The sequence below is a fragment of the Triticum aestivum genome, chromosome 7A, assembly GCF_018294505.1.
Source record: "Triticum aestivum cultivar Chinese Spring chromosome 7A, IWGSC CS RefSeq v2.1, whole genome shotgun sequence".
NCBI classification, from domain to species: Eukaryota; Viridiplantae; Streptophyta; class Magnoliopsida; order Poales; family Poaceae; genus Triticum; species Triticum aestivum.
In genome coordinates this window covers 23,841,365-23,911,322 of record NC_057812.1, presented here as the reverse complement: position 1 = coordinate 23,911,322, position 69,958 = coordinate 23,841,365, and the positions used below count along the sequence as shown (strand labels likewise).

Here is a 69,958-nt window from a genome sequence, read left to right as displayed (position 1 = left end):
CTGTCTGCGTGCATCAGTTGCAATGTCCTCTTCAGCATAGCGGGACAAGTCAAGAAACTCCCGCTGATAAGCTTCAACAGTCTTGTTGCCTTGGGTGAGGTTGCGAAACTCACGCTTCTTACGGTCCATGACTCCCTGAGGAATGAAGCGAGCACGGAAGGCAGCTTGGAAGTCTGGCCAGGTGATGATTGTTCCAACTGGCAGAGTACGCCTGTGGCTGTCCCACCATTGAGCTGCGGGTCCCTTCAGGAAGAAGGAAGCAAAGGTGACATAGCTGGCAGGGGCTACATCAGCAGACTCCATCTCATAGGTGATGTCACGGAGCCAGTCATCAGCATCCAGAGGCTGAGTTGAGCTGCGGTACACAGTTGGGTTCAGGCGCATGAAATCCTGCAGAGTTACTGGGGTTGGCTGCTGGTTCATATTGGGGCGAGGAAACTGAGCCATCATATTCTCCATGAACTGGCGATTCATCTCAAGCTGTTGGATCATACCAGCCATGTACTCAGGCGGTGGTGGGAGGTTGCCACCACGTCCACGACCACCTGGTCTAACCATCCTGCTAATATATAACAGGGGTAGTTCAGCATCGAGAAATTTTGCAAGGACAAGAATCATTCATGATGAAACATGCACAATGAAAGCAGCACGATAGATACTACATAGTAGTCAGCATATCTTACAAAAGAGATCATGCACAGAGTTCAGTACACAGAGCTCAGTACATAGACTAATACATCATAGGCGGCACGCAGGCTCGCGACGAATGCATCTAACACTAATAAGCAAGCCTTCATCAGTCCCAGGAGGAACTGTGGAGGTAGGTGTAGCCTGACAGCTGGTAGTGACGCGAAGGGAAGACCTCCACGCGAGTAGCCTGGGGTCCGCAGATACTCTGGTGCGGAACCTGATGCGCAGGTGGTAGGAGAGGACCAAGTGCAGGAGAGTAGCCTCCCACATCTGGCTAGCCGACGCCCTGTGGCATCACGGTCCTGGCAGGGTAGATGGCAGAACGCGACAGATCATCAGATCAGACAGAGGGGTGCAACGGCATCAGAGCACGGTACAGGTGCTGACGGGTGGTGTACAACTCATGGCAAAGAGCTCGGTTAGCTCTATCCAGCCCATCAGCATGCAGAACCAGGTTCTGATGGTAGAAGGGCTCTCGGGTGACGGTGGAGTAGGCAGCAGTGTAGTATCCCTTTGCACCAACATCAGATGCGATAGCAATGTGCCTGAAGGGGGGGTGTCCAACTCCTGATACTCTCCGCGAAGACGTGTCAGAGCAGCATAAGCAGCATCGTGGACCGCCATGTCGATGGTCACTCCAACACCATGAGCAGTGTGCAGCACGGTAGTGGAGTCATACTCTCGAGAGTAGAGGTGGACGATGGCACGGTACTGCTCCTGGTTGAAGTCCTGGTACTCCTCATAGACGGTGTATTCAGGGTGCCAGCGATAACCCAGATAGGTCATCATCTCAACCAACACAGCAGGCGATCCTGAGGCACCAATGGCCGTCGTGTGGCGCACGACCTGCCTCGTGGGTTCCATCTGAAAACAAAGATGTTTTCACAGGAGTCAAATGACAATGTGGATAAGGTTCAAATACTATTCTAAAGAATAACTAGGGCTTATCCAACTTTGGGGTGAACGTGGTCACGGGATCCTGGCGTTAGAGTTAGTAAAATCGTTTAACCCGAGTAGGAGAGAGTTCAGAGTCCCAGAGTAAGGATCGAGGAGTAAAAGATCCTAATACCACCCAATGGCGACGTGGGCTCGTAAGCCACACAGTCATGTTAGTAAAAGTTTTGCAATCACTAGACTCGACTTCGGCCAAGGAGTGTGGAAGGGGGATTCCTACAGGCAGTCGGCTCTGATACCAACTTGTGACGCCCCCGATTTGACCGTACACTAATCATACACGCAAACGTGTACGATCAAGATCAGGGACTCACGGGAAGATATCACAACACAACTCTACAAATAAAATAAGTCATACAAGCATCATATTACAAGCCAGGGGCCTCGAAGGCTCGAATACAAGAGCTCGATCATAGACGAGTCAGCGGAAGCAACAATATCTGAGTACAGACATAAGTTAAACAAGTTTGCCTTAAGAAGGCTAGCACAAACTGGGATACAGATCGAAAGAGGCGCAGGCCTCCTGCCTGGGATCCTCCTAAACTACTCCTGGTCGTCGTCAGCGGGCAGCACGTAGTAGTAGGCACCTCCGGTGTAGTAGGAGTCGTCGTCGAAGGTGGCGTCTGGCTCCTGGGCTCCAACATCTGGTTGCGACAACCAGGTAGAAGGGATAGGGGGAAAAGAGGGAGAAAGCAACCGTGAGTACTCATCCAAAGTACTCGCAAGCAAGGAGCTACACTACATATGTATGCATTGGTATCAACTGGAATAAGGCTATCATATGTGGACTGAACTGCAGAATGCCGGAATAAGAGGGGGATAGCTAGTCCTTTCGAAGACTACGCTTCTGGCAGCCTCCGTCTTGCAGCATGTAGAAGAGAGTAGACTGAAGTCCTCCAAGTATCATCACGTAGCATAATCCTAACCGATGATCCTCCCCTCGTCGCCCTGTGAGAGAGCGATCACCGGTTGTATCTGGCACTTGGAAGGGTGTGTTTTATTAAGTATCCGGTTCTAGTTGTCATAAGGTCAAGGTACAACTCCAAGTCGTCCTGTTACCGAAGATCACGGCTATTCGAATAGATTAACTTCCCTGCAGGGGTGCACCACATAACCCAACACGCTCGATCCCATTTGGCCGGACACACTTTTCTGGGTCATGCCCGGCCTCGGAAGATCAACACGTCGCAGCCCCACCTAGACCAATAGAGAGGTCAGCACGCCGGTCTAAACCTAAGCGCCCAGGGGTCTGGGCCCATCGCCCTTAGCACACCTGCACGTTGCGTGGGCGGCCGGAAGCAGACCTAGCCTAGTAGGCGTTCCAGTCCAATCCAGCGCGCGCCGCTCCGTTGCTGACGTCACGAAGGCTTCGGCTGATACCACGACGTCGAGTGCCCATAACTGTCCCCGCGTAGATGGTTAGTGCGTATAGGCCAGTAGCCAGACTCAGATCAAATACCAAGATCTCGTTAAACGTGTTAAGTATCTACGAACGCCGACCAGGGCCAGGCCCACCTCTCTCCTAGGTGGTCTCAACCTGCCCTGTCGCTCCGCCTCAAAGTAATAGTCGGGGGCCGTCGGGAACCCAGGCCCACCTCTACTGGGATGGAGCCACCTGCCCCTTCAGCCCCCAACTCCGAACAGTACCACGGGTAATGTAACTGTGTAAAGTATATAGTATATGCCCGTGATCACCTCCCGAAGTGATCACGGCCCAGTAGTATAGCATGGCACACGGACAAGAGTGTAGGGCCACTGATGGAACACTAGCATCCTATACTAAGAAGTAGGATAGCAGGTAATGGTGACAACAGTAGTAACAACGACAGGCTATGCATCAGGATAGGAATAACGGAAAGCAGTAACATGCTACACTACTCTAATGCAAGCAGTATAGAGAAGAGTAGGCGATATCTGGTGATCAAAGAGGGGGCTTGCCTGGTTGCTCTGGCAAGAGAGAGTGGTCGTCAACACCGTAGTCATACTGGGTAGCAGCGGCGTCGGTCTCGGTGTCTAGCGAGAGAAGAGGGGGAAGAAAGAATAAATATAATGCAAACAAATGCATGACGATGCATGACATGACAAAGCGTGATGCTAGGTGTGCCCTAACGAGGTACGATGTGGTACCGGTGAAGGGGGGAAACATCCGGGAAATTATCCCCGATGTTTCGCGTTTTCGGACAGACGAACCGGAGGGGGAAAGTTGTGTGTTCGCTATGCTAGGGATGCGTGGCGTACGAACGGGCTGCGTATCCGGATTCGTCTCGTCGTTCTGAGCAACTTTCATGTAGAAAGTATTTTCATCTGAGCTACGGTTTATTTTATATTAATTTTAAAATATTTAAATCATTTTTAGGATTAATTTAAATATTTTAATTCAACATTATCTAGAACAGTGTTTGGTGACGTCATCATGACGTCAGCATGACATCAGCAGTCAATAGAGGTGTTGACTGTGTCGCTGACGTGTGGGTCCCACTGGCCATTGACTGTTTAGCCTAATTAATGTTTAACTAATCTAATTACTGTTTAATTTAACTAATTATGTTAATCTAATTATGATTAATTAACTTAATTAATTACTTAATTAATTAATTGATTTAATTATAATTTATTTATTTAATTATTTTTATTACTATTTTTTTAATTCCCCTTTTTTTAATTAAAACATTCTGGGCGGGGTGGGGCCCCACATGTCATAGGCCCCTGGGGCCTTAGCGGGTCAGGCGCGGTTTTCGAGCAGCGGCGATGCGGGCGTCGGGCACCAGCCCGCCTGGCAGGCCACAGCAGGGCTTGTGCGCGCGGCCGCCCACGAAGGGGCGCCGACGGCCAGCTCGCAGCGCGTCGGAGGGGAAAACAGGGCGCGGCCCCGGCAGTGGCCGCCCTGGTGAGCGCGGTGGCCGCGGGCGAACGAGGCGAGGCCGAGGCGCAGGCAAGACGGCGTGGTTGCAGGGGAGCAGGGGCGAACGGGGCGCGGGCAGCGCGCGTACGGAGGCACGCCGGCCAAGGCGAGGCCACGGTGAGCAGGGCGCGAGTGCGTCGTGCACACGGGACGGTGCGGGCGCGCGTGCCGGCATGGAGCTGCGGGACGAGGGAGCAGCGGGGAAGAGGGAGGGAGCGAGGAGACGAGCGTGGCGGCGGGGCTCACGTTGCTGGTAGGGGAGTGGCAGGGGGGTTGAGGAGGAAGACGGCGACGACGTCATAGAGGAGGCAGGCCGGTGGGGTGGAGGAAGCAGTCCGGCGGGGGGGCTCCGGGCGCCGGCGTCGGGTCGACGTGCAGGGGCGAGGGGATCGGGAGTCCTCTCGATCCAGATCCAGCGGGGGTGGAGTGGTGCGAGTGGGGGTGGTTAGGTTAGGGTTCGGGTGAGGGAGTGGATAAGGAGGGGGTAGTGGGCCGGCCGGCTAGGCCTGGAGGGCGAATGGGCCGGCCCGCTGGGTCTGCTGGCCCGGGGGGTCTTCCTCCCTCCTTTCTTCCAATTTTAGTTTTAGTTTTTCTGTTTTGTTTTTATCTATTTGCATTTCTGTTTTAAAACATTTTAAATTATTTAGACATTTTATAAAAATATGTTTGCTGCACCATAATTACCTTTGTAATATTTGGCAACCACCGAACATTTTTGTTTCAATTTTTGAAAACTTTTATTGCCGACATTAATTTTAAATTTGAATTTGATGCGATTTGAACTAACGGACGTTTAGCAACAGTAATCGGGATGACGTGGCATGATTAGCGTGTGATTACTGTAGCAAGATTATCCGGGCGTTACAAGGAGGATCCCCTAATATTTCAACAGGTAAATTGTTTTTCAAAATAGGTTCCTGTTTAAAGAATACTTCATCTATTTCCCTTCCTTCATTCATAAATATATCATTTTCATGGTCTAGCAAATAATGTTCTAAAGGATCACTAGGAGGTACGGCAATAGAAGCAAGACCAATAATTTCATCCTTACTAGGTAATTCCTCTTCACGGTGTTGTCTACTAAATTTAGAGAAATTAAATTCATGAGTCATATTATCTAGACCGATAATAACAACATCTCTTTTGCAATTTATGGTAGCATTAACAATGTTCAAGAAGGGTCTACCAAATATAATGGGACAAAAGCTATCTTGTGGGGAACCAAGAACAAGAAAATCAACAGGATATTTAGTTTTCCCACACAAGACTTGAACATCTCTAACAATTCCCATTGGTGAAATAGTATCTCTATTGGCAAGTTTAATTGTGACATCAATATCTTCCATCTCAGCAGGTGCAATATCATGCATAACTTCTTTGTATAAGAAATGAGGTATTGCGCTAGCACTAGCACCCATATCACATAAGCCATGATAACAATGATCTCCTATTTTAACAGAAATAACAGGCATGCCTACCATAGGTCTAGGTTTATCTTTAGCACAGAGTTTAGCAATTCTAGCAGTTTCATCACAGAAATAAATAACACGCCCATCAATATTATCAGACAAGAGATCTTTAACAATAGCAATATTAGGTTCAACTTTAAGTTGCTCAGGAGGTGTATATGTTTTAATATTGCTTGTACAAACTACGGTTGAAGCTTTAGCATCATCCTTTATCCTAACATGGAAAGGTGGTTTCTCAACATAAGAAGTAGGAACAATAGGATCATTATAAGTGACAATCTTTTCTTCAACTTTAATAGGTGCAACTACTTTTACTTATATGGGAGGATGATATTTAAACCACTTCTCCTTGGGGAGATCAACATAAGTAGCAAAAGATTCACAAAAAGAAGCTACTATCTCAGAGTCAAGTCCATATTTAGTGCTAAATTTACGAAAAACATCGGTATCCATAAAATATTTAACACAATCAAAACTAGGTGTTATACCTGACTCCTTACCTTTGTCGAGGTCCCAATAATCAAAGTTGCGTTTAATTCTTTGCAGTAAATCCCATTTGAATTCAATAGTTTTCATCATAAAAGAACCAGCACAAGAAGTATCAAGCATGGTGCGATTGTTATCAGGAAGCCGAGCATAGAAATTTTGAATAATCATTTTTCTCGAGAGCTCATGATTTGGGCATGAATATAACATTGATTTAAGCCTCCCCCAAGTTTGAGCGATACTTTCTCCTTTGCAAGGCCAAAAATTATATATGTAATTGCGATCACGATGAACAAGATGCATAGGATAAAACTTCTGATGAAATTCCAATTTCAATCGTTTGTAATTCCAAGACCCCATATCATCACATAGCCTATACCATGTTGATGTGTCTCCCTACAAAGATAAAGGGAATACCTTCTTCTTAACAACATCTCTCGGTACACCTGGAAGCTTAAATAATCCACAAACTTCATCAACATATATTAGATGCTCATCAGGATGTTTTTTTCATCTCCTAAAAAGGGATTAGCTAGCAGTTTTTCTATCATACCCGAAGGAATTTTAAAGCAGTCATTTTCATTTTCAGTAGGTTGACGAGTAACTCTTTGCTCTACTGGTCGGGGTGAAGATACCCCGAACAAGCCCCTCAGAGGATTACTTTCCATAGTAACAAGTGACAGTAAATTTCAGCACACTATATAAAATTTTCCATACCAAATTCCACCTACCAAAGGCGTTTCACTCCCCGGCAACGGCGCCAGAAAAGAGTCTTGATGACCCACAAGTATAGGGGATCTATCGTAGTCCTTTCGATAAGTAAGAGTGTCGAACCCAACGAGGAGCAGAAGGAAATGACAAGCGGTTTCCAGCAAGGTATTCTCTGCAAGTACTGAAATAAGTGGTAACAAATAGTTTTGTGATAGGATAATTTGTAACGAGCAACAAGTAAGAAAAGTAAATAAAGTGCGGGAAGGTGGCCCAATCCTTTTTGTAGCAAAGGACAAGCCTGGACAAACTCTTATATAGAGAAAAGCGCTCCCGAGGACACATGGGAATATCGTCAAGCTAGTTTTCATCACGCTCATATGATTCGCGTTCGGTACTTTGATAATTTGGTATGTGGGTGGACCGGTGCTTAGGTACTGCCCTTACTTGGACAAGGATCCCACTTATGAGTAACCTCTATTGCAAGCATCCGCAACTACAACAAAAGTATTAAGGTAAACCTAACCATAGCATGAAACATATGGATCCAAATCAGCCCCTTACGAAGCAACGCATAAACTAGGGTTTAAGCTTCTGTCACTCTAGCAACCCATCATCTACTTATTACTCCCCAATGCCTTCCTCTAGGCCCAAACAATGGTGAAGTGTCATGTAGTCGACGTTCACATAACACCACTAGAGGAGAGACAACATACATCTCATCAAAATATCGAACGAATACCAAATTCACATGACTACTAATAGCAAGACTTCTCACATGTCCTCAGGAACAAAAGTAACTACTCACAAAGCATAAACATGTTCATAATCAAAGGGGTATTAATATGCATATAGGATCTGAACATATGATCTTCCACCAATTAAACCAACTAGCATCAACTACAAGGAGTAATTAACACTACTAGCAACCTACTAGCACCAATCCCGGACTTGGAGACAAGAATTGGATACAAGAGATGAACTAGGGTTTTGAGAGGAGATGGTGCTGATGAAGATGTTGATGGAGATTGCCCTCTCCCGATGAGAGGAGCATTGGTGATGACGATGGCGATGATTTTCCCCTCCGGGAGGGAAGTTTCCCCGGCAGAGCAGCTCCGCCAGAGCCCTAGATTGGTTCCGCCTCGTGCCGGCGGAGTTTCGTCCGAGAAGATGGCTTATGATTTTTTTTTCCATCGAAAGACTTCATATAGCAGAATATGGTCACCGGAGGGCCACCAGGGGCCCATGAGGTAGGGGCGCGCCCAGGGGGTAGGGCGCGCCCCCCACCCTCGTGGGCAGGGTGTGGCCCCCCTGGTGAAGTTCTTGCTCTCAATATTTTTTATATATTTGGAAAACGTCTTCCGTGAAGTTTCAGGACTTTTGGAGCTGTGCAGAATAGGTCTCTAATATTTGCTCCTTTTCCAGCCCAGAATCCCAGCTGTCGGCATTCTCCCTCTTTATGTAAACCTTGTAAAATAAGAGAGAATGGGCATAAGTATTGTGACATAATGTGTAATAACAGACCATAATGCAATAAATATCGATATAAAAGCATGATGCAAAATGGACGTATCACACGCAATCCTCGACCTCATGTTGGTTAGCCCCTATTCATTTTTCTTTTCATGGTTGTTTCTCATTTTCTTTGGCCCGTTTATCAATACAAAATGTTTTGTTTGGTGTTGCGGTGCAGGAGTATGAATACTCAGCGGACAATGTACATGTCCCGTATTCCTTTTTTACTTGTCTTTCTTTACATGTATTTCTCGTTAATTAACCCCTCATTTATCTCTTTCATCAATCTTTTTTTCATGGTAAATTACTATATGTGTTGTCATTTAAATGTTTGATGCCTTTTCCCATTTGGTTCCCATGTTCTTTTTAGAATGTACCTTTCCATATGTCCGCGTTGCAGAATATCCACAATGTGATCGCTTCATGGATCAACATCCCCATGAGACGACTTGTTGCATTGATGACGAGCGAAGGACAATATCCCATTCTACTGCAACAACCAAATGAACCATATCTTGTTGTTTTTGTGTTCTCTAGATCTTTTTTATTGGGGTCGTGCTTGCGGACCACCCCTAGCAGATGTTGTTTGTCAAATTTTATATCTAAACCCACATCTCTAGTTATGTTGTTGGAAAATTCAGTTATTTTATGACTTCTGCACTTGTGTACTTCTTTGGAAGTATGTCAATTGCATCAATATTATCGGTATGATTCTCCATCTATGTATGTATGGAAGTGGCATTTGATATACTCATACTTCACCTGGGTGCTTCATGGTGGTCACCACTGACATATAAAGCTTTTGCAATTATGAAGCTCTTTTTGCTTGTGCAGGGGATATCAGATAGTGTATGGGTTTGTTTGGATGGCAGCCGAGAGTTGCCATGCCAAACATTTGACATTGACCGCCAAAGTAGACACACATTTGGATTGCCGCAACCTTTTTCTTTTGATTCCAATATTTTAGTATTTCAATTCACAACTAGTTCACTTTCTCTCCTTTGGGTGATAACCGAATGGCCCCTATGTGTTTTGATGCAACAACTGGATTGATTGCACCCTACAACATCTAGTGGGCAAACCCGTTGGGGGGAGGGAGAATATTTCCCGTCGGAGTCCGCTAGCTGGGACAACAGAAAGGACAACCGATCTTCTCTAGATAAGAGAGTCGTAGGTCTTTACTTCTTGACATCTTCATGAAATGCGGGAACTCATAAGCAGCAATAACAGAGCCTATCAGATACAAATGCAGATTGCTCATGTGAAATAATCTCCGATAAAGCATTTTTCAACTGCTTAGCATGCACTTTAAAGGTTTTTAAAAGGTTACGTTGCACAAACTCATACTGACTTTTTTAGGGTAATATGGAATTTTTTAGGGGTATACGTGGACTTTTTTTAGAATTATACGGACCCTCTTTTGGGTATATGAACTTTTTTTTGAGGGGTATATGAACTTTTTGTTAGAAAAGGATATCTTTCCTGGTCCACAAAGAACAAACTGAAAATTAGTTTCTCACTGCCAAAAAGGCCCATCTCAGCCCCACAACAGTTTGACATAGCCGCCCAACCCGGCCCGTCCGAAGCCCCCCAAAATATGTCTTCAATTCTTATTTCATTTTTGATTTTGAAACTTATTATTATAATCTGTCTTCCGTTGAGCCACACCGAAACCCCAGCACGAGCACCCGCAATGGACAGGCTTATCTCTTCGCCGCTCCACCTCACCCGCGCGCCCGCCTCCTCCTCCGCCTCCAGGCCCCGCGCCGGCGGCCACCACCACCTCCTCCCCGCCACCGCCGCGCCAAGGTCCTTCGCGCCCCTCCACGGACTCAGGCTGCATCCTCTGGCGCCGCTCCTCCCCAGGCCGCCCCCGTCCCTCCTCGCCGCGGCCTCCGCCTTCTCCCGCGCCGACGCCGTCAATCCCGCGCCACCGGAACCAGATGACGAGGCCGCCGACGCCTCTGCGCAGGCTCCGGCCACCGGAGTCACCCGCTTCTTCCAGAAGGTCAGTGCGCCAGTGCTCTGCTCTGTTTCCTTCATTGCCTGAACCTGAATTCTCGGCCACAAACGAACGATGAGCCAGAGGTGGAACGGATGATAAGGCGGCGAAATTTACGTTCTTGCCGGGAATAATCCACAGGTCGCCTTGGTGGCGGCGCTGGTGGTGGCGGCAGTCGGGCCGTCGTCCATGGTGCCGCCGGCGCTGGCCTCGGCGCTGCACAACCACTCCCACTCGGCGGCCGTCACGGCGGGCCGGAGCATCTTCAAGTCGGAGCTGCTGGGCAGCGCGTGGACGGGGTTCCTGGCCGGCTGCCTGCACACGCTCTCGGGCCCGGACCACCTGGCCGCGCTGGCGCCGCTCTCCATCGGGCGGTCGCCGGTGGAGAGCGCGGCGGTGGGCGCGCTCTGGGGCTGCGGCCACGACGCCGGCCAGGTCATGTTCGGCCTGCTCTTCCTCGGCCTCAAGGACCGGCTCCACATCGAGGTGCTCCGCACCTGGGGCACCCGCGTCGTCGGCCTCACCCTGCTCGTCATCGGCGCCATCGGCATCCGGGAGGCGACGCAGGCGGCGCCCTGCGTGGCCGCCGCGCTGGAGGGCGGCACCAGCGCGCACCAGCACGGCGGCAACAACAGCGACGCGCTGGAGAAGGCGCTGCTGGGCGCCGGCGGCAAGAAGAAGGAGATCAGCTTCGCGACGTTCGCGACGGGGATCGTGCACGGGCTGCAGCCGGACGCGCTCATGATCATCCTGCCGGCGCTGGCCATGCCGTCGCGCGCCGCGGGGGGCGCCTTCCTCGGCATGTTCCTCGTGGGCACCGTGCTGTCCATGGCCAGCTACACCGTGCTCATCGGCACCTGCACCGAGGCGCTCAAGGAGAGGGTGCCCCGGATCACAGAGAAGCTCACCTGGGCGGCCTCCCTCGTCGCCATCTCCATGGGGGTCGCCATCATCGTCAGCGAGTCCTTCGGGGTGAGCTTGTACTGAACTACTACTGATCATCATCATCATCATCCCCTGCGCCTGCAACAACAACAACGACGACGATATTGCCTTGCTTCGAATCGAACGAATGAACCCGCCATGGAAATTTTGCTACGTCACGTCCTTCCTCTTGAGATCGAGCAGCAGCAACTAGGATGTAGTTTACGATTCAAGAAAGGAAATCTTATATTAGAATTTGCTTAGCTGCTGTTGAGGCGAGTGGCAATTTGCCGCCATTGTTGTTATGATGATCTGGAATTCTGGATGCACTACCAACTTTACTTGAGCGATTGGCCGGAAGAAATTCAGGAAATGACCCGTTTCCTATTGTGATGATTGCTGGTTGATTGGTGTTTTTGTACCGTGATGAGGTTTATCATGGACCAACCTTAGCACACTGATTCTGAACGTAGACTTAGCTTCAAATTTCGAAGGTTTGTGCTGGCTTAAAATTTGTACTTACTCATTTTTCTTGTCTCTGATACGGAAAGGGAGAAAGGCTTGGTGGAACAAAAAAAATGAGAGTTAAAATCCGTATAGATGACATGATGTATACTCCGCCCATCACATATGCCCGTGCGTTGCAACGGGAGAGCTATTTCTTTGCGAGAAGCAATGGGAGAGATAATTGATTTGTCCACCAAAAACGATCTCCATAGTGGTGTGATAGAGAGGAGTTGTGGTCTTCTCGCGGGTCATGTTTGTCCCATGAGATCTTGATATTGGTGGGGTTAGTTGGCGTGGAGGCAACCATGCAACACGTGCCTTTTTTTCCTCTGGGTCCGCCTCTGTCTCGGGGTTGTGTCTGCCTCCTCATGTGGTAGCTATGCGGTGACCTTCAAGGCGCGGTTGTTTTGACCACTCTCTCTTACGATTGCCCGGATGGATTACTAATTGTAGCGCATAAATCCCGTTTTATTAGCATATTTAGCGCATAACCAGACATCATTGTCCCTTCTTTACTAGGGTTTATTTTTTATTTTATTTTAGCACTAACGTGCCCACAATTTTTATATTCGAGCCAAACCAACATATTCTCTTTTATTGGCCTAAGAAAAAAATTCTCCCTCGGACGACCCAGTAGGGGAGTGCGTCTAAGGCCCAATATTGCTTTTGCAATGAAGCAATTTTTTTCTTAGGCCAACTGCACGGGGGCTACTATATGAAGCTAGTTGCGTAAAATAGCGCATGGGACAGTTCGTGTATGGGCCAACACATTGGTAGGCTCCAAGACGACCTGTGTTTATAAGGCGCGAAAAAATCCCAAAAATAATGAGTTGAAGGATTGAAATCTTGACCTCAAAGACCCGATTACGTGCTGCTAGCCACTTGAAGACACGAGTCCTACCAACCAATGGCCAACTCAAAGATTTAAGATCATACTCCAATGTCAGATTGGTAAAAAAATTTACTTTAAAAAATATACAAATTGATGAATATTCTTGAAAACATGAATAATTTTGAAAATCCCAAACCATTTTTTTTCATTCAGAAATACACAACAAAATTTGAAACGTTTGAAATTCACAATTTTATTTGAAAACATGAACCTTTTATAATAACATGAATATTTTTTGAATTTGTGATTGTTTTTTTTAAAGGAAACACTGAACACTCAGAACAATTTTAAAAAAATAAGTTTCTTTAAACTCAGACATTATTCTGAATTTGCGAATATTTTTCTAAAACATGAATATTTTTCATATTTGGAACATTTTTAAAATGCTACTTTTTGGAAAATCTCAAATAACTTTGGAAAACACAAAGAAAAAATGGATTTTTTTAAAATCTGAACCAATATTGGAAGGAGAACAAAGATCTAATGTTCTGAACGTTTTGCAAAACATAATATATTTTAGAATTTTGTGCATTTTCTAAAAAATATGATTTTTCTGATATTATGAACTTTAAAAAAATTGAATTTACTAAAAAAGGGAGAAATAAAAATAAACTTGAAAGGAAAAAAGACAAAAGAAACAGGAAAGAAAAGGAGAAAGAAACAAAAAAAGAAAAATAGAAACATAAGACAGAACAAAAAGAAGAAAATGGTTCAAGCCAACTTGGGCGTGCTATGCGAATTTGCGACTATTTTGGAATGAGAACAAAGATTTAATGTCTTGAACATTTTTCAAAATGGAATATATTTCAAAATTCTGAACATTTTTTAAAAATTGAATTTTTCTGATATTATGAACTTTTTCTGAAAAAATAATATACAAAAAGGGAGAAAGAAAAATAAAATTCAAAGGAAAAAAGGCAAAAGAAACAGGAAAGAAAAAGGGATAAAAGAAAAAAGAAAAATAGAAACATAACTCAGAACAAAGAAAAAGAAAACGGGTCAGCCCAGCTTGGTGGCCATGTGCGAATTTGCGGCTATTTGACGCTCACTGCAATAAATAGAGTTTTGCTACCTACATGGGCACGAAAATAAACGGGTTGGCTTTGCTGGGCCACACTGCTGGCGGCCCATGTACGAAATTCGGGCGTTTTTCCTTTTCTAATAGAGAGCGGACAAAAATTTAGTACCACCTCGAATAGAAAAAAACTATTCGATGGTGAACGGATGAAAAAATTGGAGAAACGCACTTTGCTTTATTAGTAGGTATAGATTTATGGATTTGCTAATTCTCAGCCTACTGACATCCGCGCGAGTTGTATGGTCCATCCATCATTTTTTGTAGACATGATGTGCCACGGGGAACCATCAATCTTGACGTTGAGATCCGTGCGAGTTTAATTTGTTGAGCTGTAGAAACAAACACTGCAGTTTTCTTTACCATATGAATTCATAGCACAATGAATGTTTTTGGAGATTTGTATAAACAAATTTGTGTAAATGGGCTGAAAGTTAGTTAGTTCTCAATATTGCTAGCAGGGTAGCACCGGACGATTGACAATACTAGAACTTCCCTCCTATGCCAAAGGTAGCATTAACAGTATTATGCCACACATTTTGTGCACAAGTTAAGTCGGCCGAGTTTGTGTGTGTGTGTGTGTGTGTGTGTGCGCGCGCGCGCGTGTGTGTGTGTGTGTGGCGATGTGTTAGACCAACATACAAGGTGTTGGTATTTCCCTTTAAGGAAAAAAGAAAATTTTAAAAATAAAAAACTTGCACACAACTTTGCACTGAAATTGCACCTTTTGTAATATGCAAAGAATAGTCATATAATAATGAAATTTTGGCACATATTATTATATAGTATTTGTATGTATATTATTTACACAACCAACGTCCCAAATACACCTACAACAGAGATAATAAAAAGCAAGTAATAAAGAAAAGAAAAAAAGAAAAACATGTATAGACAGAAAAAAGGAAAAAAGAAAGAAGAAGGTTGTGTCGGAATGCGCTTCGGCCTGTTAAAGAATTGATTGACCGAAGTATGTGGTCGGTAGAAAAATGGAAGTACCTAGAACTCATCTAGACGAGACGTAATTTGATCTCATTCACCTGGAAAACAAGATCGGATATAACCCACGTCAGCACACACACATCTTATAGCATCACATCCAGTGGCTATAAAAGGAGTATATGAGTTCTAGCAAAACTGTAGAAAAATAGCCCAAAACAACATACAGACCAGCAGCCCAGAAAAAGAAAGTTATATGGATCGTAAAGTAGACTTCAATGGCCAGAAAATCGACTAACCCAAAATTGAACTTCATGCAACTTATATATGGATAAAGTGCATGATATAATACTCAACTCTTTTTTTCTTTATTTAATTCTATATCACTTTATCAAAATTGCCTACTCCGCAAATTGGAACCAAGCCTCATCTATGTTGCTGTGTATTCACGCAAATTGGAACCAAGCCTCCGCGCGCATTAAATCCTGGTCGGTAACGTCAGCGTCGACGCGGTTCATACGATCAAGCCTGACCGGAAATGTTGTACTGACTAGTTGTAATCAATACTGAGTCAACTTTGGCATGCTGTATATGGCGTTGCTAGCTTTGAATCATAGTAGAGGCCAAGATCTGTTTGGGTCAACAGAAATATTTTTCTGAATGTTAAATATAGCTAGTGCGATGGACATCTGTGCGCTCCTGATTACTTGTCCAAGTCGGTAAAGCAGACAATTCTCCCTCCGTCCCATAATATAAGAGCGTTTTTGACACTACACAAGTGTAAAAAATGCTTTTATATTATGAGACAGAGGAGTAGAAAGTAGAATTAACCCACCAAACATTTTGCCTTGCGGAGCTTCTGTAAACTAATATAAGAGTGTTTAGATTACTAAAATAGTGATCTAAACGCTTTTATATTAGTTTACGGAGGGAGTAAGTTCCAACGGAAGAGTCTCTGCTATGTACGCTCGTGTATATATGCCTCCTACAACTGAGGAACCAAAACACAAGCCATCTACTACGTGCAAAGCTGAGACCACCTTGAGCAGCTCATAGACACCACACCAGCAGCAGCAGCAGCAATGGCGGCCGGAGCAGGAGGAGACGACCTGAAGCTGTTGGGCATGTGGGCGAGCCCGGCCGTGCTGCGAGTGCGCCTCGCTCTCAGCATCAAGGGCATCAGCAGCTACGAGTACCAAGAGGAGGACTTCGACAACAAGAGCGAGCTGCTCCTCCGCTCTAACCCCGTCCACAAGATGGTGCCGGTGCTGATCCACGCCGGCAAGCCCGTCTGCGAGTCGACGGTCATCATACAGTACCTCGACGAGGCTTTCGCCGGCGACGGCCGCCCCGCCCTCCTCCCGGCCGGCCCCTACGAGCGCGCCGTCGCAAGCTTCTGGGCCGCCTTCGTCGACGACACGGTATCATATTCATCCTCCATTTCATTTGGTCCGTCGTGTTTACCTTGTGGCATTGAGCTCTTGTAGACAATTGTCTCACTTCCCTTCTGTGCAAGCGCAGCTGCTGAAGGCCATGTACCAGGCGTCATGGAGCAAGACGGAGGAGGAGAAAGCGGAGGGGAAGAAAAAGGTGGCCGCCGCCCTGAAGACCCTGGACGGAGCCCTGCGGGAAGTCGCCGGAGGGAAGCCCTTCTTTGGAGGCGACGCCCCCGGGTACGTGGACACGGTGCTCGGCGGCCTCCTCGCATGGGCGCGCTCCATGGACGTGATCAATGGCGTCAAGACCATCGACCCCGTGGAGATGCCGCTCCTGGCCGCGTGGGCGGACCGCTTCGGCGCGCTGGGCGCGGTGGAGGCGGTCATGCCGGATGTCAACAGGCTGGTGGAGTTCTCCTTGTCCTTGACAACGTAGGCTCATATGCTGGGGACGAGGCCGCCTGCCACAGCAAAGCTATTTTGTTTCAAAAGATTGCCGCTATGTTTATTTTGGCTTTTCTCGTTGGAATTGTGTTCTCTCTTTCATGTTCCCCACGTAGCGTTCACCATTTAGTGTTGTTGTTGTTGAGTGAGCCATAAAGCTTTATTAATCATGGAAAATAATATATGTCTATCTATCTTCAGGCAAACAAGCCACCGTTCGTCTATTTTTTCGACAGTGGGTGAATTTTATTGACTCGTAATGTCGCTACAAGAAAATACAAGCACTATAAGCACACGCTCGGCCTTCGCACGACTGGAATGCACACAACTCATCATCGCGCGCACACACACAAATATACAAAATTGAAACCTCTGAAAGTCATGTCGAAGTGAACTCAAGCATACAACAACAACCATGAACATCTACCATCACCGGTTGCAACACTCGGAATGTGGGATAAGCATTTCAAAAATGATGCCTCCAATAAGGGAACGACACACAAGCGTTGTCATCGCTAGATCCACCCATGGAGGTTAGATCTTGGGTTTTCTCCCCGATTAAAGGATTATAATTGTTGAGATGGAAAGATCTATACGTTACACAAAATTGTATCATGTACAAATTTTACGGACACATACAGATAAAACCATATTGACGTAGCAATAAAAGTGCTACAACATGTATGGATGTCCTCGCAAAATATGTATATACGATATGTCCTATGTGTTAGTATCTGATAACAAAACAATCGAGCGTTGGATGATAGATAGACTAGGGTTTCCGAGTGGCTAGTGATTTCGACGATTCGGCGACGATGGCTATTGATGTTTAGCTGTTGTCCAACCCGCTTTGGAGCTTGTCTCGCAAGGCAACCTTGACATGCTCCTTTATGGGAGACCTCTAGATCAGGGAAGATTTCTGGAAACGAGCAGCGTGCCCGGCAATGCTCTTGCAAGAAGGCCAAGAAAGATGTTGGCGGAAGACATCCTTGACTTGGAGTTCGCTACGTCCACTCTGACGTCTTCCACCATGCCCCCGCCCTATGGCGTTCCGGCTTCGCAACGGCTCGATATCCTGCATGGCTTCACAAAGGACCAGGATGCCCCCCCCCTCCCCGCACATGACGTACGATACGAGTCACCACAACTCCAACCCACAAATAACATCGAGAAGCTCTGGCGCCGGACATCACTACCAACTGTTCGAGGATATTACTCAACCAAATCCGTAGTTTTTTTGCCCTATATGCATTAACAGAACAATTTTAGGATGGTAACTTCATTGTGATGCATGTTTAGGACTCATTCACAATGGATATGGTAAATGACAGTCAAGATCCTCCAAATTATGAGATGAGTGTTCAAAATTCGTCTTTGTTGGATGTTAGGCAATCATTGGGCACTAAAAAAGAAGGTAAAGGCAGGAGGAAATGCATACTCAACCCATGAAGATGTTTTATTGTATAAAGCTTGGTTGGCCACGAGCATGAATCCTATATGTGGAACCAAACAAAAGGGCTTGAAATATTGGGGGGGAATAATTCATGGATGGTACCATGAGCACAAGCACTACGTGGATCCACATGCAATCCGTACCATCTGTGGTGAGGGTTCTCTCCAATATAGGTGGCCTGCCATCCAATAGACTATGAACAAGTTCTGCGGTTTCTATGCGCAAGTGGTGAATATGCAGCAAAGTGGTATTGGAGTTACTAGTCATGTAAGTTGTGTTTGCTTTACATTGGTCATGATCCTTCTTGCTTGCTTAGCTACTTGCATTATGTTGACATGTGAGTTTTGCTTGCTAGATGGGACTGACCACCACTTCATACCGTCAAATTGAGAAGAAGCCATTCACTATGGGAAAACGAAGTGGTCAATACACTTTGAAGATCTTAGTAACCCCGCCAAGAAGAAGAAGAATGGTGTCACAAGGTCTGAGAAATTATGTTGGATTGAATGAGGATGATGAGACAGGTGGAGGGGCGGGCGGACATGGGCTCGAGCTAATGAAAAATAGACACTGGAGGGGGAAGAAGTGGGAGAAGGATAGGGCCATGCGTGATGGCACGACAAGAAAAATGTCTGCCACATGGATGAACATCTTTTGCAACGAGGGGGGGTGTGTGTTATCAAAACATAGGAGGAGGAAGAGAGGACAAGCTCTTCTTAAATGTGCAAAGGGCGAGGATTGAGTTCAACTAGGAGACGATGATTATTGAGAGGAAAATGGTAGACATGGAGAAGATGGAGAAATGGCGAAAAAAGAAGCTTGAGGAAGCAAAGACATGTGAGAGAATTGACCCTCGGAAAGGAGAAAGTGATGCTAGCGAGAATCATGGAGAAGTCGAGGATCATATTGTTGGTGGGAACGACACCTATGGGATCACAAGAACCCCTACCTGGAGCGCCAGAGATCCGCTCTTCTCTCGCATCACAATATTGGCCGACACTAAACTCGTGGACAATGAACACAAGAAGTGGTTCATCAACAAATAGAAGGAGGTCACTAAGCATAACAACGACGATCACCTCGGTATGAATTATTGAGTTTCATTTGTCATGTATGTTTTTGGCTTGTGTTGAATTGCTTGTCTGCTTATTGGTCGCATGTTCTATGTGCATACTCTTGTATGTATTTGAGGTGTTGGATATGAAACGCGTGGTTGTTTGCATGGACAACTGGGATTGTCGGTTCATGTCTATGGTAATACAAAGGGTCACATTAGCCAAGTGCGGTTGTAGACAAATCAGATCATATGTCAAGCCTGGTTTGACAAAAGCCCAAACCCATACTACAAGCTCGATCATGGCTCGAAGCCCGAAAATGACCCTTTTTCTCAAGCTTGAGCCCGACCCAAAAAGAAGCCTAGAGTCCACAAGCCCGGGATGAATTTTGTTTTTCCAAACGCACATGTGTAACACGACAACCATATCTTGCATATAGCGAGATATATGGTACGCTCGCCTGCAGGGTTTCCTTCACGTCTATCTACTCGGATAGCTCATTTTTGTCTCTTTTTTCCCCATTGTTTTCGATGGATTCGCTCGCTTGTTACTTTTTCTGGGGTTTTTCTTTTCCGTCTTTTAGTTTTCTTTTGGCTTTTTTTGTTTCTTTCTTCATGTTTTTTTTTGTTTATTCTTTATTAACCGCTTTTCTTTGTTTTTTCATGGTTTCGCTAGTTTTCTTTCATGTCTTTTTTTCTTTGTTTCTTTCTCAGTTTTCACTTTTTTTTTGCTTTTCTTTCTTCGTTTTTCTTTGTTTCATTCTTTTTTTCATCGCCTTTCCTTGTTTCCTTCTTGGTTTTCACAGTCTCCATAATTTTTATTAATATTCTTGTTTTCTTATTTTTATAGGGTTTCTTCGTTTCTTTGTCAATTTTCATTAGTTTTTCTATTCAACACATGTCAACTTTGTTCAATACGCATTCAACAATTTTGTATACATCAAAAACATATTATGTTAGAAAAATTCGATGTCTGTTTTTTTCATACACATTGCTAATTTTTGGTATATATCTATTTATTTTTTAATAATTATTTAATATTTTATAGATACAAGTTCAATATATTTTAAATACATTGTCAACTTTTTTAATACATGGTGAGCATTTTTTAATGGCAGTAAACTTTTTTTTCACACAAAAAGTTCTTTTTCTTTTGCATACATGAGGATATTTTTATGTGCAATGTTTAACATTTTCTAAATACATAATTGACTTTTCAAAATATATGTTTTGTGATGTCAACTATTAGTTAACATACGTTGTGCATTTCTCTTATACACCGGGAATATTTTTATACATATTTAATATTTTTTTAATACATGATCAACATTATTTCATCGCATGTGTATATTTTTTGTAAATATTTTCCCTATACATGACAATCATTTTTATATACATTAAACATTTTTCAAAAATTTGATTAACATTTTTAAAATATTTTATGCAAGATTTTTGTAATTTATTCTTTTAGAACATTTGAAAGTATAAGCAAAACTAAAAAAGAAAAAGAAAACAAAAATGTGGGCAAAAGAGGCTGCGGTCTGTGGCCTCCCGCGCGCCTGGGCCGGTCCATCTCGTGCTCGCCTTCAGGCGAGTCTGGCCTATGTCTCTCGCTATAAGCGAGACATATGTACGCCCGCCTCAAGGCTGGCCCGGACCGGGTTTTTTCAGCAGGATAGTCAGGACGGGCTGCCCATGATCAGTAGCGTACTCCCTTCATCCACGAATAAGTGTACATCTAGCTTTTGTCCTTTGGACTCAAAAAAAAAAAAAATCTAGCTTTTGTCCTAGGTCAAAGTTGTAAAATCTTGACCAATTATATAGAAAAAATTGTAACATATATGACACAAAATTGATATATTATGAAAGTACAGTTCAAAACGGATCTACTCATACTAATTCAGTGTCATAAATGTTGCTATTTTTCCCTGAAAAGTTGATCAAAGTTTTAAAAGTTTGAATTAGAAGAAAAGCTAGATGTGCACTTGTTCGTGGAAGGAGGGAGTACACACCGTGCTTCGATAGCAGCTTTGAAAAATTGGTAAGAAAAAAAAGTGGATCCGGATCGGCTGTTCCAAGTGTCATTGTCTGCAGGGTCAAGCCAGCTGGGCTGGCTTTGACGGGCTAAAAAGTAAACCGATCTTACCAGTTTGGAAGCGCGTGAGCGTTTCGCTGGCCGTCGTCACCTTTTGTTTGGTTTTCTACTAGAAGGCGGATGCCTTCGGAGCGTGGGCACGTCCGGCTTCGCGGCTGCTTCCGCCCCGTGAGGGAGGCCGTGACACACACGCACGCACAGGCGTGCCGTGTGCCCACCCACAAGCAATTCCAACAAGTCACGCCCGCACCGCAACCAAATTAACTGATTTGATTTTATAACACGCTCATGTCACGTCTCCTTCCTGCAAATCAATATCTGGTTGAATGACTAGGTGGACGGATATATCCCAGTCCAGCAGTGTTCAAGTCTGCCCGCATTTTTCTAATTTATTTCAGACCTTTCGGTGATGTGTGTTAAGTGAGAGGAGACGTCTCCGTTGATTATGAAGATGTCTGTGGCGACTTCATCAATCTCGATAAGATGCGCCGGCTCAGTCTCTCGAAGGCGCTCACAATGGTAAGGAGCGCACGCAAGCGTTTTATATGTATGCGTTGTTTCTGGCGGATCTTGCGGGGTTCAGTCGGCGGTTGTCTTTGGTGGATCTGCTCGGAATCCGGTCATTCTTTGTCTTTGTTTTTTATGCCTTCGGTTTGGACCCTCCCGATCTAAGCGCACCGTCATCGGCGGTGGTTCTTGTTCTGGTGCACGGTGACTTTCTGACTGTCTACTGCAACAAGTCATGCCCGACTCCGACGAATGGGGAGGAGGGGGGCGGTGCGTCTTTGACTCGTTTCAGTGCTTGTAGTCGTCGTTAGGTGGTCTACGAATCTGAATGTATATTTTATTATTTTTAGCATTCGTTGTACTCTACCATGATTCAAGATAAATAGCTCGAAAAGTTCAAAAAAAAAACATTGTCACGTCTCCTTCATACCATTGCCATCACCACCCCAGGTCCGCGCTTGGGCAGAAATCACATATCTGACCTCAGGCAGAAATCAAATCACAAACTGACCTGGTCACGAAAAAATTTCACTCTGCTGACCCTTTGGTGTGGCGCCCGACAGCCGGGCGCCGCACCCTACTGTGCAGCGCCCTTCCCTTAGGCGTCGCACATCCTGCCAGTGTGGCAGTCCTGGTCCAGTTGCGGCCCCACACGCACCTGTGCAACGCCTAAGATCTAGGCGCCACACACCTGTAATGTGCAGCGCCTAGCTCTTGGGCGCTGCACAGTCTGTGTTCCACTTGGGCTGGCCCCACCCTCTCTCCCCTCCCACCCCCACCCCACACACCCCCACCCGACCCAAACCCTTAGACTTGCGGCCCTCCTCTCTTCCCCTCTCCCCCTCTCAAATCCTTCTCAAATCTTGCAAATCCGCCACACACCGTGGATTTCGAAGCCAACCCCTCCCTTAAGGTAATCTCCTCCGATCCCCTCGTTTTCATCCATAGGAATTGTCACATTTGCTCAAATCTTGCTAGTTTGGGGAAACCCTAGATTTTGATAGGATTTGGAAATTTGTGTTGAATGATGTTATATTTCTTTGCTAATTTGGGTTGTTTAGGCTTCCATAGTATGCTAGGGTTAGGGTTATGTGTGTTTGATGTTGGTGTTAGGGTTATGTTGGTGTTAGGGTTGTGGTTATTGTTATGTGGGGGTTAGGGTTATTAATTCATATATATGTTAGGGCATATGTGTGCAAATATTTTTCTTAAGTATTTACTTGATATATGTGTGTTTTTGATTATTGTAGGGATGGGGAGAACATGTGTTTATGTTCATCATGTGGATAAAGAGGCCTTTTTGAAAGGCAATGTTGAGACGGACCCGGATGAGCTTGACATGGTGTTTGAGAGTAGTCCTAGCTATGCGGAGCTTTTGAAACAAGTGAGGAAAGATTTGAATTGGATGGACCCAAGTGACGTTGTTGAGTTCGAGGGAAGGCATAATGTTGGTTTAGGAATGCACATCCATTGGAAGACAATGCGTGTGAACTCCGAGCAACGTTGGGTTGCATACAAGGAGACGGTCGCGGAATCTCTAGACAAGGCTCTTGAGTTATTTGCCTCCAAGAAGGTTGAGTCTACTTTGAATTTAGACTTGAACCGGAACCCCTCCCCGTTGGTTGCTAGCACTCCCCCACCCATGAACCAAGATCAAATGAGTGAACCTCAATTCACGCAAGAAGATTGGCCAACATTGAGCCCGACTCCAAACAACCAAAATGAAGGTTTTGAAGAGGAGAATGATGAGTACGAGGAGGATGACAACGAAGTTGACCTCCATGACAACAATGTGGGTGATCTCGACCAATATCATGTGCAAGAGACAATGGACCAATCCATCCCTTTTTCCCCGTGCATATGCATCGGACTCGGATGACGATGGTCCTGATGAAGAAGTTGATGAGGAGGGGTTCACACCGAAGGAGGCCGAAGCATTCAAGAAGGTATTCGGGCGGGATCACAAGATACCGTTGTTCAAGGATCTTAGTCTCGCGGATGAAGCCGTTGTGGATGGTGGAAAATGCATATCTCTTGGAGCTAGGCCAAGTTCTCACCGTGATTTGGAAGACGGCAAGAACGGGATATATCCCGGTTGTGAGTTTCAATCCTTCTTGGAATTGAAGATGTGGCTCGACAACTACTCGGTTACACATTATCGTCCACATAAAGTGGCCAACTCAGACGTGAATGTGCGTTACACGGTCAAATGTGAAGTGCCAACATGTCCATGGATTGTGCGTGCAAGGCCATGGAAAGGAGGTCCCACTTGGCGCATAGTGAGTTGTCTACCAACTCACATGTGCCGGCACAAGAATGCGGATGGCAAGCTTGTGTACCAACAACACAGACAACTCACGTCCGAGTTCATGCTTACAGGCTGTCCAACCAAATATCCACACTTCCAACAATGAGCATCAAGAGTGTCATTGACCTTGTGAAAGCCATCTTTCATTACAAGGTGAAGTACGGCAAGGCATGGAAGGCGAAGCAAGCCGCATTCAAGATGTTGTATGGCAATTGGGAGGAAGCATACAACCGACTCCCTAGGTTGTTGTTAGCTATGGCCGCCACAAACCCAGGCATGGTTCACGTGGTTGAGCCTCATGGGCACCAAACATTGATTCATAACGGGAGGACCGTCCGAGTATTTGGCCGTGCATTTTGGGCCTTTGAGCAATGCGTGAGGGCTTTTGAGCATTGTCGGCCCGTCATCGCCATTGATGGCACGTTCTTGACCGGACAATACAAGGGCACTTTATTGGTTGCAATAGCAAGTGATGCCAATAACCGGGTGTTGCCTTTGGCTTTCGCTTTGGTTGAGGTGGAGAACAATGATAACTGGGAGTGGTTCTTGCGTCAACTGAGAACAAGGGTATTACCTGCTGAAAGGGAAATTTGTGTCATATCGGATTGCCATCCTGGAATTCTAAATGCGGTGGTGGTTGACATTCCCGGACATACAAAGTTGCATCATCGATGGTGCATGAGGCACTTTTGTGCAAAATTCTATAGGGCATGTGGTATCAAGGAGTTGGCCGATGATCTTCAGGATTGTTGTCTCGCTTTCACCAACAAGTGGTTTTCCACATTGTTCAATGCATTGCTCAGACACAAGAAACTTGACCCCGGCGGTCAGGAGTTTCTGAATAAGAACATTGCCGAAAGGAATATGTGGGCACGTGCTTTCGATGAAGATGGCCGGAGGTACGGTCAAATGACAAGCAATATGGCAGAATGCTTCAATAAGGTGCTCAAGGGTGTACGTGCATTACCCGTGACGGCAATAGTTTAATACACATTTGACAAGTTGAATGAATACTTTTTAAAAGCACTCAATGGAGACTGATAAGAAGATTGCTGGTGAGAACAAGGATAAGCACAAGTACAATTTCCCACCAAAGGTCGAAGAATGGTTGGAATTTCAATCACGAAAGGCAGACTCCGAAGAAGCTGTACTATATGACGACAACGAGTGGAAGTATGAGGTGAAAGAGCCCGGAGGAACCACAAACGATGGCCTCCAACACGGAGGCCGGGCTTTCAAGGTCTCCCTAACACGGTGTGATTGCAGCTGCATGAGGCCGTCTTTGCTTCATCTCGCATGCTCGCACTTGTTAAATGCATCCCGGGTTAGGAATGTGGACGTCAATCACCCTCTTACCGTGAGGGAGTCCGAGTTCTCAATCATGACGGTAAAGAATACATGGACTCCACGGTTCCAGCCATACTTGGACCAATCACAATGGCCGGAGTATCATGGAGTTCAACTATGGCCGGACCCGGAATTGAAGATCGTTAGACGGGGAAGACGTAAGACAAAGCGTCTTAGAGGTGACATGGACGGATGGGGCCGTGGTGGTGGTGGAGAATACGGCACCGGCCAATTCCAAGAGCCTCGTGAGCAATCCCGTTGTGGGGGCTGCAGTAATGGAGGACACAACACAAGAACTTGTCCCAAACCAAGAAAGAGATCAAAGAAAAATGGTGCAAGCACAAGCCAAACAAATGATAGCCAACCAAGTGAACCAAGGGGTAGCCAACCAAGTCAAACAAGTGGTGGAGTGCCAAACCACTCAAATCAAACAAGCCAACGAGGAACTAGGCAACAAAGAGGGAGTCATCTTGGTCTTAGAAGAGGCCGTGGTGGTGGTCTTGGCCGTGGTGATGGTCTTGGCCGTGGTGGTGGTAGAGGCCGTGGTGATGGTCTTGGCCGTGGTGAAGGTCTTGGCCGTGGTGATGGTTTTGGCCGTGGTGGTGGTAGAGGTCATGGTGATGGTCTTGGTCGTGGTGAAGGTCTTGGCCGTGGTGATGGTCTTGGTCGTGCTGGTGGTAGAGGTCGTGGTGATGGTGTTGGTCGTGGTGAAGGTCTTGGCCGTGGTGGTGGTAGAGGTCGTGGTGGTGGTCTTGGCCGTGCTGCTGGTAGAGTCCGTGGTGATGGTGGTGGTATAGGCCGTGGTGGTGGCGGTAGAGGCCGCGGTGGTGGTGTAGGCCGTGGTGATGGTGGAGGCAGTGGTGATGGTGGAGGCAGTGGTGATCTTGGCCTTGGCGGCGGCCGTAGTGGAGGAATGTTCTCTTGACTCAATGGACCATTGCCGTATGTGACTTACTATGATCTTGTTCTTTTGGCTCAATGCTTGTGTTGTCATTTTGTATTGTGTGACTAACTATTATATTGCCATTTTCATAGGTATGGAAACAATGAAGGGGTGGAGGACACGGAGGGGGAAGGTGAGATCCCTTGGTGGTGGGAGGAGGGAGAAGAATAAGAAACTACATGGACCGTGATTTGGACAAGTATATGTGCTATGTGTGTATGACTATGTGAGGGGACTAATATTTCTGTGTATGACTATGTGAGATCCCTATGTGTGTATGACTATGTGATTTGGACAAGTATATGTGCTATGTGTGTATGACTATGTGATTTAGACTACTATTTCTGTGTTTTGGACGCCTGCATTTAATTTGAATATGATTATGTGGCATCTTTATGAATCAAAAAACAAAAAAAACAGCAGTTATTTGAAAATAGCAGTTAGTGCAGCGCCTAAGGCCAAGGCGCCACACTACACAGTGCAGCGCCTCGGTCTTCGGCGCTGCACACCTGGACATGGCAGTCCAGAGAGCAACAGAATCATTCCAGAGAGCACCAGGAGCGTTCCAGTTGGTTTTGCACCCCAAAAATTGCTAAGTCAGTGTGCAGCGCCCAAGGAAAAGGCGCCACACTATACAGTTGCATCCGGAGGGCACGTCGCATGTGTCTGGATCACATCATCAGTTGCATCCGGAGGGCACGTCGCAAAGTTATTTTGAATCCACGTGAAAGCAGCTCCGGCTGCCTTCCTTTCCCTCTTCTTCTTCTCTTCTCCCTCCTCTACATCATCCTCAGCCTCGGTAGGAGCCATACCGATAAGAGCAATCATCTGCTCGCGCCACCCATCAGAATCGGTGCTCATACATAGAGGCCTCCCGTCGATAGCAAGACCGGTGATCAACGAGACATCCTCGAGCGTCACGGTCATCTCCCCGGTCCGAAGATGGAAACTGTGGGTCTCTGGCCTCCACCGATCAACAAGAGCGGACACCAGTGGAGCGTTCAGATTCGGCGTGGACCGGCTGACCAACAGAATCCACGGGAGTCCTGCCTGCTTGATGTACGGTGTGTATCGCTCATCGTAAGGCATGGCAGGACCAGAGACCCCGTGATACCGAATCTTCAGAGGTTCAAGCTTCTGCAAAAAACAAGTAATGACAAATCTTAGGGCATGTAAATTTCAACTAAAGGCAAATTTGCAAAATATTTAGATTACTCGTTATTACCTTATCCTTCTTGCGCATCATATAGGCCCGGTGTTGCACGTCGTAGACATCGTCCAGAAGCCAAACCATCCTTACAATTTCAAACAATAAACATATAAAAGTTCACCTTCATCTCAAATAAACTAAACAAAAATAGGCATCTCATATATATCTAAAAAACTAAACAATCTAGGGTTTCAACAACAAGAATCATATATTGTGAACTAATAAATAACACTACGGTACTACCAATATGAATACACATCTTAAATCGAGCAAACCAAACAAATCAAGGGTTCCATCAAATCATGGACAAATCTCTAGAATGGCAACAAATTTACGGAGCAAAAGAAAGAGAAGGGAAGAGTTTACCTAGTAGGATGGATTGGGGATCGAATCCACGGATCAAATCTTCAGATCTGAGAGGGATGTGGGGGGATTAGATGGGGGCGCCGCCGCCGCCGCTGCTCTCTATACAGAGAGCGAAGAGATGAAGAACTGCCTGGTCGGGCTGGGGCGGCCGCGCTTAAGTCACTGTGCAGCGCCCAAGGGCTAGGCGCTGCACGTCAAAGTGTGGCGCCTAGCTCTTAGGCGCTGCACAGGTGCGTGTGGGGCCGCAACTGGACCAGGGCTGCCACGTTGGCAGGATGTGTGACGCCTAAGGGAAAGGCACTGCACAGTAGGGTGCGGCGCCCAGATGTCGGGCGCCACACCAAAAGGTCAGCAGAGTAAAAAAAAATTCCTGAACAGGTCAGTTTGTGATTTGATTTCTGCCCCGCGCTTGACCCAGCCAGCCGTAGCACAACCGCGTGCGCGCGTGCGCGAGCAAGTCGAGCCGGACGGGGGCAATCGACGACACGACCGGGTCCCCTTCCCCTCCCCTCCCCGCTCCCCGGTCTCGGCCTGCTCCTGCCTGCTTCATGCTACTAGTACTACTCCTGTTTTATAGCCGCCGCTCTCAGTTTGCCTTCTCCTTGCCCAATCCCCAGGCTAGCCTTCCCCGCCATTCCAGCCGGCGCTCGCTCCATCTAATCCACCCAGCTGCGATCCGTTCCTTCCAGCGAGCATTTCTTCTGAATTTTGCTGCCGCCGCACAATTTTGCTATCTGATCTTAGCGAGATCTCGCCCCGCTGCTCCGCGCCAGGGCCTCCTTCCGCCATGAGCGCCGCCAGGTCGTCCTTCTTCGCCTCCAACAACGCCAAGAAGAACCCCTTCGACTCCGACTCCGACTCCGACGACGACGGCGGCATGGTCCAGCGGCGGGCCTCCTCCGTCCCGACCCCCGCCGACGAGCGGAACTCCCTCTTCGCCACCGACCCGGCGCCGTCCGGGTTCGCGTCCTCCTCCTCCTCCTCGTCCGCGGCGGCGGCCAGGAGGCGGTACGGGAGCGACTTCCGGGACTCCGGGGGCGTGGAGGCGCAGTCGGTGCAGGAGCTGGAGGGGTACGCGGCCTACAAGGCCGAGGAGACCACGCGCCGGGTCGACGGCTGCCTCCGGGTCGCCGAGGAGATGCGGGACACCGCCTCAAAGACCCTCCTCCAGGTGCACCAGCAGGGCCAGCAGATCCGGCGCACCCACGCCATGGCCCTCGACATCGACCAGGATCTATCCAGGGTAAGGAACAAGAAGAACAGTGAATTCAGGAGGATACTACTTGCTAGTTGTTTTTCATTGACAAACTTGCCAATTAAGTTAGTTCCTGTTGTTGTTCCTTACTGCTTACTAGTAGCCTAATTTTGTTCTTCTCAACTCAGATCAAATGTTTCAAGCTTTGGTAGTACAGTTTATGGCATGGCTGCAAATATTAGTTACCCACAAACTCACCCTTAAAAGCCATCATATATTAGGGAAACGTTCAATCTGGAACTATATGCTGAGGAACATCTAGATTGCGATGTTAAGCCAAATTTACAGTGGCGAATTGCTCCTTGCTTACATGGACAAGTTTGTGACAGTGCCTTTTTGTTCTGCAAACTTTTTCCAGGGGGAAAAGCTACTAGGGGATCTTGGGGGTTTGTTCTCCAAGAAGTGGAAGCCAAAGAAGAATGGAGCGATCAGGGGCCCTATGCTGACCAGAGGTAATTTCCAGTGCAATCTTAAACATTCTTTCAGAAATGTATGTATTCTTAAAGAAACACATGTGTCTGACTGTAATGATAAAATATGGACTGCATATATGATGATATGCTTTCTGTTTTGTAACTCAATGGATGCAACAACATGGATGCAGATGATTCCTTCATACGCAAGGGCAGCCATATGGAGCAGAGGCACAAACTGGGGCTGTCAGATCGTCCGCGTCGATCCAATGCACGCCAATTCCTATCCGAACCCACATCAGAGCTTGAGAAAGTCGAGGTACATAGAATTGCTGTGAATGAATACCTCAAAAATTTCTTCTCAGGATCACATCTGGAAAATACCAGATTTTATTTCGATATTGTGTAGTTTCTGATCATGTGGTTTTTTCGTCAGGTGGAGAAGGCAAAGCAGGATGATGGCCTATCTGATCTTAGCGACATACTGACCGAGTTGAAAGGAATGGCCATTGACATGGGAACTGAGATTGAGGGGTAAATTCATGTGACACTTCACTCTTAGTTCTTACTTGCTGCTCATAGCCTAATAAACACTTCAACCCAGATTGTTCAACTTACACAGAATACGTGCTGTTAATCACTAATCCATACCACTTTATACTAATATAAATATCCATTGCACATTTCCGTCTGCGGCTGCCCATGGAAATACTGTAGTAGCTCACAAAGTAGCTCCAAAATCCAGAAACGATTTACCATCTGACATTGTTGATATCTGAATATCTGATGGAACATTTCTGTAGTTTTATTTTAGCACCGTTGCTTCATTCTTCAAGGTGCAACATTTACAAAGAGGCTGAGTGTGACATGCTCTTCTGTACATTTGGTTGGTTTCAGGCAAACAAAGGATTTGGGTTATGCAGAGAAGGACTTTGACGAACTTAACTACAGGGTCAAGGGGGCAAACACTCGAACCCGTCGTCTGCTTGGGAGATAGACTGAAAGCATATGTTGTTGTCACAGGAGGATTCCTGTGACATTCGTTATCTTCTGCACTTTGCTTCCGTGGGTTGTTAATTCACATCATTTTGTGCATAAGTCTCTGATCAGGATGGCTTGTTGGGGAGGTGACTGGGGAGTTGTATCAGGGTTTATTGTGTATATGCTAGACGGCGGTTCGTTTTCTATGTTGCAGTTGTAGTACAATTTGCTATGGACAGTAGATAAGTCTGTATTTGGTTTTCTTGTTTTGTAATCTCTATGCTACAGGAAAGCACAACAATTTCACATTGGTTTATGGAGTTGCTAATTCTGGGTGGACTCAGAATTTGGTATTAATTAGTTGACCTGCACCCGTTGGATCATGGCTTTGAGATCCGTGTTGTCTTCTTCTGTAATTCTTGTTCACTTATATGGATAGGCTTTTCGGCATGCCGCGGGGAGTTTCATGGCCCAGGGAGGCTGTTTGTGTGTTGGGCTCGTAGCAGTCTATAGTTTACCAGGCTGATTGTTTTTCTATATATGTTCAAACTGCTGGAAACACAAAAACTGGTCTAGAAGACATCAGTTGCACATTTGTTACGGTCAGAGTTGCATATTTTTTTTCGGGGAGAGAGGAGGGTGGGAGGCAATTATTTGCATACATATGAATGGCCACCCGTATGAATTAGAGGTGCTATAAGCGTTCACTTCCATGCTGCATAAGACCAATGGAAGTTTGTTTTTTCTGTGATTTGCTAAGGCCAATGGGAGTATGTTTCATGTATACAAAATTTTGCTGCATATGTGTGTCTGAAATGTTGCGACAATATTGGAAACGTTCTCAATTGAATACAAGAAATGCTACAAGTGAGGATTTTCTGCAGCAACATTCAAATGGCTCAAGGTCGTGCAGCCCTAGCGCTAGCCATAATAATTGCAGAGACTGTAATTTTCTTTGTCTATTTTGTTCCTGCGGTAATGGACTATTTTAGGTACAAAATCAAGCTATAATTACTACCTCCATTCCAAAATATAAAATGTTTTGGTAGGCTAGTTTAGCCTACCAAAACATCTTATATTTTGAAAATGGCGGTAGTAGAAGATAATCGGTGATACACCCCGACAGATTGGAGGCGCACAACCGAGTTCAAAGGAGAAAGCGACGCATGGTACGACCATGAGCGATCACACCACGTGTTGCCGCCTCCGTGACATCATCCCTGGCATCTTCTGTCCTGTGAAGGCACCTAGGGTCAATTCGCATCGCATGCGTCCCGAGACCCTATTTCCCACCCACTCATAGTATAAAGGAGAGAAAACCCTTTGGCAAGAGGATTCACTCATCCACCAATCCATCCCTTCGCAGTCGTTGTCACCATTCCCATCTACAACAGCAATCGCCATTTCAATAGCCATCTCCACCTCGTAGTCTCCATCTCCATTAGGCATAATACTTCTAATCGAGAACACATCGTAATTAGCAGACATTGTAAGACATATAAGCGTTCATCTTCAAGTATCAATTTCTACAGTGTATCTTGTTTGTGATTCATAGGCAATGTGCATGTAGTCCCCTTGGGTTAAGAGTTGTGGCCTAGCCTCGGAGCCACATGTATGCATGCCAAGTGATTGTTGGTTTACTTTAAAGTTAACATTATTTGATGTGTTATGCAACGGTTTTTGTATCTTGTCTCTACCTCATTCTAAGGCCTCATAGGTGCTTGGGATACCGAAGATCAATCAAGGAGATGTTAAGTGTGGAGAGAAGCAGAAGGCTATGTCGAACGTCGATCACATTAAGATTAGTACGGTAGTTGGAAACTATTCTCTAGGGGTACATATGGTGGTCATCAAACACCAATGTGTTGATGAGGTTAATTCCTTAATAACTGAGGTGACCATGCGAGACTCTAAGGCCTTGGTTGGACAACAGAACCTCGATGCGGTGATAGTCGGTTATGGGGTTATCTGGACGCATCTCTCACATGAAGGAAATATGCCCTAGAGGCAATAATAAAGTTATTATTTATTTCCTTATTTCATGATAAATGTTTATTATTCATGCTAGAATTGTATTAACCGGAAACATAATACATGTGTGAATACATAGACAAACAGAGTGTCACTAGTATGCCTCTACTTGACTAGCTCGTTAATCAAAGATGGTTGTGTTTCCTAACCATGGACAAAGAGTTATTATTTGATTAATGGGATCACATCATTAGATGAATGATCTGATTGACATGACCCATTCCATTAGCTTAGCACCCGATCGTTTAGTATGTTGCTATTGCTTTCTTCATGACTTATACATGTTCCTATGACTATGAGATTATGCAACTCCCGTTTGCCGGAGGAACACTTTGTGTGCTACCAAATGTCACAACGTAACTGGGTGATTATAAAGGAGCTCTAGAGGTGTCTCCAAAGATACATGCTGGGTTGGCGTATTTCGAGATTAGGATTTATCACTCCGATTGTCGGAGAAGTATCTCTGGGCCCTCTCGGTAATGCACATCACTTAAGCCTTGCAAGCATTGCAACTAATGAGTTAGTTGCGGGATGATGTATTACGGAATGAGTAAAGAGACTTGCCGGTAACAAGATTGAACTAGGTATTGGATACCGACGATCGAATCTCGGGCAAGTAACATACCGATGACAAAGGGAACAACGTATATTGTTATGCGGTCTGACCGATAAAGATCTTTGTAGAATATGTAGGAGCCAATATGGGCATCCAGGTCCCGCTATTGGTTATTGACCGGAGACATGTCTCGGTCATGTCTACATCGTTCTCGAACCCGTAGGGTCCGCACGCTTAAGGTTTCGATGATAGTTATATTATGAGTTTATACGTTTTGATGTACCGAAGGTTGTTCGGAGTCCCGGATGTGATCACGGACATGACGAGGAGTCTCGAAATGGTCGAGACATAAAGATTGATATATTGGACGGCTATATTCGGACACCGAAAGTGTTCCGGGTGATTTCGGAGAAAACCGGAAAGCCGGAGGGTTACCGGACCCCCCCCCCCCCTGGGAGAAATAATGGGCCATATGGGCCTTAGTGGAGAGAGAGAGGGGCAGCCAAAGGTGGGCCGCGCGCCTCCTCCCCCCTGGTCCGAATTGGACTAGGAGAGGGGGGGCGGCGCCCCCCTTTCCCTCTCCATCCCCACTTCTTTCCCCCTCCTAGTAGGAGTCCTACTCCTACTAGGAGGAGGACTCCTCCTTGGCGCGCCATAGGGGCCGGCCGGCCTCCTCCTCTCTTGAACCTTTATATACGGAGGCAGGGGCACCCCAGAAACACACAAGTTGATCCACGTGATCATATTCTTAGCCGTGTGCGGCGCCCCCTGCCACCATAGTCCTCGATAATATTGTAGCGGTGCTTAGGCGAAGCCCTGCGACAGTAGTACATCAAGATCGTCACCACGCCGTCGTGCTGACGGAACTCTTCCCCGACACTTTGCTGGATCGGAGTCCGGGGATCGTCATCGAGTTGAACGTGTGCTAGAACTCGGAGGTGCCGTAGTTTCGGTGCTTGATCGGTCGGGCCGTGGAGACGTACGACTACATCAACCAAACGCTTCCGTTATCGATCTACAAGGGTACGTAGATCATACTCTCCCCTCTCGTTGCTATGCATCACCATGATCTTGCGTGTGTGTAGGAAAATTTTGAAATTACTACGTTCCCCAACATCGCAAACAACACGTTGAAATAGATAAGTAACATTGTTTTCCAGTACCATGTTGATTATCTAGATATGTTCCTGAGCATGTGTATACGGTTGCAGGTGAAGGGATCAAGAACTCTGTAAAAGGTTTGAAGACCGTCTTCATTATGGAAGATATGTTGCCATTGAGGCTTTGACCTTTGTGGCACCGAGCATGGTGAAATAGGTGGGCATGCATTCCACAAAAAATAAAAAATAGATGGGAATGCTCTAACTGGGCTCTTTGTGAGCGATGATATCGTGACCTTTGTGGTCTGAACCTACATCAATGAGGACTAGGATAGTGCCAACTATCTGAACCTCACTAAAACATCGTCGAGCCCCTATGTTTGCACTTTCTTACTCAACTCTTACATTCATGCAATTTATGCTTTCACAATTGTGCACTTTGTTTTTCTTGCTTGTGCAATTGTTGATAATGACTCAACTAGCTTTAGCCTAACACCCATCAACATAAAATTTGGAGTAGAAATTGTGATATGTCTATTCACCACCACCACCCCTCCAGACCTCGATCCTTACGACATGTAGTAGAAAAGTGATCAGCGCACATTCAACCAATGTTAACAGTTTAATGTAAACTCTAGAAGTTTCTAAAAAATTGTTTATCTTGTCATTCACTAGAAACTGGTATTATGATATTGGTTGATTGTAGACTTTATAAATTTCTACTATGATATTTAAGATAATGAAACACACACACACACACACACACACACACACACACAGAGAGAGAGAGAGCAACAATAAGAAGAAACACACTATAGTTTATGCAATTGTTGAAAACATTTCAAGAAACAATATAAAATGCAATTTAAATTAAGCACAACACAAATGTACTTTGAAATCATATGAATTACAATTAATATATAACAAATAAACTATATTACTTCCTCCATTCCCTTATACAAGGCCACTTCATATTTTTATGTCTAACTTTGACCATTAATTTACCAACAAAAAGTGAGTTATATGCCACAAAAAATATTTCATTGTTGGATGAACATTTGAAAGAACTTGCCGATGGTATATTTTATGACATATAATCCATATCTTATTGACCAAAACTATAAGTCAAAGCTTGACACGGAAAACGAAGTGACCATGTATAAGGGAATGGAGGGAGTACTAATTTAGCTATAGGGTTACGTGGTAAGGTACAGAAACTAAGTAAGTGTACTTGGAGACTACCATGTGATAAAAATAAGTTATACATAAATACAAAATTATAGTATAAATTCTATTCTAATTAACTATCAGGGAGGAGGCGCGTCGTGTATTAGCTCGTCGTTGGCTCTGTTTTAACTTAATTTGTTGGCACTCATGTTGATCATTGTTAGTTTGGTGTGTCTTTCATAGTGTGGGAATAGTATAATAGAAAATGGAGGATTAGTATATGAAAGTAACCAAATATCTACACAATTACATGAACCATACTTCAATACTTCTTGTAGATGTATATGGAAAGAACATGTATCTTAATGTATAAAGGGAACATAAAAGAATCATAAAACTAAAATGAGTCTTGCTTGAAACTCCTTTTTAAAATTCGCATAAGTGTCATAGCAGCTTTTGCAATCTTAGGAGATTTTCCTTTTAGAGGGAATGACAAGGTCTTGTAGTACTAGAGCCTCACCCCTTTGCAAGGTTTTGAAAACTAGACCACCACCAACTACTCTAGCTACACGGTCATCCACTCTTCAGGCATTCTGGTGGTTAACTCATTATTAATTAAAATGACATTTGCAAAGAAAGAAAAAAAATAAACATAAAAAACTATGACATCACAACACAATGTACATCAGATTTAGATAAACCATTCGAGCATAAAGAAAATATTCTAAAAAAATAAGTTTTGTGATGGACCAAAATACATAACAATTTCATTTGGAGGAATGCATTTTAGGAAGTATATATGAAAAACTTGTGGGTCATCACCAGTCCACCCCCTTTTGTTCAAATTTTCCTTGGCCAAGATACTATTATTTATCATTAATAAAAGGAAAACTCTAATATTAAGGGGAATCTTCAGTTTCCAAATGCCTCCGAACCCAACCAAGGGAGAGGATTTCAGAAACAAGTATAGATCTTTCACCACCAATTTGTTCTTATTGTTCAACAGCCTAAAAACTCTATCCTTGTCCCCAGACAGCTCAACCTCATCCACCAAATTACTTAGCTCTTCCCACCGAGCCAGATAATCACCATGTAAGATTCTCCTGAAAATGAAACACTCCCAACGAGAATCTTTAACCACTTGGTGAAAGTAATACTATAGAGCCTAGGAAAGATATCTACCAGCTTCCTCTTCCCTAGCCAGACATCTTCCCCGAAAAGAGTTCTAGCTCCACTACCCGCCACCATCCTAGTAAGGCTAACAAAAGTATATTTGACTTTCATTAATCCTTGCCAAATATGAATCATTGTTGCCACTAGTTACAACAGACAGTGTTTGAATATTCAAATATTACTTGTGCAGCAAGTCTTGCCAAAGACCTCTGATACGTCTCCAACGTATCTATAATTTTTTATTGTTCCATGCTATTATATTATCTATCTTGGATGTTTTATATGCATTTATATGCTATTTTATATGATTTTTGGGACTAACCTATTAACATAGAGCTCAGTGCCACTTTTTGTTTTTTACTTGTTTTTGAGTTTTGCAGAAAAGGAATATCAAACGGAGTCCAATTGACCTAAAATTTTACGGTGATTTTTTATGGACCAGAAGAAGCCCCCGAAGCAAAAGAGTTGGGCCAGAAGAGCCACGAGGCCTCCACAAGGGTGGAGGGCGTGCCCACCCCCCTAGGGCGCGCCCTCCGACCTTCTGGTTGACTAGTGGACCCCCTCTGACTTGTTCTCGATGCCAAAAATTCCTATAAATATAGAAACTCCCGAAAATAAACCTAGATCGGGAGTTTCGTCGCCGCAAGCCTCTCTAGCCACGGAAAACCAATCGGGACTCTGTTCCGGCACCCTGTTGGAGGGGGAAATCATCACCGGTGGCCATTATCGGTGTCAAAACCGGCGGATCTCGGGTAGGGGATCCCAAACTGTGCGTCCAAGGCGGATGGTAACAGGAGGCAGGGGACACAATGTTTTACCCAGGTTCGGGCCCTCTTGATGGAGGTAAAACCCTACGTCCTACTTGATTAATATTGATGATATGGGTAGTACAAGAGTAGATCTACCACGAGATCAGAGAGGCTAAACCCTAGAAGCTAGCCTATGGTATGATTGTATGTTGTCCTACGGACTAAAACCCTCCGGTTTATATAGACACTGGAGATGTTAGGGTTACACAAGGTTGGTTACAAAGGAGGAGATACACATATCCGTATTGCCTAGCTTGCCTTCCACGCCAAGTAGAGTCCCATCTGGACACGAGACGAAGTCTTCAATCTTGTATCTTCATAGTCTAACAGTCCGGCCAATGGAGATAGTCCGGCTGTCCGGAGACCCCCTAATCCAGGACTCCCACAGTAGCCCCTGAACCAGGCTTTCAGTGACGATGAGTCCGGCGCGCAGTATTGTCTTCGGCATTGCAAGGCGGGTTCCTCCTCCGAATATACCACGGAAGAATTTGAATATAAGGATAGTGTCCGACCCTGCAAAATAAGTTCCACATACCACCGTAGAGAGAATAATATTTCCACAAATCTAATTTGCTGACTTTTTTTGGCAACACGACATTATGTCACGGCCCGGTGATTATTCGAACCACTTCCTTTAACTAGCCCCGCACATAACGCGAGGCAGTTTTTTACACGTTTTGTCAAAGCAGAGACCGTGTCCCCTTATCACAGGATTCTCATCAATACGGGTGTGGGTAATCCAACGCGCCATCGATTACGGCGCTTGGGGGATAAGCGAGTTTTACCAGGCTAGTGGGGACGCTTAGTTTCGTCCGCCCATATAAAGGGATAAGGATTCACCTTTTCATCCACGCCTTCTTCCTCCTTTGCTCATCCATTTTCGCGCACTCGAGCTCCAACACCCAAGTCCACATCCCTTCCCTCAACCTTCTCCAAACATGTCCGGAGCGGGAGGCAAATGGATGGCTTCCTCCGTTACGGAGGGACATATCAAGAAGCTTACTAGATTGATCTTTCTTGCAATGGAAGAAGTGCTTAGCTTTGGGTTCAATCTTGCCGTGCTCGATCCCAGTGATAGTAGGGGAAACGACACGTATTGTATTGTTGTCATCGAGGATAAAAAGATGGGGTTTATATCATATTGCATGAGTTTATCCCTCTGCATCATGTCATCACTACTAGGAAAAGGGCTATAGATAGGATTGATACTAATGGCGCACCAGGGAACTAGTGCGCCACTACTATATACTAATGGCGCACCTGTTGCTGATGCGCCATTAGTGTGGAAGACACTAATGGCGCACCAGAAACAGGGTGCACCACTAGTATTAATTTTTTTTCTATTTTTCCATACATACTAATGGCGCATCAGGTCGACAATGCGCCATTACTGTAATTTTTTTCTTATTCTTTTTTTTGCAAAACTACTAATGGCGCACTATTACACGGTGCGCCATTAGTGTATATATTTATATTTTTTACTTTTTTGCACAACTTCTAGTGGCGCACCACCTGCAGGTGCGTCATTAGTAACCAGGGTTACTAATGGCGCATTTCCTCGAGATCAACCTTAACAACTTCCCAAAACTTGTTGATTTTTTTAGGGATTCAGAACTCTTTGATAAAACTCAGCAGGTAACCCATCAGGGCCTGCTGCTCAGTTATGTTTTTAGGGCAGCTTAGTTATGTTTCAGTAATGGCGCACCAGGCAGAGAGTGCGCCATTACTGTAATTTTTTTCTTATTCTTTTTTTTGCAAAACTACTAATGGCGCACCGTTTGACAGTGCGCCATTACTAGTTTAAACTAGTAATGGCGCACTATTACACGGTGCGCCATTAGTGTATATATTTATATTTTTTACTTTTTTGCAAAACTTCTAATGGCGCACCATCTGCAGGTACGTCATTAGTAACCAGGGTTACTAATGGCGCATTTCCTCGAGATCAACCTTAACAACTTCTCAAAACTTGTTGATTTTTTTAGGGATTCAGAACTCTTTGATAAAACTCAGCAGGTAACCCATCAGGGCCTGCTGCTCAGTTATGTTTTTAGGGCAGCTTAGTTATGTTTCAAACCAAAGACCATATCCTCGAAAACAATAATTGAGGAGTACTCCTTCCAAATATCACTCTCACCTCCTCAGCTTGTGATAAGTGGCGCTCTGCATGTACGCCACTTGTCGTAACCTGGGAGCTTTTCCTTTTTTCGTAGATTTGTTTGATCAAAACGTTTTATCTCTTAAACCGTTTTCATCGTTGGATTCCTTGTGTCGAGATCTTCAAAATTAGAACCCATGTTGATAGGTTTTGATGAACTTTTTTTCACGAAACAAACCGGATGAAAAATTGAATAGGGTGCACGTTTTCCCCCTTTCTGGAAGTCGTTTCTGAGGCACGACCGTGCCTCTAGCGAAAGCGAATCCATGCCTCTCGCGGAAGCAAAACTGTGTCTCTTGCAGAAGCAAAACCGTACCTCTCATGAAGGAAAAAGAAAAGAGAACACTTGTTTTTTCTTGTATTTTCGAGAGGCGGAAGCAAAACCGTGCCTCTCGTGGAAGAAAAAAAAAGAGATTTTTTCTGTTTTTGAGAGGCACGACCATGTCTCTCGCGGAAGCAAAAATAAGAGAAAAACGTTTTTTTTCAAGAGGCATGACCGTGCCTCTCGCGAAAACAAAATCGTGCCTTTCACAGAAGTAAAAAAACGCATTGCTTACGCAAAAAAATGATTTCTTTTGTCGAAAAGCTAAGAGAAGTCGTGGAAAACTGGAAAGTCTACAAAGCCGAAAACACATGCAGAAAATTTTAAAAAGATTCAGAGGAAGCGCCTAGAACGTGACACGTGGCGGAGGCGCGTTCTCAGTCCACCCCATGTGATCATTGAGGGGGCTGGAGCGCTCCTCAATTTGCTTTTTTTAGGATTGTCTACACTTTGTTGATCAATGTGCATGTTTATGGAAATACAAGCTGAGTCATGAGGATGAATCTTTACCTAATATTAAAAGGAGAAGACTTTTATAGTTCTCCATGAGTTATCCTTTGATATCCGTTGATTTTATATTAAGAGGTAATATCACTAGAAGTCATACAACTTGCGCTCAATGTTCAGTTTGGTTACAAAACTTGTAAAATACAGAATTGTGGTCACATAACTTGTCATCTTGTGCGAATACGGCCACTTTGTCTGTATCGGGACGTATCCCGTGCTTATATGGCATGCCAGCTGGGCTATGGCCCACTGTCAGCGAATGAAAAAAATTGGTGCAACATGCCCGCGCATCTTTTTCAGAAACAACCCTCACTCTATATTTGAACACACAGAAGACCCCCATCAGCACGTATGGATCCGAACAAGTGAGAAATAAAAAGGGAACGAGTAGTGCTATACAGACGATAGAAACGGACGACTCACAGACGATGATTAAATCAGGCCGCACATGCGTATCATTGAAACAGCACCGGCCGCCGGATTTAAATGTCGTGCATACGTCGGGCGTAAGTATCCTTCATGGAGCAGTTCCGAAAGGGAACAGGTTGGGATTCGAACTCAAGACTTTTCACATACGCAAACACTAGAGAACCACCACAATAAAGACAATTCCATGCTTTCAAAGAGATACATTTGCTTTTAGACTGGTTCCGTCTTACCAGGTTCAGCCACAAATATACGTTTACGAAAAATCTATTTTTGCCAGAAACTGTCAATTGTAATACAAATTATAAAACGCTTCAAAAGGTATAATGTTTAAACCAAAATGTAACAAACTTGTTCTTGAGCAAGATCCTTTTTTTCGAATTTTTTGGAAGGGGCTGCAAAATCCGGTTTTTGAAATATATCAGCAATCCCGGGTTTTTTTTCGCCCGAAATTTTGAATTCATTTTTAGTGTCTAAATATATTTAGTTTAAAAGTCAGCCTGACTCGTTTCTTATAGAAGGTCATGAATCCAATTCATTGTTGCGGCACTGAGAGCAATATTTTAACTAACACAATTTTTTTAAATGAGCGTGAATAATACATTTTTTTTTCCAAAAAGAGGGTCTGATATTGTATGCCTATCTAAGGATTTACGATTTATGAGCTAGGTTCAACATCACGCATGTGGCATGCATAAGCCCATGTTGATGAATTGATACACACACATACTCTCGGCTGCAGGTGTGTTGTATTCCATCACATTGCCAACATCGACCAGCCGACGCCTACTTACAGCCTCCAGCCCGGACACCGTTGCCGAGGAGACGATGAGCAACTCAACTACTCAGGAGACAGGAGCTCTGCGTCGAGGTGCTGCTAGGGGCTAGACAAGCCGTGAGGTGGCTCAGCGGAAGCACGGGAGAGCGTGCTAAAGAGATAGCCGGCCGTCTATTCTCGTCGGAGCGGCGGCTGCTCTTCTCCTTGCCGTCCATCGTTGACGACGAGGTGAGGAACTCACCATGAACGGGCAAAAACAGATAGGATCGGAGGAGGAGCCCAGTTGATAGCATCCGAGTGATGGTCTAGGTGGTGATCTCGGTTATCTCTCCGAGTTCATATATGTGCATACACACATATATGAGCATGTATACATATCTGGTGTGGATGGAATTTAAACTGGTTAGGTATATGTAGCTCACTTGTGTTGATCAATTTATTGGAAGTTAAATCTATAATCAAGACATGAATACAATGATGGATTTTCATTTTAAGAATGTTCCTTGTTAAGTTTGAGTACATTTAATATTGTTTTCCATTTGTAAAGTTGTTTGAGTTTTTTTTTTAGTTTTTAAGTACATACGTATTTACCTATTTTTATAGGCATGGCAACGCACGGGCTTGTTTCCTATGTAGTATAGCAATAATACGTAAAATGAATTAAGTTTGGTACAAGAAACAAGACATCAAACTGGTTAACTGATGGTTCAACCAGTAAAATCCTAAAACGACGGTGTCATCGGCTCGATTACCGGTTTGGTTTTTTAAACTATGTTGTCGCAGAGGATAGGAAGGTGAATAAGAGGGAACACAAATGGGATACCATGTTGAAATAAAGAATATGAACCTATTGCAGTACCGAGTCGTTATTACAGGGTTAGGGGCGTGTGATATTTTTTTATCTTTTCCCGTTGCAACGCACGGGCTTTTTTGCTAGTAAGTCACAAATATGGAGCGCTCCTCAACCGATTTTTTTTGAAACTATGATGATGTTTATAGCAAATTCGGAAACTATACACCCTAATGGAGAAAAATCAAAAGTATCACCCCGTCGGCCTCCTGTTGGCCGAAAAGGGACTTTTCGGCCTCCTGTTGGCCGAAGAGGGACTTTTCGGCCAACCGTTGGCCAAAAAGTACTTTTCGGCCAACAGTTGGCCAAAGAGTCCCTCTTCGGCCAACACCTGCTCTACTATTTTAAAAAATTCATATCAAATAGGATTTTTAGTATTTTAATTTGATTCTTTTTGCATTAGATTAAAAATTTTATGAAGTTTCTGTAGATATCATGTTTGACCAGATTTGAAAGTTTGAATTTAATTTTTTCATGAATTTGCTCAAATAACTAGATTGCCTATAATTTGAGTTAGGAGTATTTTTTAAGATGATTCTTTTTGCTACTGGTTCTTTGTGAATTTGTTTATCAGTAGTAATTAATTGGCGAATTTTATAATTATTTAAAATTAGGTTTTTATGAAAACAGTTCTGTTTTGGTGTTTGTTAGGTTTTATGCTATTTCTTTTAATTTTAATTGCTTTAAATTTTTCTTTAGTTTTTTTACTTATTCTTTTTGTTTCTGTTTAGTTATCAGTAGCTATTTTATTTGTAGTATTTTTTTGTATTTTATTTCTTTTATCCTACTAGAAAACTTGTTTTGAGCTTCATAGGAGTTTATATTTAAAAGTGCCTTGTAAATCCTGTACAACCATTGCCATTTTATACATGACAAAAAATACTTTCCCGCAATCTTTTTCCCTCCATTTTCTTTGCCGCCATTTTATTTCCCGCCATTCTCTCCCGCCACACTAAGGAGTGCTGCATCGACGGAGGATGACGATGATGCCTTCATGTGGAGTGTGAAACACTGTGTGAGAGAAGTCATAAGTGTGAAACACTCTCCGATGATGATGACGAAGCTGCAAACACTTATGACTTCTCTCAAACAGTGTTCCACACTCCACCAGCAGCACCGACGCAGGAGACACAGACCGTGTCAGACGATGTTATCTACGATCGTGGACACCATGAGGCTCGTTTTATAAGTTGAGAAGTGAAGATGGCGAGAAAGAAGATGGCGGGAAAGAAGATGGCGGGAGAGAATGGCGGAAAAGAAAATGGAGGGAGAGAATGACGAGAAATAAAATGGCGGGAGAAAATGGAGGGAGGGAATGACGTAAAAACCTAATTTTAAATAATCCTAAAATTCACCAATTAATTACTACTGATAAACAAAGTCACAAAGAACCAGTGGCAAAAAGAATCATCTAAAAAGAATACTCCTAGCTCAAATTATAGGCAATCTAGTGATTTGAGAAAATTCATGAAAATTCAAATTCAAACTTCCAAATCTAGTCAAACTTGATATCTACAGAAACTTCGTAAAATTTCTAATCTAATGCAAAAAGAATCAAATTAAAATACTAAAAATCCTATTTGATATGAATTTTTTAAAAAGTAGAGCAGGTGTTGGCCGAAGAGGGACTCTTTGGCTTTTCGGCCAACCTTTTTGACCAACTGTTGGCCGAAAAGTCACTCTTCGGCCAACAGGAGGCCGAAAAGTCCCTTTTCGGCCAACAAGAGGCCGACGGGGTGATACTTTTGATTTTTCTCCATTAGGGTATATAGTTTCCGAATTTGCTATAAAAATGATCATAGTTTAAAAAAAATCCAATTAGTTGCTCTTGTTAATTTCGTCAGGCCGTTTAAAAAAAGACGGGCCGGTCATTTATACGTCGGCCCAACTGAGCGCAAACTCTTTCCTCACACCTTCCCGGCCCGGCCCGGACAGGCCCGGTCAGCAGCAGCAGCTGGCCTCCCCCTCCCCACCTTCCTTGGTGGCGAAGTGTCTCCCAACTCCGCACGGTCGGCTCGCACCAACTGCCCCCCACCCGATCCCTCTCTCTCCCTCCTCCGCGGCGCCTCGCCGTCCGACGAGATCTCGCCCGCCGCTCCCCGCCGGTCATGGCCACGCGGAACCGGACGCCGCTCTTCCGCAAGTACCGCGACGCGCTGCGCCACGTCCGCGCGCCGGCCGGGGCGCCCTCCGCCTCCTCCTCCTCCTCCTCCCCCGGCGGCGGGCCGGCGGTGGTCGAGATGGCCTCGCTGCTCCGCCCCGACCGCAACTACGCGCCCCTCAGCACCGACGACCCCTCCGCCTCCTCCAGGTCACCCGGCCCCTCCCCTCCCCTCCCCCTCGCATCTCGTCTCGTCTGACCTCACCCCCGTAGAGACCAGATCAGCTAGGTAGCGAGCGTAGCTAGGTAGTCACGCCGCGGGGTTGTCAAATTGCACTACGGGCAGCGGGGGATCGCTGGAAATGCTGGATTGCACACCACCAGACTTGTCCATCACCTAGTCTCCTGGCCCATGTTTTACCCTTGTAGTACATTAGCTAGTTATTTCGAACATGTACATCAGCTAATTGACCTGCCCATCAGTTATTCTGATCTAAGCTACCCTTTGTGCGTTAGCTAATTCGAGCAAAGGCGCACGGCCATGTTCACCGGTACTGGGAAATGGCAATTGGTATCTTGATTGGAGCGCTACGGTAGGAAGCTACCTGACACCGACAGCAGGGTCGAATAGCATTGTCTTGAAAAGCTTAAGCTCCTGCTAAGAAAGTCCGGGCGGGATCTTTCGGGCTCATTTTCTTGATCGCTTGAGAGGAGAAGTTGAGATCTACTAGGTTCAATGCTTCCTCGTTCCTTAGTAGCTATGCCGTAGAGCTTGTCATATGAAAAGCACTTTCTTGGACTTCTGACAAATGATCAGATCAACGGTATGGCGCTGACATGCAAATCTTGTTGTGCAGTAGAGGTGCGGCGACGGTTGGGCTGCCACCAGCCTGGGTGGATGTTTCCGAAGAGATATCTGCGAACATGCAGCGGGCAAAGACGAAGATGGCCGAGCTGGCTAAGGCGCACGCCAAGGCCTTGATGCCGTCCTTCGGCGATGGCAGAGATGATCAGCGAGCAATTGAGATTCTCACGCACGAGATAACAGACCTGCTGAAGAGGTCAGAAAAGAAGCTGCAGAAGCTGTCCATGAAAGACTCCTCAGAAGATTCGAATGTCAGAAAGAATGTCCAGGTGATGGCTCGCCCCTGCTGCTTTATGTATTAACAGACACAAGAGCTGTAACTGCTATGAATGTTTGTGCTGATGGACCAAATGCCCTTCACTGTTATCTGCAGCGTTCCCTTGCTACAGACCTGCAAACTCTTTCGATGGAGTTCAGGAAAAAGCAGTCAACTTATTTGAAGCAGCTTCGCCAACAGAAAGAGGTTTGCCACTCTGCCTTAAGATGTTTTCAGAAATTCAGACGCTTGTGCTACTTATCTCACTCTAATAAAGAATCTTGGTTAATTAAATGCGATTTCAGGGGCAAGATGGTGTTGATTTAGAAATGAATATGAATGGGTCTAAGTCGACATTTGAACTTGAAGATGATGAATTTGAGGATGTGGTACGCTTTCTCGTTGTCTTTACTTACCATAGACTCTTTTTCGTGAAGTTGTTTGCATCTGAGCACTGGCAGCTTTATTATAGGCTTATTTATAGGAGTATGTCAGCTGTATGAATTTGACATTGTTTTCTGTGTGCTGCTCACTCGCTCTCTGTTGTGTAACTGTAAGTTTTATTGGAACAAACTCATGGTTTTCACTGGAATGCTTCACTTCAGATCCATAAGTAATAAAGTAAACAGAAAATTGAGAACACAGAAGGCGAAAACAACAACCACACAATTAGTTGCATTGATTTAGGTCATTAGTCATACAGGTTTGAACTTTGGATGTAACGAGTATACTTTATAGAAGAGGCTAATGACCATGGTTTCCCCTAAAATCTTCTGAGTCTATTTACTTAGGGAGTAGCTAAACTGATTATGAGAAGTAGCTGATGAGAAGTCCGGGAAACTCATTAAAATAAGATATCAATGATGTAATTCTTGGATTTTATTTTCAGGGTTTCACTGAGGTTCAGATGTCAAAACTTAAGAAAAGCGAAGCATTCACTAGAGAAAGGGAGAGAGAAATCGAACAGGTGAGTTTTATTTGTTCAGTATGCATATGATTTGTGTAAAGGAAAAATAGGTTACTGATGCCCTGAAATTCACTTCCATTATCTGCTTTTTGTTTGAAGGTTGCCCAATCAGTCAATGAGCTTGCACAGATCATGAAGGATCTTTCAGTTCTTGTGATTGATCAGGTATGAAAATTCTAACTTAATTGGGTCATTGATGGTAAGTTACGTTAACTAGTTCAGACTTCTGACTATTCATTTCTTAATTTGAACAGGGAACAATTGTTGATCGGATAGACTACAATGTACAGAATGTTGCGGCCTCAGTCGAAGAGGGCTATAAACAGTTGCAAAAGGTTTCGTCCTCACCCCCATTTGCCGCTTTGATAATAGTTATTTCGTTTCATTGGGCTGGACAAACCATAATTTTGCCACACTCTGAACAACAATTTTTTATCACTGAGGAGAAGAGGTTAGACCTTTGACTAGTAAATCTAATCAGTCTATAAAAAGGGCTGGTACTTTAGTCATTTTAAAATATATGAAAATTTAGCCACGTGTTTAAAGTTGCATCCCCCAGACCATTAGTATGTAAAGGCATCCAGTAAAAAGTAAAAACAATCAAGTTTTTCGGCCAGAGACTAGATTTAAAAATAATCCCCAAATTTACCTCAAGTACTTGCTTTTACTCTGTGTGTGTGTGTGTGTGTGCGCGCGCGCATTCATATTTAACTGCCAGCCGACATAATTTAAAGAAACCCACATCAGTCCCTGGTGTTTCACCTGCAACACCTTATATTATCAAAGAGCTTCTGCAAAGGAAGAAAAATATGAGCTAGCGTCAGTCCCTGAAGCTGGCAGTCTAATATGTTGGTCTGATCTCTGTTATGCAGGCTGAGAGGACGCAGAAGAAAGGGGGCATGGTGATGTGTGCCACTGTCCTCGTCATTCTTATCTTCATCCTGATAATCCTCCTGGTTTTGAAGAAGATCCTTTTCTGACTTGGCCCTCTCTTTATGGACGCCTTCCAAGTGAACACCATTCACATATACTCTTGTGTGGGTAATGGACTGTGCAGTGCCGTCGTGTTGGAATTCGGATAAGCTGCTGCTCATTTGCACCATATGCAATACGATTTAGCGATCTCAAAAGATGGTTCATCTGCCTGTGTTAATAGTGGCTGGGCCAGTAGCTCCCTCCAGTCTTCCACATTTTTTGCAGCACTGCTGAGTGTAGAGATGTCGTATTCATACGGGTACCATTTTTTTTTTCAAGTGAAGGGTTCTGTTGATACAGTTCACACCTGCCTGCCTGTCGTGGAGCAACCAGGTCTGGTTTTGTATGATCTGTATAAAGTTGTACCATCATCCAGTTATTAGAAATTGAAAAATAGCTTCACTCTCTGTGCTGTCACTATTCTGTCTAGGTATTGAAGCCACATTTCAGTGTACCAGAAAATAGCTCCCATTCCTGTATCAACTTTATTTTTTCCATCTTATTGCTTTCTAAGGTCTTGTCTGTCTAACTGTGTCCCCTTCAATATGGGAAGGGTTGCGAGTCCTCGGCCGATTCTCCTGTAGAGTGGTTCACTGGAAATGCAATGTGGATTTTTCCTTCTTCATTTTCAGGTGTCGGCACGCCGATGCTGTCAGGTCACCACTCAAGCTCCTGTAGAGTGGTTCACTCGAAATGCAATGGGGATTTTCCTTCTTCTTTTTCAGGTTCGGCACGCCGATGCTGTCAGGTCACCACTCAAGCTCCTCCGACGATCTCGGCGATTGTCGCCGGGGGTTTGTCTGCCCGGCTTGGGCCGGAGCCGGGAGGTGGGAGCCAAGAAGCCCAAAGCCATGGATGATGGATCTGAGCGGACCACCATTAACTACTCCCCCAGCCCCTTCCATAAATCAGGTTTGCAGGCTTTGGTGTCTTCTTCTTGCCCTCACCTCATTGCTGCCTCGTTTTGACCGGCTGGTCCCAAAACCGCGGCAGCATTTGTACTGCTAGTGGTGATGTAGGGTGTGTATCATATCATATGTGCTGTGCTGTGCCCCCCACATGTAAAATTCAATCCAGCCTTGTGTGTGTGTGTGTGTCCTTTTGTCCCCATTAATGGCGCTGTGGTCTCCTCAGCTGCTGTTGCAAGCCGGACAGGGGGCCATCAGCTATGTGTGCATGCATGTTTCTCCTGCTAGGCGCCTAGGCTAAATTTTCTTTCTTTCTCCTGCCTCGCTTGCATGGTGGTACTATGCTGCTGGTAGGGGCATGCCCTACCTCCCCATAGAATGTGATAGGATAGACCAGACCTGGAGGAGGGTGAGCTATGCTTTCTAGTGCTACTATTTTTCCTAAATGGCCCTTTCCTAAACTTAATTGCTTCATTGGCCCCTCCAAGAACCAAGAACTTGCTTCAAAATCTGGCCCCTGATATAGACACCAAACCGTCTGGCGTGTCTAATACACGTGTCGGCGCCAAATCATCTGGCGTCACCGTGTGCATTAGAAACGCCAAACGTATCGGCGTCTACACGGCGCCAGATTTCGAAATAAGTTTTTGGAGGGACCGGTGAAGCAATTAAGTCTGGGAAAGGGCCATTTAGGAGAAGTAATACCTAGGGTTTGGTTTGCTTCAGCAAGAGTATGCAGGTAGTTGTACCACTCAAGTATTCAAATGTGATAGGTTAGGGTGGTCATGGTAGCCAGCAGTAATAGCAACCGTACAAATGACCCAGAACCTTGAATGCCTCTGCATCTCCTGTCCCTTGCCCTCTCCAGCTCTCATGTTCATCTTTCTCCTCCCCTCCCCAGCCAGCCAGGGGATGGGGTGGATTGGCATAGCACAGCAGCAATTTTTTATGCTTCAAGTCTGCATGAGAGATCTTTGTAGCTGCTCTAGGCCTCTACTAGACCTGCGTGTGTGTGTGTGTGTGTGGTAGTGCCGCAGGCAAGAAGCAAATGCGAAGGCGGGGTACGGGCCAGGTGAGGTCAAAGCGAGGGAGGGGTCTGGGTCTGGGCCTGGGTCTCTTGTGCAGATTGGCCTCTGCTGTACAACTACAAGTATCCCTTCCTGTCTACTAGTACAGTACGTGATACAACAATAATGTTTGGGAGATCCGCAATGCTCAGAGGAAGATCGACTTGTATGTTGGTCGTTTGAATCGCGGCATTTTAAGAAGCTGCCCGGGGATCTCGCTTTTGCTCGTACGATCAGATCCTACGGGATTTGACAAGCTGGGTATTCTCATCTTGTTTGTTTGACCTTCTTTCAAAATCACGCGAATCAGATTATTATTATTATTATTGGCCCTGATGGATGCTTTCAAGGCTGCCTGCGGCTGGATCATATCGTGCTCCGTGGATTCAACAAGTTATGACGACCTAATCATGTTTGTTCTTTGTTCTTAATTAAGTGTGTCTGCTACACAAGCTGAATAGTCTAAGGTGACATGCACATTAGAGAAATAATAGTTTAAGCTGCCAAAATGATGCTTGAAATGGTTCTCAGGAGACCTTGCATATTATATGTTGAACTTCCTGTATGTGATGGTTTTTTTTCATAGTATATTTATTGAATTCATAAAAGTTAAAATCAATCCAAGTAAATCTCAACCGTACTTAGCCACCATTAGTATCCAAATAAAAAGTACTACCTCCGTTCCCAAATGTAAGTCTTTCTAGAAATTTCAACAAGTGACTGCATACGGAGCAAAATGAATGAATCTACACTCTAAAATATGTCTACATACTCCCTCCGTCCGGAAATATTTGTTCGAAGAATGGATGTACCTATATGTATTTTAGTTCTAGATACATCCATTTGTATCCATTTTTACGACAAGTATTTCCGGACAGAGGGAGTACATCCGTTTGTTGTATTCCATTTGAAATGTCTAAAAAGGCTTATATTTAGGAACGGAGGGAGTAGTACGCACGGGACAAATAGGTTGTCTTGCATGTAAAGGATTTCTTTTACACGAAAATGGGACCATGCCGCGTTATACATGTGATAAGTAATCCAAACTATTTTTTTAAAATGTTATTTACCATGGCTCGAGAAGATTTGTGTATGTCCAATGTGACAACCAATCAAGAAAGAGCTTTGCTTTAAGTGACAACGAAACGAACCCTAGCCTTTTCCGTTTAACTGTGCCACGACCGCTCTCTAAAACCACACAGTTCGGTATCTCACCATTCATCAGACAGGAGGTTTAGGCATGGTCTGCAAGATCAAAGCTCGTCGTGTGTTACCTTTTTGACCAGGAGGAGGATACGGTGGATCACATTCTATTGCAATGTGTGCATGCCCGTCAAGTGTGGTTCTTTTGTTTCCATAGAGCGGGGATTGGGCTCAATATCTTGCCGATAGACCATGATCAACTAGAGGCATGGTGGTCCACTTTGCGTAAACAGATTCCGAAGGAGAACCACACGGGTTTCGACTCCTTCATCATGCTAATATGTTGGAGCATATGGAAACAACAAAATGACAAAGTCTTTGGGAGATCGGGCAATGCGAGTGAATGTGACCTTGTAGAGCCTATATCTGCCAGGAGATGAACGTATGGGCGATAGCTAGTAGGAGAGGAGTTAGACCGACTGCCGAGTAGTAGCCCTGTGTGTTGTTCTGGAGTGGTGGATGTGTTCGGCATCGGACTCTTCCTACTATAAAGTTGTGGTACACTTTTGTCGTATTCTCAAAAAAAAAATATCTCACCATCAGAAGCACCTCACATGCTCTTACCCCAAAAGGCACACATAACATCTTCACAATGACAAGCAAGGGTGACATGTCACCTAACCTTGAGAAAAAAGAAGCAAATGGGGTGACACATATCACCCAGAGGAGCAGGGGTGGTGGTGGCTGGGCTGGATTTCATGATGCAGGATGGATGGCAGGGGAAGAAGGGAAAAAAAAGAAAAGAAAAGAAAAGAAAAGAAAAGGTGAAACATACAAAAGTAAAAAAAATTGGCAGTTTTGCCCCTGGGGTGGTGCAGTGCAGGCAGTACAAGTAAAGACAGACAGGCAGGCGATGAGGGAGTCGGAGCCACCAAATAGATCCCCCCCCCTACCCTCCCCCCCCTCTGCTCCGCTCTGCCTCTGCTTCCCCTCCCACCGACTCCCCCCTCCATTGATGGCCGCCACCAAGAACCCCCCAACCCCCACCTGACCGCCGCGCGTTCTCGCCCGCCTTGCGCCGAGAGGAGGAGCCGGGCCTGTTGTTGTTATCTTGCTCCAAGGCGGAGGCTTTAAGCTGGTTTCTTGCCGCGAGATGCTGAGCTCGTCGGCGGCGATGGGGATGGGGCTGGGCGGGTACGGCCAGCAGCAGCAGCAGCAGCAGATGCAGATGCAGATGCAGATGCAGCGGGGGGCGGGGCCGGTGTTCACGCCGGCGCAGTGGGCCGAGCTGGAGCAGCAGGCGCTGATTTACAAGTACCTCATGGCGGGCGTGCCCGTGCCGCCCGATCTCCTGCTCCCCATCCGCCCCCACCCCGCCGGCGCCGGAGCCACCTTCTCCTTCGCCAACCCCGCCGCCTCGCCCTTCTACCACCACCACCACCCCTCCAGTAAGCGACCCCTCCTTCCCCCCGCTTTCCCTTCCGCTTTAGTTATTATTCGCCCGCTGTCGAGAATCTCGCGGAAGCGGATTGGATGCCTGACCTCCCCTCCCCCCTGTTGGGCACTTAAAAAAGCGCTCCTCTTTCTCGGGCGAAATGAAATGAGCGTTCTTTATGCTTAATAATGGGATCGATTTGCTCTGTCTCTGCTGATTATGTTTATGGATAGTAAACATGTCTGTGGCTGCAACTTACATGGATCTTTGCTTATATATGTGTATGTTTGGTCAAGCAAGCTAGCTGTTTGATTCTTTGCTCGTACCTGCGACCAAGGGAAAGCATCTTTGTATGGTTGGTGAGATGTTAATGTGGTTTGGTTCTGATCTGTACCTCTTGATTAGAATCAATGGATGAATGAATGGTGATGGTTGTGTGGATTAGAATCAATGGTAATGGAATCTATTTTAAATGTTGCTGATTCATGGATGGGGTGTTGTTGTTGTTGTTGTTGCTGTTGCAGTGAGTTACTACGCCTACTATGGCAAGAAGCTCGACCCGGAGCCGTGGCGGTGCCGCCGCACCGACGGCAAGAAGTGGAGGTGCTCCAAGGAGGCGCACCCCGACTCCAAGTACTGCGAGCGCCACATGCACCGTGGCCGCAACCGTTCAAGAAAGCCTGTGGAATCCAAGTCTGCTTCCCCTGCGCACCAGTCGCAGCAGCCCCCGTTGTCCGCCGTCACGTCCGCCACCCGCGACGCCGAGCCTCTCCCCTCCCTCCCGGCGGGGGCTAAGACCCATGGCCTGTCCCTCGGCGGGGCTGGCTCGTCGCAGATGCACGTCGACGCCTCGTCATACGGCAACAAGTATGGTTATGCTCCCATTTTGACCCTCATTCTTGATGGTGGATGCTTATTTGAAATAGGCTTGCCAGCATTGATCAGTTGATCCTATGTTTGCTGCAATAGACCTGCTCATGATATATTTGGTTGCATCCTGTAGTATTTGGGCTCATGATTCAACGATGCTTATTTTCATTGTATTACAGCTGCTCATGATATTGATTGCCATGCTTGTTTTTGTTGTACGTTAAGAGCCAAGTCTCATAATTAATAGCGCCATGATCTTCCTTATTTCTTTCTACGCTGCTAGTGCAGATATCAGCATTACCACAGCTGAGACCTTTTGTACTCACGGTTACACTTTATGGCTTGTTCTTGAGGCTGCAATCATATTATCTGTGTGATGCTTGTACCTGTAGCCCGTGCTATATTGTTGTTTTTTGTAGTGTTATTATTGTAAGAGCAACTTTCCCTGGCCTCTTGTACCCTAACTGATGCATTTATGATGTAATTAATTATAAATCTGGAGCAGCCTGTTGCCTGTACCATGTACTATACTTTTTTGGTACATAATCTCTAAAGTCTAGCTCCTTCCTTCTTGAGTAATTTGCTTTGTGGTCTTTTGCACACCATTTCGTAGCTCAACTGAATGTCTACTTTCAAATGTAGTTTTTCCCTATAATAGGCAAGCCAATGCTCTTCTGCCTTTGTATATGCTGTATGAGAAATCTTTTTGAATGATTTGCCCTTGTTTCAGAGTTTGAGAGCATTTTGCTTATGCATCTAAAAACTTTCACTGGCTCTCCTTTTCAAATTAGATAAAACACTGTGTGTAGTGTGTACCAGCTTGTTATCAGTACCTTGCCTTGCTGCGGACTAAGATGCTCTGCATTCAAGTTGTGGTCCACCCTATAAACCACTGCGGACTTGGAACTGTCTTGTGATCTTATCACCAGCACATGTTTATTGTATCTCATTTCATGCCACAAGGATCCTAATGCTAGAGCTGGACCTATCTAAATTTTTTGGTTGGTTCACCTTTTCCTTTTCTTGTAGAAACTAACAGTTTTAATGTATATTTCATGATGATGCAGATACTCCCTTGGAGCTAAATCTGACGTGGGTGAACTGAGCTTCTTCTCTGGAGCATCAGGAAACAACAACAGGGGCTTCACCATCGATTCCCCAACGGACAGCTCGTGGCACTCAATGGGATCCAGCCTGCCCCCGTACCAACTGTCGAAACCTAGAGATTCCGGCCTCATGCAAGGCGGCTTCTCGTATTCCCACTTTGAGCCGTCGCAGGAGCTTGGGCAGGTAACCATCGCCTCGCTGTCCCACTCCCAGGAGCAGGACCGCCGCTCCTTCGGTGGCGGCGGTGGTGGTGGAGGTGGAGGGGCAGGGCTCATGGGAAATGTTAAGCAGGAGAACCAGCCGCTGAGGCCCTTCTTCGACGAGTGGCCGGGGAGGCGGGACTCGTGGTCGGAGATGGACGACGAGCGCTCCAACGGCACCTCCTTCTCGACGACCCAGCTCTCGATCTCCATCCCAATGCCTCGATGTGGGTCGTCTACCTTGAGCGGCTCAAATATTTTGAATTTGCTCATCGCCTTTCCTCTTCATATCTTTTGAACTTGCTCATTGTGTTTCCTCTCCTGCTGCAGGTGATTGACGGGTGCGAGCGGCAGGTGCAGGGCGTGCACGTACCTGCGCTGTGGCCTCTCCTGGTTCTTCGTGTCCATTGTATCCGTGCTATGAACTCGGTTTAAGAGCAAAACACTTGCGCGTAGTTGTTGTTGGCGGAGATAAGAGGAACCTGTAGCTGTTTTCAAGATTCCACGTTGCGTTGTACGCTCACTCTCGGACAAGTTTGTGTGTGTTGTTGTTGCGGTAGATCATCTTGTGGAATGTATAACTGCCTATTTGTCGGTGTTGAATGAATCCGATGTTGCTTACTTGGACAAGATCTCCTGGGACGCGGTCCATGTCTTGTGTTGTGAAGCTTGCAGTAGCCCTGATTCATCTTTTTCTATTTGCATAAAGGTGTATTTTTTTGATTCAAAGTAGCTTATCAGGGGAAAGAAAATTTTCTACTTGGACAAGATCTCTAGAGAAAGGAAGCTAGAGGAGCAAGTAGAATTGCGCGGAACAGGGTTCCCTTTTTTCTTTTCTCTTTTGAAGCTCCATTTGCATCATGTTTCACCTGGAGAGATTCTTTGGTTTTCGTTGCATAAACAACCTCGATCTTACGAGGTAAAAAGGTTGTTTGGATAACAAAGCATCCAGCGTGGCTTGGCATTACAAACTCCAGTGTTTATCTACCGACTCCCATCTTAGGGGTTAAAATCTAGATCTGTAAAAGTGTAGTGGACTGGACAAGACTCGTCTTTGGTCTAAAGAGCTTGTATGTACCATGAGGCTGCTTGGTTTGATGCATGAAGATTTTTGTTCTAGTTGCGACCGTAAACGAACCATGTGGTAAAGCGGCAAACCATGAAAATGCCAAACCTCTATTGAGTTGAAAGCTGGAAAAGAAAGAAAAATGGGCCATCACGTAGCGTGGAGCATGGTGCCGTAAACAATGCACACGGGACGACGATGTTTCTCCTGGTCAAGAAGAAGAAGATGCACGTGATGAGGGGGCAGCTTTTGGTGAATGCAGGCCATCTGGTGAATGCAGGCGAGCGGCCAAAGGATAGATGTAGGTTTGGCAGCGGCGGACGTCGCCTCGGTCCCAAAAGGCCTACCTACTGCTGCTGCTGCTACGTAGTCAAACATTACACACATGACATAACGCCCACAGAAATCAATCCATCACCCCTCGCGTCGCCGTCGCCGTCGCCCTCGTCGGTACTCGCAACTGGAAAAATAATACGCCATCCATGACAGGGACAGCTCTCGCAGCGTCTGTCTGGCAGATAGAGTAATACCCACATGATGAGTAAACAAAATACGGACACGAAGCAGCAACCGCGTAACACCACTCAGGCAGATGCTGGACATGTCTAACCATGCGAGGTTGCGAGCAAGCAAAGAAATCATCAATAAGTTTAGTTTAACCACAACGTCACATAAACGCGAGCAATCGTTGGTTTTGCACACAAATCACAAAGCATGTATCATCATCCACGTTTCCGACACTCGAAAGCCCAAAGGAAACGCAGCACTACTCTTCACTCTCCCCGCCCCTCCAAGCGACGCCAGGACCGGGGGAGACTGGCTTTTATTTTCATCACAACACGGAACGATAAAGGGAGACACAAACTTGGCAGCGGCCGCCAGGGAAGGAGGCCGCTGGATTATTGTGGTCGGTGGTGGTGGTGGTGGTGGCGTCGATGATGCGAAGGGGGCAGATGGACGGCAGGCAGGCAGGCGGGCATTGGTGGGATGGTCCTCAGCTGACGAGCTTCCTCTGGAGGAGAGCCCTCTCGCCGGGCATCTCGTAGGTGCGCCGGAAGGGGTCGTTCCGGGCGTGCCACGTGTCCCTGGGTCCCAGAGGCACGGGCCGCCTCACGGGCTCCGGTTGGTGGGCTCTGGTAGTGCCCTTCAGGTCAGCAAACCTGTCCGAAGACATGATCGGCGCCCGGTTGGTGGTGGAGGCCATCGACAGCTGGGACAGCTTCTCGGCTATGTCAGGCACGCCGCCGCGAGGGATCTGCTCCTTTGCAGCGAGGTAGTTCCCTGCACAACGGAAATCATGTGCATTAGAGACGCGCAAAATCCGGGACTTCAAACAAAACGGAGGCGCCATTCCAAGTACGGCACTACATGATTTAGGAACTAACAATAATACTCACCGTTGTTCCTCACTGGTGCTGGTGGTAGTCGGGACCAAGGCTGGTTCATCGCGTTCTCCTTCGTCAGCTTATGGTTGCCCTCTGGTTTCACCTGATGATCCAGCTCTAGCTTCCTTTGCACGCCAGCTGCTCTTGCTGGGACGTTATTAGTGCCCAGGTACGAGTTATTGACTGCCGGTCTCCCGTTGGTTAAAGTCCCCACAGGGTATCTCCTAGCATTCTTCTGGTCCATAGCCCCTCTAGCCCCAACTGCAGAATCCATTATTTGAATTGCTTCAACAATGGTATTCTAATGAAAATGATACAGATGTGCATGTGAGAAAATCGACAAACCTGATGGTGGTGTTGTTGCATATCCGGTCGATCTGAAACGAAGTGAAGGGGGGATATAGAAGCATGGCTGTGACATAAACAATTCTGGTCAGGTTCACGAACCAAATCAATGCATAATCTAATCTGGCATGCAAAGACATTGGAAATATTATGACCTGAAAGAAGGGATGCTGCAAAACCTCCACTGCGGTTGGCCTTTTACGGGGGTCCCATGAGCAAAGCCACTGCAGCAAATGTAAAAGTTGAGGCTAATCATTTATCTGAACATGATCACTTCACCACTACTTTTAGGGAAGACTGGAACTGCTGATAGGATACTTACCGAAATAAGGTTCAGCGCATCTTCACTTGCTGTGGGAACCACTTCTGAAAGAGTTATGCTTCCAGACTGTTGAGAATATGAAACAGCATTTAGCCATCAATGGCTCCTAATAATCTCAGAACTGGAGAGTAAGGGTATCAAAAGATCCTACCTGAGGAAACTGAAAATGGATAGATGCTGCCAGCTGCAGTCCTGCAGCCCAAGTATGCTGATTTGGTGTGCCAAGAATGCTACAGATTTTGTATATCTCGTCCGCTTCACTGAGGGACAAAGAATAAAGTTACAAAAATGCCCCCACTTGAGCAATTACTTGGAAGAACATACCACAACAGAATCACCACATCATTTTTTTCACATTATGGGGTGCTTTCTAGACTAAAAAAATGGTTTTACTTGTTAAAATGGCCGATGATGGTTATTTCATATATAATCAACAGCATCTTTGGCTAATATTTAGCTCCCAGCAACCATTAGGACCAAACTAAAAAAATTCAATTAAATTGGGCACAGCAACCAAGAGAATAGGGGAACCAAATGAGGTTCAGCAGAAAAAGGATCATGTGTACCTTGAGCCAGGGAAAAGAGGTCGGTGTGAAAAAAGCTCGGCAATAATGGCGCCCATAGCCCACATGTCTAGAAAAGCAACAGGGAATCAGCACATTGCAAATTGTAGCAATTTGCTTTCTTGTAAAGGAACAAATATTCTCTACTCACCAACTGCTGAGCTGTAAACAGAAGCTTGAAGTAGAACCTCTGGGGCACGATACCTAATTTGGCAGTAAACATTAGTATCCTTGCTTTAGTGCTGTGTATGTACTATTCCCTCCGTCCCAAAATAAGTGTCTCAACTCTCAACTTTGTACTAACTTTAGTACAAAATTGTACTAAGGTTGAGACACTTATTTTGGGATGGAGGGAGTATGATTTAAGCTGTTTAAGACTGAAGTAGCCTACCAGCGAGTTGACACATATTCTGTGTATGGTGGTTCAGAAATAATCTCACGAGCAAGCCCAAAATCAGCTACCTTGATGAGTTCCTTTGTAACTAGCAGATTTTCTGAAATAACAACAGGTCAAAAGAGCAAAAGATGATGGTTCTTGTTTACTAATGCCAATAAATAAGGTCAATTTACTAATGCCAATAAATAAGGTCAATCTGAAATCTCCAAACGGAACACAGTAGCATTTAATAAGGCTAACAAGGATTGTTGACTCCTTTTTTACTGACATGTTAGAGTCATATACAACTAGTCTTTCAAGTGTCCCTATTATGCCTAAGTTTATCTGTCATTACTGCACACTTTCTGTCAAGAGCATGGGAAGGCATAATCAATAAAAAGAAGATCAATAAAACCACTCAAATTGTTTTTTAGCAGTGTTAGCCTTGTCGGTCAATGGCCGACTGGATGGTTATCCATCCACGGCTACTAGACTTGATTCTTGAGTTGTTCAAACTAAAATTTGCATGAAACCACAGCTTATGACAAGATGAAAAACAAAAGATGTTCTCAAACTGTTCTTTTTCAACCACACACAACACGAGGGATGTTTTGATACTGGTAACGCTCTTTCATATACTTCTTCAAGTATCGGTATAGGCTCTAAAACACTAGACCATATAAATAAACATAGTTCCCCAATTACAATAAACATTATTAACAATTCCAGAGTCCAGGGAATATGCCATACCAGGCTTAAGGTCCCGATGAAAGTATCCACGTTGATGCATGTGACTAAGAGCTTGAAATACTTGAAAGCACCAGTTCCGGATTTCAGTCTCAGAAAAAGGCTTTCCCTTGCTCTTCATCAGCTGATATAGATTGCATTCCTAACAACCCCACATAGAGCACATAAAACATTAGTCAACTTATACTGACTATAAAAACAAAACAAAACAAAATATCAATAGTCTGTACCATGTATTCAAAAACAAAGAACAGCATGTCATTCTCTCTTATGACCTCCTTGAGCTTCACAATGTTTGGATGGTTCATCCTTCGGAGGGACTGTTGAAGTTGAAACATACATTTAATCAAATGAAGTGAAGGAAGCCATGATGCAATATGGCTCCATGATATGTTATGTAACATAACATAAAATACCTTCACTTCACGGAGATTGATGCACTCCTCCCAAGAAAAATATTTTTTCTTCATTTTCTTGATTGCAACCTGCGAAGAACAGGCATGTGCATATATGTCAATAAGGTGAAAGAAAATCCAGGTATGGCAGTGGCAACATAAGAATATCGGCTAGTCGTGAAGATGTATCAGAGTGTAACAATACAAACTGGAAAGGAGGTGTTTCACATTATTTAGTAGAAATACAATAAACAGCCCCAAGCTTGCTAACGTCCGGCATAACAACATAAACAAAGGTTGCCACTGCAAAGAGTAATGCATAAGATGCAAATATTGGGCAAGCAGAGTGACATACCACTTCACCACTTTCCTTATTGATTGCACGCCAAACACTACCAAACGTACCGTCACCCACTTCCGTAATAATGTTATACCTGTATTGCAAATATAAGAAAAGTTAAACAAATATGTACAGTGTTGGAAGCTCATTATCATCTTACAAAAGAGGTAAAGAGTCAATTCACCTCTCCATTTTATTAGCTAGAATGCAAAGCTGTCCTTATTTTTGAACAGTCCTATAAACACAAACAAGACTCATACGCGTATTGCCGGAATGTCTTTGGAGAGTAGATCACCAAAGTCACTGCAGGCTTTTTTCAAACGTCTGTAAGCAATACCCATACTTTGTGACAAATAAACTTGAACACCTTTGCCCTGAAATTAAACAAAGTGGATTAGACCGTTGGAAGAAATGCTCATGTTCACATTCCTAATTATGCTTCATGGCTGAGTCATGCATTGTCCCGCTTAAATTCGAAACTTTCAAGCATACCTCACGTTACGCCATCAGAAGTGAAGCCTGATGAAGAACAGTGCACACTATACACACCAAAGATCAAGCCGGACAAACTGAAAACTCGCAGTGATAGGGGAGAAGAGAGCTGACAGAAGCAAAGAAAACCAGAACCTGCTGAGAGCGCTAGATGCATGAGACAGTGACAATAAAAACAGAAGTGCCATGAAAATTATTGTGCTACTGGCTTCTCGGATAAGAGCATACCTAGAGCTTGTAACCGACAAGGAGGATCTACGGGTTAGATCCCAAGTGTCCAAAGAAGTTCTGATGGTAACTTTTGCTGGCTGACCAGTGCCACGGCAAAAATTACGAAAATGTTGCCAGAGAAGAGACGCACCATGCTCGAATAGATGTGCACCGCAATCACTAGTCGGCCCTAATGTCCAGTAGCATGGGACCAGGCACGGTAGTCGCTAAGCCAGGTGTGTTCTTCAGGTGCAATTGACGAAGGAGATGACAAGGAAGTCTCCGTAAAGACAAAATCTCCAGCCAAGAACTTGCTCAAGCAGCGAGACGTGGGATACAGGGGAACTTGCATAGAGGGTGCGCTCCATATCCTTTCTGAGAATGCTAGAAACCCAGAGGCGAATGGTGTTGAAACCTGCAAGAATACATAAGTTGTTCGTAAGCAAGAGACCAATAGCTGAAAACATGTGACGAAGGGGTAACTAAATACATGAGAGCCAAACTTAGCAGACTGACACAACATGAGGCGCATGCATATCATCAAGTGTAAGAAAAGAAGTCATCCCAATGGGATGCTTCCATGATAAATAACATGTATTCAGAGAAACAATGGTATGCTGGGCTGCCTCAACAGTTTGGTCTAATCGATCCTTGCCACAACAATAGCATCGCGCCCTTTTGTGGACGCCCACCGCCACCGCCCACGGCTACACTAGAATCGTATCAATCAATCAAACATATACCACGCAAACCAGAACACGTAGCCGAATTCGACTAAATCTAGGACGGTAGTGGTGAACGCCCAGGATCACCACCAGACCCCACGATTCTTCTCCCGCGTAATTCACCGGCCAAACACGCACCGATTGCCCCCGCCAACCTCCCCGGGATTCTACCAGCAGTGCCAAAATCCCAGGCCGGCGAATCTCGCGCCGATCCGACCAAACCCTCCCCCCGGATCTCAGACCACGACCCGCGCGAATCCCACCGGCTAAACCCGAATTCCGCACCCCGGCAATCGCCCAAACCCCTCCCGCGCCGCCCCTACCGTGCCCCCGCGCCTGAATCGGCCGGAATCGCGCGAGGGGACGAGAACAGAGGAGACCACGGCATGTCGGAGCGAATCACAGAACGGGGCACGGCACGGACCTGGGCGCCTCTCGGCATAACAACGCGCCGCCGCCGCCGAAGGACGCACCCGCCGCCGTGGGGGGATCCAGCGTGGGGGGAGGGGTCAACACCGAGGCAGCGCGGCGGAGGTCGCTCCTCTCCTCTCTGCTCGGTGGATTGATTTTTCTCCTCTGCCCCTCTCTCTCTCTCTCTCTCTCTCTCTCTCTATCTGCCCGTTATTTATCCCGTCGGTGGGTCCGACGTGGCGGCCGCCCTTTTACACCCTGGCCCCTGAGGAGCTCTGGTTTCGCATAACGGGGCTCCCCGCGGTTCCTTTCGGCCCACGACGGCCTTCCCTTCCCTTCCCTTCCCTTCCACGTGCCCGCCAGCGATATTTTCTACTCTCGGGCTTGCTCCGTTGTTTGTTTATTTATTTATTCTCAAGTGGCCAGTAACTTTCTTTTTTTTTTTTGCGGGTGAAGTGGCCAGTAACTTTCTAGCTAGGTTAGCAATAAGATCGGATTAGATTTAACCTAGATTTGGCATATATCCTTGCCCTGGAGAAATGGTAATCATTCGTAGGATTCCAAAAACATAATAATAACAAAGGAAAGAAAAGAAGCCAAGTTTGCAACGGCATTCCCGCTTCATCATTGTTCTAGGGTTGTGTTTGCACCGTCCAAGGAATTCGAGTGGACGGAAATTTTGACTTCATATAGTGGAAATGAGTTGTTGTGGAGAATCACGGCGACTTTATTGTATGTAAAACCTACGAACCAAACAACCCCGTCTATAAAGCAGGATTTCCGACCTCCGGTTTTCTAAGAATTCCTTTTATGGTGGGAAATTTCTAAGAAGAATATACTCCCTGGTTTGAATATGAAGGAAGGTCGTGTAGTTGTTTGTCCCGTTATCAACGCATTATTAATTAGAATGACGCCTCTCACTTAAGAGCGGCGTATAAACCTCTTGGGGAGAGACACAAGATGCCTTTGCCTTAGCCTCCCTCACACCTGCAATTGCATTCCCACTTCACCGTTTTTGGATCGTGTTTGCTCATGCAATGAGTTTGAGTGGATGAAAATTTTGAGTTTGTATTGTGTATAAATGAATTATCATTTTCCGTAGAAATTTAACCATAACCGAGTAAAGAAATGCATAAAGAAAGGCCGCACTTTTGTTTTTCGAACCATGCAAGAGTAAAAAAATAATTATACCAAAATCAAAATTGTACAGGAGCTGCAGAGACTGGTGGATTTTTCATCTCCACGCGGTCAGTTTTTCCCCTCTCTCTCTCTCTCTCTCTCTCTCTCTCTCTTCTGTGAATAGCTTGAGATACACGAGGCCCATAAATATCTCTGTGTTCAAACTCGGAAAAGGAGAAAAAATGCACACAAATATATAGCACAGTAGAAGAAAACATGTCATTGTCCATTCACAAGAAGAAGAAGAAGAAGAAGAAAAACATGTCGTTGTCCATTCACAAGAAGAAGAAGAAGAAGAAGAAAAACATGTCATTATCCCACCACGCACAGCACCCGTTCGAGAGATTCAATAATGGCGATTATTGAATCCTGCCTTGTTTAAGCCGTTTGACCGCGGGATTAGAAATAAGATTACAGCTTTGATCCGATCTTAATTCCAGGACAACAACACGCATATATGCATGCGCCCACTTGCGCAGAAGATATTTTAGTGCCAAGAAAAACTGCACCATTCGTTCATTCATGCTTGCGTGCGCCGTGCTCGTGCCTTGAAAATGTAGATCAATTATTCAAAAGTATGGATGATTTGACGAATAATCAAATTCGACTCCCTGGTAAAATATGTAGATAGTGCCGTCGCGCGGCGATTGTTTATAGATAGAGGCGGGAAAAATTAGTGTTATCCTGACCGGTTTAATTAGGTTGTGATGAAGGTATTAGCCATCATAGCATACGTGGACGCATAGTTGGTTTGGTTTGGTTTGGTTTGGTTAGGTTAGGTTAGGTTAGGTGATAGGTTGCATGCCACCGCGGCAACGAGTGTGCTAGCTGCCGTTTTTTGAATGGTCTGCATGATTAGTTTCGAATTGGATCACGCTTTACAGTCAGGGCCGCGTCACTGCTGCGCGTTTCCTCTTGTTTATAGCTTCTCGTATCTGCAAGTGATTCCCATTGTTATTATACTACTACTACTACTATTACTATACTGTACTATGGCCGTTAACACGAGGGGAGAGGGGGGGAGGGGAGGGCATCTTCAAAGCAGACTCTCGAATTAGCCGCAAACATCTGGACCGTGCTGTCTGGATGCAGTTTTACCATTTGAAGTCATTCTGCATCCGTTCGTTTTTCATCCACCGTTACCCTCGGTCCAGGGACAACTATAACATGTGTGGTTGAATTCAAGATTGAACTATATAATTTGAAATTTTAGTTGGGTTGTAATATTTAAATTAGAAGTACAGTCGCATTTAAATATTCCACTCATCGAAGATTTCATATGCGATTTTTGGGCTCGCGTATTTGATAAAAACAGAGGCAGACATTTAGGGGGCAAGGTTGGATGGCCGACTTTCGTATCACTGTCCGCGGACTAGTCCGTGGACAAACACAATGTCCGTTTTAGAGGCCGGCGTTACAGATATATGCCCTAACATCTCAACAACGAATTATTGAGAACTCCAGGTATTGTCAATAAATTTCATCTTGCTCATTTTTTTGTTCAAAACTCCGGCTACTGTCAAACCAAATGAGAGATGCAATGGACAGTAACAGGAGGTTTTTTTTACGGGGTTGGGCATAGACTAACATGTAGGCCCCATCTGTCATAACGGCCCCACTTGGACTTGACTAACGTCTTATATTTTGCTACTGAGGTAGTCTGTCCTAAGAAGGTGAAAAAAATAACTTTGCATTTATGTATTTGAGCCAAAAAAAAGAGCTTTGCATTTACCCACGAGACGCACGTACGCGCGTCGTGAATAGGCTCGTCCGGAGAAGGACCGTACCTGCAGCCGAAGCCTGGTTTAGTTCCCCACCCGACCCATGTGTTTCTAAACTTGGGAATAGTTTCACATCCAGACCAAAGCCAGACTAGCCCATAGGACTACCCACCACCTTCCCTTTCTAGCACTTGAAACCACGGTTTCTAAAAGAATCAATGTATATAATTAAAAAAAACTAAGATATCAAATGTTGCCTAATTCACTACCCCGTATTAAGAAAGCAAGACTGGGAACATAGTGCCAGAGTGAGAAGCAGAAATCCAGTCATCAGGCCATTCGGAACAAATTGACCCATACTTTAATTACAATATACTAGCCCACACATTACAAAGAACATAAAGCATACAGGCCCACACACACTAGTATAAAAAGGGCCTTTAGTTCCGGTTCATAAGGGCCTTTAGTCTCGGTTCTGTAACCGGGACTAAAGGGTCGTGTTGACACCTGATTTTGGCAAGATACAGATTGCAATGAAGATGGTCTCGAGTGAACGGGTTTTCAGCATGAAAATACTCACGTCGCCGAGTGGAACCACTTTGATGTTTCGGTTATATTCATTCGACTTTATCTTACGGACCGAAACTATACTCCGAGTGGCATAATTCAATGTTCCGAGTGGTTTTTGGCCAATCACGTCTTCAAGATGATCTCGGATCAAGAAGCACTCTTAAGAAATTGTCTTCGTCTTGTCGAGGCAATCGATTTCGATATATAAATCATTTCAATCCGAGTTCATATGCAAAAGTTAGAGGCAATACACTGCAGACCGAATCTCAACGAAAATATGGCGCGAGGTGCCAGACACTTGTCTGATAGGTTGCGCGAGTAATTCGGCCATCAAGACGGCCTTGAATCAAAAAACCTTCAACATGGAAAAGTTTCGTCTCGTCGAGCCGATCGATTTTCATATATAATTCGTCTCAATCCGAGGTCGTATGAGGCCTGGAGAGACAAATCAAGATCGGGCTATGTTTTCAGTCGGAAATCCGAGTGAAAAGTTTACCATCCGAGTGAAAGTTAACGGTCGACTGAAAGTTTGCTGATCGGATGAACTTATTATTATCCAAGTGGAAATATAGTCATCCGAGTGTAAATATGATCATCCGAGTGAAATTGTCGTCCAGGTGAAAATATTCCGAGTGAAAAAATTACCATCGGGACGAAAACTTGCCGATTGAATAAAATAGTGCCTTTCGAGTGAAAATATAGTCATCCGAGTGGAAATATAGTCATCCGAATGAAAGATTGTCTTTCGAGTGAAAAAGTCCAGTCGAACGATCCGAGTGAAAGTATCTAATATCCGAGTGGATGAGCTCAAGTCCGAGTGAAATTGAACATGTGCTCGAAAGTTTATCGAAATGACCTTGGATGAAGAAGTGTTCGATACAGAAGTTGTGCGTATCATCAAGACGATAAACTTTGATTTTGGAGTCATCATCATCAGAGATAATATATAGCTTACGAATTCACTACGAGACTCGGATAATCCAGTCTACTGCAAGACCGAGTCCGACTGGAAGATAAAGATGACCTCGAAAAGTATTTAAGATGGCCTTATTTGAAAAAGTGATCAACATGAGAGTTGTTCGTATCGTCGAGGCGCACAAGTTTGATAAGCCCGGCGGCCCGCGCAAGAAGGAAGACAGAGTTTGGGCCAGATTCAGACTGAATCCGAGTTGGAATAGAATTAGGACTCTAGGACGTGAATTGATGTAATTTTTCTTGTAAGGAAAGCCTAGATGAATTCTTTGCTTGTACGGGAAGTCCAGCCGCCTCTTATATATGTTGTGGGTGATGGCCGATTGAACAACACACAATCGAACAAATCAATATACTATTTTTTCATCTACGTTTTATCTCTCCACCGTTTTTCTCTCTCGTTCTTCGCTGTTCTTTGTGTTTGAGTGCTACGAATCCTGAGGCTCTAGGGGCGAGCGAATCGACCTAGGGCAGCCCATAGCCGCCGCACTCCCTGACGGGGTCCCTCCCGGGGGTGTGGGGTTTTCGGGTCTGCAAAAGCGCCCGTCGACTGTCTTGCGTGTCGCGCTGTCGGTCGGGTCTCCTTCGACGTGAGCTGTGGTGCATCACCCCCGGCGTCGAGGGTACACGTGACGTGTTCATGTGTCAACACACTTTTTGGCGACTCCGCTGGGGATCGAAGATCAATCGTCATCATCCACCATGATCGAAGATCTGCCCTTTTACGTGACCTCCTATTTGGCACATAACGCGCCAGAAAGACAACAAGCGCACACCCTAGCTCCCCCAAGTGCCCTTTTGGGCCGACCCAGTGTGGGTAAGGATGCCCGCTATTTTATTTCCTTTTTGTTTTCTGTCCTTCCTTTTCAAAATAATTCAGGATTTCAAAAAGTTCCTATTTTTCTAAAACAAAGCGAATTTGCAAGAAATGTACCAAAATCATAAAATATTCGTGATTTTTTAAAAATATGCTCATGACTATTAAAATGTGTAGAAAATCCTAAAATGTTCAGAATTCAACAATTCATGATTTAAAAAATCACATGTTCAAAAAAGTGTTCACGATTTTGAAATAAACGTCAAACAAAATTCATGATTTTGAAAAATTTCGTGAATTCAAGAAATGTTCACGAATATAAAACATATGTTTGTGAATACAAGAAAATGTGCATGCATTTTCTAAAAATGTTATCAAAAATAAAAAATGCTCACGACTTAAAAATTGTTCTCAATTTTTTTTAAAAAAAATCATAGCTTCAAAAAAAGGTTCATGAATTCTTACATGTATATGAAAATTTGTTTACCAAATAAAAAATGTGAACTTCAAATATTATTCCCAAATTTTAAAAAATGTTTGCAAATTCACAAAAATATTCATGAGTTTCCAACAAAATCACAATTTCAAACAATGTTTACAAATTTGTAACACGGATTCGCAATATGTTCATGATTTTAAAATATTAACATTTTTAAAAATATTCGTTCATTTACAAAAAACATTCGTGATTTAAAAAATGTTATGAAAAAAATGTTCATGAATTTCTAACATGAATTCACAAAATGTTCATGATTTACAAAATTTCATGAATTTGTAAAGAATGTTCATGAATTTCTAACATGAATTCAAAAAAATATGATTTATAAAATTTTAGGAATTTGTAAATAATTTTCATGAATTTAAAATATGTTCACGATTTAAAAAAAATAGATTTTGAATTTTAGAAACCATAATTTCGAAAATTATCAAAATTTGTAGCATGAAGTCATAAAATGTTCATTATTTAAAAAATACGAATTTGTAAAAAATATGTTCGTTAATTTGAATAAATGTTCACGATTTCAAAAATGCCCGTCGAAGAAGAACTGTACCGGGTCGCTGCAAATATGCAATCTGCCCACAAACGGTTAACCTGTAAAAACAAACAGCTCGCCAAACGTATTATTACCAGACCATGCAATCTCAATCCGGCGAGGTTTGTCCTTTCCAAATACATCACGGCAACCTGCTCACTGTTCAAGTCCATAGTTGTTCGTCCATTTCTGGTGCTCGTTCGTCTTCTCTGCATACGTCATCCTGTGATTCTTCGGGCCGTAGTTCGATCAGGATTCGTATCTTTTTCCATATTTCATACGTCCTCCTGGCTCCTGTGCTATAGCTTCCGCCTCATATAATTACTCTCCTCCGCGAGAGCGATGTTCACCCCATCTTGTTCGAACCTCACGATTTCGAATCCCCACAACCCGGTCGATCGCAAGCCGGAGTCCCCAACACCTTGATCGACCGCAAGACAAGCGGAAGCTATATAGGATAATAAGGGAGAGATATCACCATCGTCTACTGGTTCACCCACGGCTGGAGGCGGAGAGGGGGGAGGGGGGCCGATGCCCCCAGCCATAGAAGAATCAAGGAACGGATTTGTAGGGGAAATAATGTAATGAAAATAGAGTCATCTGTACCTCAAAACATGGCCGAGCGGAAGATTGTTTCCCATGCTTTTCCGGTGACTGTCAAGGGCATGAGCGACATCCTCGCCAAGTTTGGCACACCCGCATAGATGTACCATGGCTTCGACTTTACGAACATATGCATGCATGGCAGGGAGAATGTAAGTTTGCTCTGCAATCTCCTCATCTCTTCCTGATTATATTCTCTCTACAACACGGCGGCCAGGCCCAGCCCATCATAAAGGATTTTACGTAAAATTTACGACTAGTTCTCGTACAGATGCGAAACGCATGCTTGTTGAAAGTATGATACTTTTTTTGCGGGTTAAAGTATGATACTTTGCACGTGGAACAATTAGAGAAAAATATTAAAACATAACATATTTAATTTGAGGCCATAGTTATAGGATATCTTGGCTCACAGGAATTGTCGTTGATGGCAGAAGAGATCCTTTGCTTTACTTTATTCAGAACTTTTGTTTTCGCCTTTTATTTTAGGATCAACTTTTGTTTTGTCCATATGGTCCATGGCGCCTCAACTATGATAGTCCTCCGCAAACTCCAAATTTGAGCAGCAATTCCTTGATATTCTGTGTCGTTGTACTATTGGTGATTCTTACATCCATGCCTTCAACTTTTTTGACTACCTACACGGGACAACATAGAACCTTTTTTTTAAGAAGAAGAAATGGAAATGCTAATATTACCACTGTTGACCGGTTCGCCCATGACCAGAGGAAGTGATAAAATGCAGTCATAAATGTAAGCCTAGAACGTGGGCCAATGTAGAGAAATGAGACATCAAAGCAATAATTTGATGTAACACAAGGTGGCCGGACTCATTTTCGCAGGGGAGAACGAGCCGGAATCACAAAAAGGGGCTTGGGAGGGAGTTCTAAGTCGACGCCATGGCAATGTGGGAGAGTGAAAAACGACATTGTGTCGAGCTGGCCCGATGATGAACGGCACGAAAAAGAGGGCCGATAGGGACGATGACGGGGACATGACGTGGCCACCGAGCAAGCAAGCTTCTGAAGCCGCGAGGCCCATA

The 69,958-nt window shown here is 44.9% G+C and overlaps 6 protein-coding genes across 11 annotated transcripts; 5 read left to right on the top strand and 1 right to left on the bottom strand.

Annotated features, from left to right (window-relative positions):
• Positions 1–10,370: 10,370 nt before the first annotated feature.
• On the top strand, positions 10,371–12,043 carry LOC123152454 (uncharacterized). Its single transcript, XM_044571991.1, has 2 exons — positions 10,371–10,732; positions 10,868–12,043. The coding sequence occupies exons 1-2, from the start codon at positions 10,418–10,420 to the stop codon at positions 11,711–11,713; spliced, it is 1,161 nt and encodes a 386-aa protein (XP_044427926.1). The 5' UTR covers positions 10,371–10,417; the 3' UTR covers positions 11,714–12,043.
• Positions 12,044–16,068: 4,025 nt separating this feature from the next.
• LOC123152392 (probable glutathione S-transferase GSTU6) lies at positions 16,069–17,162 on the top strand. Its single transcript, XM_044571958.1, has 2 exons — positions 16,069–16,481; positions 16,582–17,162. The coding sequence occupies exons 1-2, from the start codon at positions 16,143–16,145 to the stop codon at positions 16,930–16,932; spliced, it is 690 nt and encodes a 229-aa protein (XP_044427893.1). The 5' UTR covers positions 16,069–16,142; the 3' UTR covers positions 16,933–17,162.
• Positions 17,163–28,735: 11,573 nt separating this feature from the next.
• On the top strand, positions 28,736–31,229 carry LOC123149704 (SNAP25 homologous protein SNAP33). The gene is made up of 5 exons (XM_044569413.1): positions 28,736–29,466; positions 29,837–29,930; positions 30,083–30,210; positions 30,328–30,425; positions 30,789–31,229. The coding sequence occupies exons 1-5, from the start codon at positions 29,011–29,013 to the stop codon at positions 30,886–30,888; spliced, it is 876 nt and encodes a 291-aa protein (XP_044425348.1). The 5' UTR covers positions 28,736–29,010; the 3' UTR covers positions 30,889–31,229.
• Positions 31,230–44,697: 13,468 nt separating this feature from the next.
• On the top strand, positions 44,698–48,320 carry LOC123149703 (syntaxin-43). Of its 2 annotated transcripts, none has more exons than XM_044569412.1 (8): positions 44,698–45,060; positions 45,711–45,984; positions 46,089–46,178; positions 46,277–46,360; positions 46,861–46,938; positions 47,038–47,103; positions 47,193–47,273; positions 47,811–48,320. In XM_044569412.1, the coding sequence occupies exons 1-8, from the start codon at positions 44,858–44,860 to the stop codon at positions 47,916–47,918; spliced, it is 984 nt and encodes a 327-aa protein (XP_044425347.1). In that variant the 5' UTR covers positions 44,698–44,857; the 3' UTR covers positions 47,919–48,320. The 2 variants fall into 2 exon arrangements, with proteins under 2 accessions (XP_044425347.1, XP_044425346.1); XM_044569411.1 differs by having other exon boundaries at positions 45,708–45,984.
• A 3,673-nt stretch (positions 48,321–51,993) lies between these two features.
• On the top strand, positions 51,994–55,264 carry LOC123149787 (growth-regulating factor 5). The gene is made up of 4 exons (XM_044569525.1): positions 51,994–52,479; positions 52,991–53,333; positions 54,404–54,870; positions 54,974–55,264. The coding sequence occupies exons 1-4, from the start codon at positions 52,185–52,187 to the stop codon at positions 54,979–54,981; spliced, it is 1,113 nt and encodes a 370-aa protein (XP_044425460.1). The 5' UTR covers positions 51,994–52,184; the 3' UTR covers positions 54,982–55,264.
• Positions 55,265–56,328: 1,064 nt separating this feature from the next.
• Positions 56,329–62,206, bottom strand: LOC123149785 (cyclin-dependent kinase F-4). 5 transcript variants are annotated; one of them, XM_044569524.1, is made up of 17 exons: positions 62,034–62,195; positions 60,903–61,299; positions 60,675–60,809; positions 60,367–60,556; positions 60,198–60,276; positions 59,864–59,932; positions 59,678–59,767; positions 59,451–59,589; positions 58,716–58,818; positions 58,476–58,528; positions 58,328–58,394; positions 57,913–58,021; positions 57,762–57,827; positions 57,595–57,663; positions 57,440–57,506; positions 57,107–57,355; positions 56,329–56,990 (listed from the first exon to the last, which is right to left on the bottom strand). In XM_044569524.1, exons 4-17 carry the CDS (start codon positions 60,372–60,374, stop codon positions 56,704–56,706), a joined length of 1,455 nt encoding a protein of 484 aa, XP_044425459.1. In that variant the 5' UTR covers positions 60,375–60,556; positions 60,675–60,809; positions 60,903–61,299; positions 62,034–62,195; the 3' UTR covers positions 56,329–56,703. The 5 variants fall into 5 exon arrangements, with proteins under 5 accessions (XP_044425459.1, XP_044425456.1, XP_044425458.1 ...); XM_044569521.1 differs by having other exon boundaries at positions 59,678–59,932; positions 62,034–62,206; XM_044569523.1 differs by having other exon boundaries at positions 59,678–59,932; positions 60,675–60,821.
• Between the last annotated feature and the right edge of the window lie 7,752 nt (positions 62,207–69,958).

Bases quoted from the DNA above. Each gene is read 5' to 3' on its own strand.
- LOC123149785 (XM_044569521.1), bottom strand. The intron at 59,933-60,197 runs GTATGTCACTCT...TGTTCTTCGCAG, and splicing joins ATAAGGAAAGTGGTGAAGTG to GTTGCAATCAAGAAAATGAA. The intron at 57,828-57,912 runs GTAGGATCTTTT...TATTCTCAACAG, and splicing joins TCCATTTTCAGTTTCCTCAG to TCTGGAAGCATAACTCTTTC.
- LOC123149703 (XM_044569411.1), top strand. From the start codon at position 44,858: ATGGCCACGCGGAACCGGACGCCGCTCTTCCGCAAGTACCGCGACGCG. The intron at 45,985-46,088 runs GTGATGGCTCGC...TGTTATCTGCAG, and splicing joins ATGTCAGAAAGAATGTCCAG to CGTTCCCTTGCTACAGACCT. The intron at 46,939-47,037 runs GTGAGTTTTATT...TTTTGTTTGAAG, and splicing joins GGGAGAGAGAAATCGAACAG to GTTGCCCAATCAGTCAATGA.
- LOC123149704 (XM_044569413.1), top strand. From the start codon at position 29,011: ATGAGCGCCGCCAGGTCGTCCTTCTTCGCCTCCAACAACGCCAAGAAG. The intron at 29,931-30,082 runs GTAATTTCCAGT...ACATGGATGCAG, and splicing joins GGGCCCTATGCTGACCAGAG to ATGATTCCTTCATACGCAAG. The intron at 30,426-30,788 runs GTAAATTCATGT...GGTTGGTTTCAG, and splicing joins ATGGGAACTGAGATTGAGGG to GCAAACAAAGGATTTGGGTT.
- LOC123149787 (XM_044569525.1), top strand. From the start codon at position 52,185: ATGCTGAGCTCGTCGGCGGCGATGGGGATGGGGCTGGGCGGGTACGGC. The intron at 52,480-52,990 runs GTAAGCGACCCC...TTGCTGTTGCAG, and splicing joins CCACCACCACCACCCCTCCA to TGAGTTACTACGCCTACTAT. The intron at 53,334-54,403 runs GTATGGTTATGC...ATGATGATGCAG, and splicing joins GCCTCGTCATACGGCAACAA to ATACTCCCTTGGAGCTAAAT.
- LOC123152392 (XM_044571958.1), top strand. From the start codon at position 16,143: ATGGCGGCCGGAGCAGGAGGAGACGACCTGAAGCTGTTGGGCATGTGG. The intron at 16,482-16,581 runs GTATCATATTCA...GTGCAAGCGCAG, and splicing joins CCGCCTTCGTCGACGACACG to CTGCTGAAGGCCATGTACCA.
- LOC123152454 (XM_044571991.1), top strand. From the start codon at position 10,418: ATGGACAGGCTTATCTCTTCGCCGCTCCACCTCACCCGCGCGCCCGCC. The intron at 10,733-10,867 runs GTCAGTGCGCCA...AATAATCCACAG, and splicing joins TCACCCGCTTCTTCCAGAAG to GTCGCCTTGGTGGCGGCGCT.